At 36.6% G+C, this 72089-nt stretch overlaps 5 protein-coding genes and 2 pseudogenes across 7 annotated transcripts in view; 6 read left to right on the top strand and 1 right to left on the bottom strand.

Moving 5' to 3' along the window:
* The window catches only part of LOC142847198 (olfactory receptor 8B8-like), a 3787-nt gene extending 1307 nt beyond the window's left edge, over positions 1 to 2480 (top strand). The window contains exon 2 of the mRNA XM_075967924.1: positions 1545 to 2480. Coding sequence (XP_075824039.1) covers positions 1545 to 2480 — 936 coding nt within the window. The remainder of the gene's footprint in view (positions 1 to 1544) is intronic.
* A 7192-nt stretch (positions 2481 to 9672) lies between these two features.
* LOC142846803 (olfactory receptor 8B8-like) lies at positions 9673 to 10608 on the top strand. Its single transcript, XM_075967605.1, has one exon. The coding sequence runs from the start codon at positions 9679 to 9681 to the stop codon at positions 10606 to 10608; it is 930 nt and encodes a 309-aa protein (XP_075823720.1). The 5' UTR covers positions 9673 to 9678.
* A 6897-nt stretch (positions 10609 to 17505) lies between these two features.
* On the top strand, positions 17506 to 20917 carry LOC142847197 (olfactory receptor 8B8-like). 2 transcript variants are annotated; one of them, XM_075967921.1, is made up of 2 exons: positions 17506 to 17518; positions 19989 to 20917. In XM_075967921.1, the coding sequence occupies exons 1-2, from the start codon at positions 17506 to 17508 to the stop codon at positions 20915 to 20917; spliced, it is 942 nt and encodes a 313-aa protein (XP_075824036.1). The 2 variants fall into 2 exon arrangements, with proteins under 2 accessions (XP_075824036.1, XP_075824037.1); XM_075967922.1 differs by lacking the exon at positions 17506 to 17518 and having other exon boundaries at positions 19979 to 20917.
* Positions 20918 to 28482: 7565 nt separating this feature from the next.
* Positions 28483 to 29424, top strand: LOC142847196 (olfactory receptor 8B3-like). Its single transcript, XM_075967920.1, has one exon. It carries the CDS (start codon positions 28483 to 28485, stop codon positions 29422 to 29424), a length of 942 nt encoding a protein of 313 aa, XP_075824035.1.
* A 15358-nt stretch (positions 29425 to 44782) lies between these two features.
* LOC142846802 (olfactory receptor 8C8-like) lies at positions 44783 to 45745 on the top strand (annotated as a pseudogene).
* A 7355-nt stretch (positions 45746 to 53100) lies between these two features.
* Positions 53101 to 54042, top strand: LOC142847195 (olfactory receptor 8C8-like; annotated as a pseudogene).
* A 4497-nt stretch (positions 54043 to 58539) lies between these two features.
* LOC142847193 (large ribosomal subunit protein eL13-like) lies at positions 58540 to 59118 on the bottom strand. 2 transcript variants are annotated; one of them, XM_075967919.1, is made up of 2 exons: positions 58858 to 59118; positions 58540 to 58716 (listed from the first exon to the last, which is right to left on the bottom strand). In XM_075967919.1, exons 1-2 carry the CDS (start codon positions 59116 to 59118, stop codon positions 58540 to 58542), a joined length of 438 nt encoding a protein of 145 aa, XP_075824034.1. The 2 variants fall into 2 exon arrangements, with proteins under 2 accessions (XP_075824034.1, XP_075824033.1); XM_075967918.1 differs by having other exon boundaries at positions 58540 to 59118.
* Between the last annotated feature and the right edge of the window lie 12971 nt (positions 59119 to 72089).

Genomic DNA, 72089 nt, shown 5'->3' with positions numbered 1-72089 from the left:
CAGAGATGTGGGTTTTTTGGCATAAATGGTGATTAACACAGACATTCATAACCGGGAAATGGGCAGAGAACAAGAGTTTGGGAGTCCTCAGTCTTAGATGGGACCTGTACATCATAGACCTTCTCCCAAGACAAAGGGATCATAGGTAAATTAGGTTGGGAAGATTGAAAAAGCCAGAGGTGATAGATAACTACACTGAAACCATGTTTTGAGGCCTCAACATGTTCACTTTTCAAATAAACTCACGTTGGTATCAACAGTATGCATAAGACCTGTGTAAAATTAAACATTACAAAATACAGGCCTTGAGGAAAGATACAGTTATGAATTTCTACTTCAAGGAGAAGAACTACTGTTAGTTGGTAGCTACTGGGAGAAACATAGTCAATTTCAAGTTTGGGGCCCTGGAGAGAATGCTTATAGTCACATAGATATCCCTACATTCATATATGTATTGACAATACTGATTGAACACAGTAGGTTAAACAGGTAAGAACAAAAAGGGTGAAATTTTGAGAGTATAGTGATAGGAGGTTGGAGGGAGGAACTACAGAGAAAGGATTCAGGGTGACTTTGGTGAAAACACATTGTATAGATGTATAAAATTTTTAAACAATAAATATAAAACAAAATTGCATACCTCTAGTAAGCCAATATCACTACTGTTGAATTAGTCCCTAAGTACCATAGCAATAAAGCCTGATCTCTTGGGGAAAATACCTGGGAAAGAAAAACTTTTCAATATTTAATGAGGTCCTGAGATTAGAGTCTCATAAAACTCTCTTGAGTCATAATCATTTGACTCTTTAATACACCAGTAGATGCTATTTAACAACCTCTGGGCTAGAGAAGACAACCTTGGAAAAGTCACAACTGGAAATAATGATCTACTATCATGACTTCATATAATCTCTAGAAATGGTGGCTCTGATTTTGCCAGTCCAAAACTAATTTCCCTCATCATCAGAAAGGCAAATGTAGTAACAACAGAAAAGTGTTACACACACACACACACACACACACACACACACACACACACACCACACATTATCGGGGCTATGCACCTATATAGCTCTTAATGCATTAAGTACTTGCCCATCTGTGAGAAAAAAGGAAGACTCAGTGAGGTCACTGATGAGTTTTCCTTGCATAGGGGTAAGTATTGAATTGGAGACATTCTTGTTTTTCTTTCTCCAGAACACCTTGAATCTATGATGTGCCTTGTGTCTTCTTTTCTGAGATAATCGCTGAACCTTAAAGAAGAGGTAGATTTTGAGGGTAGAAGCAGAACAGAGATGCAGTAGAACCAAATACAATAACTGATTCCCTGAATATTATTTTTAGAGAAATGACCTTTCGCACTCTTATGCTTATTTCTGCACAAAAATATCCATGATATGTAGAAAGAAAAAGCACAGAGAAGTGTGAGCTTGAATTGAACATTCAATTCTGGTTCTTAATCTTATTTTACTGGGGTAGGTTACAGAGGATTGGGATTTTATTTTAACGTTATGATTTTTTTTGTTCTCACAGATAAGACTCAGAGAAGAATGGCCTTAGTTAATGACTCTTCGGTGAAGGAGTTCATCCTGCTGGGTTTGACACAGCAGCCAGAGCTCCAGCTGCCTCTCTTCTTCCTCTTCTTGGCAATCTATGTGATCTCCATGGTGGGGAACCTGGGCTTGATTGTTCTGATTGTTTTGAACCCTCACCTGCACACCCCCATGTACTACTTTCTCTTCAACCTTTCCTTCACAGATCTATGCTACTCCTCTGTCATCACACCCAAAATGCTGGTGAGTTTTGTGAAGCAGAACACCATCTCCCATGCAGAGTGCATGACTCAGCTCTTTTTCTTCTGCTTCTTTGTTATTGATGAATGTTACATTTTGACAGCTATGGCCTATGACAGATATGCTGCCATCTGTAAGCCTTTGCTTTACCAGGTCACCATGTCTCATCAGGTCTGCCACTTGATGACAGTGGGTGTGTATGTGATGGGGTTTGTGGGAGCCTTGGCCCATACTTGTAGCATGCTAAGTCTGACCTTCTGTGATGGCACTATCATCAATCACTATATGTGTGATATTCCTCCTCTCAGGAAACTCTCCTGTACAGATACTGCCATTAATGAACTGGTGGTTTTCATTGTTGTGGGTGTCAATGTAACAGTGCCCAGCCTGACTATCTTTATTTCTTACACCTTGATCCTTTCCAACATTCTTGGCATCCATTCGGCAGGGGGTAGGTCAAAAGCCTTCAGCACCTGTGGCTCCCATGTTGTAGCTGTTTCTCTTTTCTTTGGAGCCTCAGCATTCATGTATCTTAAGCCTTCTCGTACATCTGGGGATGAAGATAAAGTATCTACCATTTTTTATACCATTGTGGGCCCAATGCTGAATCCTTTCATCTACAGTTTACGGAATAAGGATGTCCACATTGCACTGAGAAAAACTTTGAACAAAAGCATGCTAACCTAAGTAAGAATCTGTATTTGTTATAGAAGTAACTCTTAGCACATTTGAAGCATAGGACTGGAGGAGTCACTTATTTGCAAGGACATAAAATGCTTTTTTAAAAATACAGGATGTGCCGTATTGAATTTATTTTTATAATACCTTGGTACTAAACCAAAATTGAAATGTGAGCCTCTGACATGTGTGAAACCTATATGTTCTAAGACTCATGTGCTGGCTGCACAGACTGATAAAGAATAATCAATTCACAAGCTGGCCAAGTTCTGAAAATACAATTGGTCCTGGTCCTGCTTCCAGTGTTGACAAGTCAGTTGACTGAAGTTTAACATTTAGAAGGTGTGGATGTATTGAGAAGAGAACCAGGGGATTAAGCTGTTCAAGGTTTCAGGTACAAGGAACCTGTTTTAAGGAAAGTCAACAACTTGTAGCTCAAAACTGTTAAAAGAATAGACTTGAGATGTCTTAGTGAGGAAATAGAGTGTGGGATGACAGACTTGTGAAATGGACCAATTCAATCACTGCCAAATGTCTCCCTCTGTGATACCATTCCATTGTACCTCATACATGTACACAATTATTTTTGTCAGTAAAAAATAAAAAGTGCAAAGCTATCACATTTGCATGTATATTTTATTTCTCATTGGGTGTTTAAAGGAAATTAAAGTTTGAAAAATTAACAGATAAAAATTTTCAAATAGCTGTTTAACCTGTACACCTGATAGAATATATTATGACTAGACATGTGTATATCAAAAATAAGAAATTATGAGTGTATTTTATTTGAGAATATTGTCTAGTAAGTATGAATAAAATTTCGAACACTCTGGAAAGGATATTTCTGAATTTTAATAATTCACGTTTGTGTAATACACAATGAACATGACAATATTTTGATTTTACTACTGAATATAAAGCAGTTCCTTTTAGTTAGATGAATAATTGTAAGTATATGTGTCGAGCAAACCAGGTCACAAAATAAATCACTGCAAGATATTTGTTCATTTTAACTCTTTTGTGGAAAGTTATGAATCACGTAGATCCAAATACTTGCTACAAAAATTTTTATGTATCTTAGACAATACATTTGTTAATAAATGCTGTGAGGCTTCACTGTGTGGGACTTGTCTCTTACATAGATGGTCTTAGCTGTATGTCTTCATTTTTTTTTCTAATTGTGCTTGCTCCTATCTATTCAGAATTTGGCTGAGGTATCTCTGAAGCTTTTTTCAGTTATTTTTTCATAGGTTTCTCTATGTTTCATTGGACAGCTACTTTTTTTGTTCTTATTCCTTAAGTTTATTCAAAGTTTGTACATTGTCTCATCTATTGTTCATCCAATTTAGTGCTTTAAAACTAAGACATGAATTTATTTTACATTTATACTCAAGCATTTAAAGAGCATCCAGAGATATATAGTTTAGTTAATATATTTTATAGTCATTCAAATATAGTGCAATATGAATCTTTCTGTGTTAAATCAGCCTTGACTGATAAAGATGAAAGTTTCAGGCTTGTAAGGCATCATAGCAAAAGAAATGTGAAATTCTCTATGCCTTAGTTAGAGGTTACCACTTGATATAGTTTTCTGTTATTGAATTACAGTGATGTGAGCTAATGCAAATGGAAAAAAGGAAGAGATGAGACAGCGTCATTGTAAAATGGACTCTTGGAAACACTCCATGTTTATCAACATATACATTGGAGGCATAAAATTGAAAGAATTTAATCCTTAAATCCAGGTTATGGTTTGATTGAAAATTTTTCTTGCAAGATATTTCATACACTGTATTATAGTTCTATTTTAATATAATATTTTAATTCATTTTTGAGAATATCAGACAATGTACTTTCATCATATTCAGCTGAATCCTCCCTTATCCAGATCCGTTCCTTATCTTCCTATCCTCTCCCAATTTCATTTCCTATTTTTGTTTTGTTTTTAAACAATCCACCTTGTCTTATATGTGCTGGACATATACTCACGGGTGTGGGGTTGACTCTTGAGCATGATTAACCTGACAGGGGTTATATCCTCAAAGAAAACTAATTCTTTTTTCACTAGGAGCTATCACCTAACAATAGACTCTTGGTTAGTGGTATGGGTTCATGAGTCCCTCTTATTCCATGTTACTATATCACCCAATGGGTGATATAGAGTCGGTAGAGTCAGCATTGCTAAGGAAGTGGCTTTGCTAGGATGCCTATGTATCAGGCAGTGGTTTTGCACCCATATTGACACAACAGCACTGATTTGAGTCAGTATATTATTAGAAGGTGACATGAAATTGAGAGGAGGATGAGTTACATGAGCTGATAAAAGATCCAAAGAAGGAATGAAGAAATGGGAGTTGATTTCATCAAATCAATATATGTAGGTTTATATGTATATATACATACATATATATTTGTATGATACTCTCAGAGAATATGGGACAACTGACACTAAAGATTTGCAAGATCCCGAGGTTATGGTAAACAACTTTAAGCAAAGAGGCAACTAACACTGAAGGTTTTTTGAAAAATTTTGTGAAACGCTTCTATTGTAGAAGTTTCCTAATTAAAAGAAGTTACCATTTAGGCGGAGACAAAACCCAACAAGACATTTTATGGCACTAACTAAAACCTCCAATGCCCTGAATTGGTTATATCATGTTAACATGTTGGCCGAAAGGGTCCCACAGACTGTCCATCTAAAAGTCACAGGCCTTTGCCAAAGTTGTTCTTACTGCTGTCCCTCAACCACCTGACAGTAAGGTCTTATTGCTGATACCACTTATGACATTGAACATGGAGAGTACTTTGCAAGGACTGAAGGAAAGAAATGAATAACAAAGAAAATCAAAACAGAAACAAACCAAAGAAAAAACACCTAACATTTAATATGAAACATATTTTAATGAATCACCAAGTCCTTATCACCATGGGACACCAAGGAAAGTCTGTCCTGCAAAGAACATTTCAAATTTGCCCTGAGGAATTTTTGGTCCCTTAATAGTTTTGTAGTATCAGGAATAATTCAGATTCATTTGAGAAGTTGCTGGATTTATTTTTGTCTTAAATAGAAAAATCTGCAGTGAGAGATTTCTTTTTTCTTCTTTCTGTTGTTTTATTCAATTTTTCCCAAGATTTCACCAATCCTGTGTTTTGTTATCTTGAAAAATGACCTGTATATTTCTCATGTTCTGACAGTTCTTTCTGAATTTATTTAGTGTTGTTGGTAAATTCCCCTTTCACACTTTTAATTTCAAGTGCAGCAGCTCATAATTAAATATAAAAATTTAACCAAAATTTTACTCCTAACTTCTGCTTGTGGCAATTCCACAATTTAATCAGCACTAAGGCTAGTGTCATTAAGGTTTGTGTTGCTTTTGCTTCTATCTTTTTATGAGAAGTCTGTCTGAGTCCTCCCTTGCAATGTTTTTCCTTCCTTCCTTCCTTCCTTCCTTCCTTCCTTCCTTCCTTCCTTCCTTCCTTCCTTCCTTCCCTTCCTTCTTTTGTTTCTTTCTTCCTTCTCTCCTTCCTTCTTTTGTTTCTTTCTTCCTTCTCTCCTTCCTTCTTTCTTACCTTCCTTTTGGGTTTATCAAACCATCTTTCAGCAGTACTCTTAATTCACACACCTTTTATTTCTATTTTCTTCCCCTTCATTAATGATTTGCTCCCTTCCCTTTCTCACCTTTCTTTTGTTCCCACTGCTGTAATTGCCTCTACAACTAAGGCTGTGTCCTTCTCCCTCGTGCTAGTCATCTGTCCTAGTGTTCTTTGGCCATATTAATCTTCTAAATCTTGTAGATGTTTCAATTTTAAGCCACAAAAGTATAAAACCTTTGAAATACACCCAATGTCATTTCGAAATTAAGATAACTTTATTTTAGCATGTCAGATCTTACAATCCACTGTTACAATTATTCTCTGATTTGATTATATGCTACAATTATGTGGAAAAACAAATTGGGTATTCTCTATATTTTCAGAAAATCAGAGGGACATTCATGGATGGAAGATGTAAGATTTTTTTTTCTTTCTGAGCTTAGTAACTGCAATCTGGAATTTACTCTGATAGTCTTTTGGAGTTACCTGTGATTCCACATGCCTTATGGATGTTGCCCTGTCCACATTCTTGTCTATAAGAACAAAACATTGGCACTATATAAGTTTTTTTTTCCTGTGAGACAAATAGAATGGGTAGTATTAAGTATGTATTCTTAGAGAACTATGGAAGGATACTAATTTATTCATTCTCCTATATATATTTATAAAGCACCCATTACACATGTCAAGTTTAATTGTTTCAAAAGTAGCTCTGTAGAAAGCAGCCATATCATTTCAATGTTATGGACTTAGATTAAGAAACATGTGTTATATGAATGAAGATAGACAGTTATAAACAAGAACAAAAGATCTCATCTATTGAAGGAAAGTACAGAGAATCCATAGTATATAGGTCAGGTTGTCATGCTTTTCTAATGGAGAGCTCCCAAACTGATAGGAATAAAATGCAGGTAATACTAGAGCACAGATGATGTGAAGGCAGAATGGGGACTAATAGTGCTGAAAGGGTTGGTTCGGGCAGGAGATGTGAGGGCAGAGTAGAGGAGGGAGTTTGAGGAGAAACAGCTAACACTAAAGAGTTTTGAGAAACAATGTGTAAACGACTACAGTATAAACGTTCTAACATATTTTCATGTCTAAAATGAGTTTAAGTTGAAAACCTTGTCAGTTGGAGAAAGTGTTTCTACTAGATACTACAGGCTGGCAAATAAAACCTAGAACCAGGAATGAGCTACCTTTTTTGGAGTTGTTAGTTGATTGCATCCCCACAGATCCCCTAATATTACAGGTATATACAGTGCTCTTAATTTTCCCTAAATTTGATGATTCGACCCTATTTCAGAAGACTCGATTATTCAAGTCGCAACAAGGGGAAATGGAGCTTGTGTCTATCTAAAACTAGCTTTTGTATTGTCCCACTCTAAAAATATTATATGTTAACATGTGTACTTTTTGAACCTTTTTTATTTTTTGGTGATTTAAAACAAAAATAATTGACTTAGATCATACACACCTACATAAAATGTCAAACTTCGATCCACTTCTCAAACACACAGACCTGAAAAGAAGGTGTGATAATTTTGCTTGTATTATATGAAGTCATCACAAATATTAATGTCTGTCACCATGATTCAAAGGCTTGTGAGAACTGAGCCTTTCCTGATAGCTGCCTTTCAACTGTTCTGTGCAGTTAAAGAGATAGCAGGATATATCATTACTGGAAAGTTGGCCATGTCTTGTGAATCTGGTATTGTCCAGCTTTTAAAGTATTCTGCATGCTATTAAAGGAGAACTATAATAATCAATAATCAGGCGTGAATACTAAGAGCTACAGTAAAGGCTGGTCTGGCAGGCCATCCCCACTAGTGTACTATATCCATCAGTGTTGTGGGAGTAACCAATCACTTTTGGATTGGATATCTGGCTTACTCCACAACCAGTACTCATTCTTAGCATGGTTCTTGGGGCATGAGAATAGATAGGTCATAGGTCCTAGAGAAGTACCTATGATTATTTCTCTGCTGGGGATATAGTATGAAACTGAAAAGTAATAGAATGCCATTATATGTTATACCCATAGACTAATGTATCTCTCAACCTTCATTAGAGGTGCTTCCTTTGGCAGTAGATGATAGTTAACAAAGACATCCAAAACTGGTCATCAGGTAGACAATAAGGGACTGTGAGTGCTTACTCCTACATGGGACTTCCACATTTCTCTCAAAACTCACAGATTATAATGGAAGTAGGAATTAAAAAATTGAAAAAGCCAGTATAATTAAAAAATTATACTGAAATTACGTTTTCAGAATTCAGAATGTTCACTGCTCAAATACATTCAAAGTGGTTGCAACAGTGAGAAAATACGCTAAGATCAAGCCCACCAAAATCCAAGCATGGAGGGAGGATATGGTCACAACGTTCTACCTATAACTGAGGAACTGTTGGTAGATGGTTACTCGTATAAACCTAGTAATTTTTCTTCAAAGATGTGACACCTGAGAGGCCACCTAAACTCACTTAGACATCCTTACACTCATATACAAACTGGCAGTGCTGAGTGGACTCAGTGGTTTAAAAAAAATGTAAGAGAAAAGAAAAGGTGAAGTTGAGAGGGAAGAGTGTCAGTATAATGGATGCGAATCATAGGAAATGAATTAGGATAAATTTGATCAAAACACATTGTGTTTGTATATAAAAGTTTTAAACAATTACATTGAATATGCCAATATGTCAATGTCATTATTGTTGAACTAGTTTGTAAGCACCGGAGTGGCACAGCCGGATCTCTGGGGACAATAACTGGCAATCACAAGCCTTTCAACTTTTATTCAGGTCTCTAAGTCTGAAAACTCAAAGAAACCTCTTGGGTCATTACCAAGTGGCCCTTGTGACATCAGTAGATGCTATTTTCCAACCTCTGAGTGAGAGAGGACATCTGGGGAAAGCCCAAGCCAGAAATCATGGCTTCTTAGAATCTAGAGGAAGGAGATCCCTGGCTTATCCAGTCCAGAATTAATTCCACTTATCACCAAACAGCCCACATTCTGAGAACAGAAAACAGCATATTTCTCTCATTATATGCCTGACAATCCATCAGTGTTACCTGTTCTTGCCCCTTTGTGGGAGTAGACAAGAAGAGATAGCAAGGTTAATTGTAAGTTCTGCAAGGAGAGAGGTAAGTTCTAAATTGGGTCTTTCTTTCTTTCTTTCTTTCTTTCTTTCTTTCTTTCTTTCTTTCTTTCTTCTTTCTTTGGTTTGGCTTTTGTTGTTTTTTTTTTTTATCAAAACACATCTGAGCAATCCAGTGGGTCTTTGATGTGCCTTGTGTCTTCTCTTTTCTCGAGATGATCATTGAGCCTGAATTGGGATATGGATTGTCAAGCTAGAAGCAGGACAGAAATGGTTCAGAACCAAAAATGGTCACTGGTGCCTGACTATTATTCCCAAGGAAATGGCCTTTACATATTTATTTTTACTTCTGTGCATGAGGTCTTATAAAATGTATAAAACAAATTCACAGTGAAGTGTGAGATTCAATTTATTCTTACATTCTGGTACTTAGTCTCATTTTAATTGAGTAGTTTGGAGAGTGCTGTGAATTCATGCTAATGTTAATACTTTTACTGTTCTCACAGCTATAAACCAAGGAATGGCATCAGAGAATGTCTCTTCTGTGAAGGAGTTTATCCTGCTGGGCTTGACACAGAAGCCGGAGCTCCAGATACCTCTCTTCTTCCTCTTCTTGGGAATCTATGTGGTCTCCATGGTGGGAAACCTTGGCATGATTGTTCTGATTGTTTTGAACCCTCACCTGCACACCCCCATGTACTACTTTCTCTTCAACCTTTCCTTCACAGATCTCTGCTACTCATCTGTCATAACACCCAAAATGCTGGTGAGTTTTGTGAAGCAGAACACCATCTCCCATGCAGAGTGCATGACTCAGCTCTTTTTCTTTGCTTTTTTTGTTATAGATGAATGTTACATTTTGACAGCCATGGCCTATGACAGATATGCTGCCATCTGTAAGCCCTTGCTCTATCAGGTCACCATGTCCTATCAAGTCTGCCACTTAATGACGATTGGTGTGTATGTGATGGGGTTTGTGGGTGCAATGGCCCACATAGTTTGCATGCTAAATTTGACCTTCTGTGATGGCAACATCATCAATCACTACATGTGTGATATTCCTCCTCTCCTGAAGCTCTCCTGCACAAGTACCTACATCAATGAGCTGGCGGTTTACATCGTTGTGGGTGTCAATGTAACAGTGCCCAGCCTGACTATCTTTATTTCTTACACCTTGATTCTTTCCAACATCCTTGGCATTCGTTCTGCTGAGGGTAGGTCAAAAGCTTTTAGCACCTGTGGCTCCCATGTAATAGCAGTTTCCTTTTTCTTTGGTGCTATAATCTTCATGTATCTTAAGCCTTCTAGCGTGTCTGGGGATGAAGATAAAGTATCTACCATATTTTATACCATTGTGGGTCCAATGCTGAATCCTTTTATCTATAGTATAAGAAATAAGGATGTCCACATTGCACTGAGGAAAACTTTAAAGAAAAGTATATTTGACTAAGAAGAATCTGTTTTGCAATGGATGTAAATCTTAAGACACATGAAGTTTACAATTAGAGAGAGAAGTGCCTAGAATCCTCTCATGGGCAGGATATTTGTTGTCGTTCAAAAGGCTTTGGATTTGACCCACAGTGTTGGAAAACAACCATGAAACCAACTAAAATAACACAAATATCTAACTAAAATCTATGGTGAGAAAATTGTATAAAAACGTTATTTAATATAATGCAAAATTAAGTTAATTATCAAGAATTTCCTGAAGGAAAGACACTGAAGCATGATTAAGCCATCCATTTTTTTAGGGTACAAATAACATTTTTTTCTGTAATTTCTCAACATTCTGTGTTCCTATTGTCTGTTTTGAAAATGATCAGATACATTTGTTCTGCCTTCTACGAGTATGATATGCTCCAGGATTTAAGGACAAAACCTTAAGTGATATTATATTCACAAATGGAAAAGTCAAGAGATTTTTTTTAAATGTATATTTTAATGTTTTTACTTTGTAGTGAGTGTTTGGTGGAACATATCAAGGTCATCTTTAGTTCTAGGCAACTGCTCTTCAACTGAATTACATCTTCAGCACTACCGTGGCTAGGGTTCATAGAAGTTTCACGTGGCTGTGCTTCTGAAATATTTATTTCAGTAGATTATAGACAGTGACTCACTATTTCACTTAGTAATCTGGTGTACGAGGTTCTTCTTTCTATATGTTGCTTGTATTGGTTAATGAATAAAGATACTGCCTTAGCCTGATAGGGGCAGAACTTGATAGGCAGAGAAGACAGATCTGAATTCTGGGATGAAGAAAGCAGAGTGGAGAGAGCCACCATGGAGCCGCCAGAGTCAGACATGCTGAATCTTTGCCAGTAAGCCACTGCCACATCGCGATACACAAATTAATAGAAATGGGTTAAATCAAGATGTGAGAGTTAGCCAATAAGGGGTTAGAGCTAATAGGCCAACCAGTAATTTAATTAATAGAGTTTCTGTGTGGTTATTTTGGGGCTAAGCTAGCCTGGCAGCCGGGACGTACAAGTGGGTCCTCTTCCTGTAACAGTAATCTTTGGGGAAGATTAGCAGGTTTCATTGGAAACGTTCCATTGTTTTTCCAAAGGATCAGGTATGGAGGGGAATTGCACTTTTTACTTTGTTCTTCTCTCTACAATCCTAAATAAGTCAAGTAAAGCAGAGGTGATGAACCCATTATGATTCCAGTGGTCACAGTCAGAAAATGAAATAGTGATTTTGGTCATTCAACATAGAGGGAACCTATGTTAGGTTTTCCATTCATGGACTTGAGAGCAGGCAGGTGAATATAAGAACATGCTCTGCTTTTACGGGGAAGAATTAGACTAAACAAGTTTTCTGTGTGATGATTATCCTTATGTTTTAATTTTAAGTTAATGTACTTAAGAAATCTATGAAATAAATTTGCTTCTCACTTGTAATTTCCACTGGCCCAAGGAAGGTTTAGGGCCAGTTTTACAATGTAAACGAATCTGTTGTTTATCATAATGGCCCCAATGTTAACTGCTGCTTCTGCTTCTGTAAACCAAGCTGCTTGTACAAGAGGAAAAGGATACCTGCTAAAAGCTTGTGTTTGCACTTAGGCAAAGATGTGTGTGTGTGTGTGTGTGTGTGTGCATAACTAGAATGCAACCTTCTGATTGGAGGACGCATGTCTATAAATAAATGAAGTGTAATCTTATGCTTTTTTTGCCTTTATTGTACTATTTTGTGGGAATCCTGAGTCCCAGGTAGAAGTCTGGCCAACTGCTGTCGTGATAAAAGCCTCTTCTTTGCTAGAAGTTAATTTATATTTGGTCATACCTGTAAATCTCTGAGTGACTCCAGACCCATAAAAACTAATCCTGGAGAGTAATTCTGTCTTTTCTTCACATAAATGATGCAATCTTAATTTACTAGCAGTCTTTTTTTTCTCTTTCATAATTTTACTCTTATACAGTAATGGAGGTTACTGCAGCAGCAAAAAGAGACTGAGCACGTTTTCTATTTTAGACACCAGAATATCTAGACTTTGGTAAATATTAAGAATACAGCTATGAAGAAAGATAAAAATACTTGAGATCTCAGAAGCCTGTAGATTATTCAGGTGATTAAATAAATCATATCTGTGCCTGTAAGTTTATATCAGACACATGATACAATATGTCTTGAACAAATGGAATTGTACTCTTATTAGCTGTTTTATCTTAGTTTGGCTGGTAGGAAGGGATCTTCCTGAGGAGGCTGTTGGTGACCTGACTGATTGTCTGGCTGTCCACAGAACATCTAAGCAGAAGGAAATACTGAACAGAGTATTAGAGGCAGAAACAATCATGATGAGGAAAAATTGTTATGGGAAATGGGTGAATGCTATGGAAGAGGTTAGGCAAAACAACATGCATGTATATGTATTTAAACTGATAAATAATAATAGCACATATTTAAAGGGCAATGTCTTAAAAAGTGATATATATTATTCATATGTAAGACAAGTTGAAGGGCTGTGACTGTGAGAACAGGAATAAAGACATTTGGGGAGAGAGCACAAATTCTAGGCTCCCAGAGAAAAAAAAAAGATTGTTTTCAAAATGAGCTGATGTCTATATTCTTTTAGATTAAAGTACAAGAGGAAGGAAGAAAAAGCTGCTCATAGCACACTGCTCATTATTATCACACTGGTCAGCTAGACACACTGTAGGGTGATGATCTATTATGCATTATTTGTGTCTACTCCAGGCAAGTATTGTGATGAGCAATAGAGAAGGTCAGAATGACTTTGTTGACTGAAATATCATGCCTATACGTATTTGTTACTTTATTTTTGTGCAATTCTATGTTTTCATTCTAAAATTTTAAACCTACTGATAAAACTCAGTATTTTCATATCATTGCTAATTAATTATTTCTTTGGATATATAAAGTTTGATAGATAACTTATCTTCTAATAAGATAGAGTTTAGTGCCCATGCTGAGTACTTCTTTATACCCTCAGGAATAAGGACTGAATCTTGTTGCAAAGAGAGCCATGCAGAATTTCACCAACAAGCAAAATACAGATGTGTTTCTCTTAGATATGTTTCTACTTCTCTGCTGTTCCCCTTTAATTTTTTATTTGTTGTTTTGATTACCTATCTTTTATTTTTTCCTTCTTTTTATATTTCTACAGTGCCTGAAATTTTTTACAGTATCTTTTTTTCTTCTACTATGTAATGTCTCTTGTATGTAATTGTTCATAGTCTGGAGGTATTTACAGAGTCATTGTATTCAACACGGTGTCCATTGCCTATATCAGTGTAAGACTACTCTGTCTACTTATTTTACTTAAGAACAAGGCTACCTTCTTCTTTCTCTTGGATATCTTTTCTTTCCAAGACAACCCATGAGCTTTCATTCTTTATCTCAAATTGGTTTATTTCCTGATCTTTTGTAATAATTTTGTATATGCATTTTTTATTTGATGAGTTTATTTTATACATAGAGATTAACATAGACAAGAGGTGACATAATTTTCAAAATTTCAATAATTTTACAGGTTACTTTTCTAGCTGTTTCTATTAAAATATTTATGTCACCCTTATATATTTTTCATCTACATTATTGGCATATATCAAAAATCATATAGGAAATATTACATGCATGAAAATATTGGAACATATTGAATGAATAAAATTCATTTATATTTACCACTGTTATGCCAAAAGTAATGCAATTTACTACCTATTGAGTTATTGTATGCTAAACACTGTTTTAAGGACTTAGAAAAAAACCTCTTAAGTCCATGATGCTGCTGTTATTGCTTCTATTTTACAAGGAACAAACTGAGACACAAAGTGACAGATCTGAGATTTGATCAAAGATAAAAAGAAAACATTATGTTACAGATCCCACTCACCTAACTACCACAAATATTTAAATGAGGTGAAATTTACATTAGGAGATCATTAAGAAGTTGTTAGCATTTTGTGCTCAATGACTTTAGCTCCAATTTTTAATGGAGTTGTTTGATGTATTTAAATGAGCATTTTTTTAAAAATGGTTATTTGTGGATTGTTTTGGATTTGCTTCTTGCCTAAGTCTCTCAGACTTGACAATTATGACAACAGGTTCTTTTCTAATATAATATTATTAGTTTTTGCGATTATTATGCACTGTACTTTGATCATAATCACCTGACTCTCTATCCAAATTCAGTCCTTATTTTCCTGTCCTCCCCCAATTTCATGGCCTATTTTTTATATGTTTATAAACAATTGACCTAGTCATAGATATGTGCTAGATACTCATGGATGTGGGGTGAACCACTTGAATATGACTAACTTGACAGGAGTTACACCATCAAAACAAACTAACTCTCTTAATACTAGGAGCTCCTCAATACTCTCAATAGCTCATCAGTTAGTGTTATGGGTTCATGAGCCTTCTCTCTCTATTTCTTAAATCACCTAATAAGTTTTCTAGTCTAGGGAAAGTCAGTATTTTTAAGGAAGTGGCCTTGTTAGAATGCCCATACTCCAACAGATGCTTCTACACCCATGATAACACAAATGGCACTAACTACCTCAGTAAATGATAAAAAGAGGACATACATTTAAGAGCAAGATGAGGTAGAATGGCAATAAGAGGAGCTAAAGAAGGAATGGGAGTTGATATCATCAATGCACTTCACACACACACACACACACATTATACTTTCTCATAGAATATGGGAAAACTAACAAAAAATTGTAAATCTCGAGGGAATGGTATATAACTTCAAGTAAAGAAGCAACTAATGCTAAAGGCTTTTTGAAAAGTTGTTTGGAACACTTCTACTATAGAAGCTTCCTAATTGAAAGTTATTATATGGATGTCACCATATAATGGGGGCGACAACACCTCAATCAGAGAGTTTTTTTTCCACCAACTAAAATCTCCAGTACCATGAGTGAGTTATATCATGCTAACTTGCTGGCCAAAAGGGCTCCACAGACTGTCGGCCAGATCACAGGATATTAATAAGGTTATTATTATTGCTTTCCCTAAAAAACCTGAAAAAAGGTCTCATTGCTGATGCCACTTATGAAATTGAACTTGGAGCTAAACAGATGGTTCCTGGCTAGAAGCTTCACTCTACTGCCTAGCATTCTCAGTGCTGGAACATAATGAGCATGGACTGTAGGAGAAAAATGAATAACAAAGAAAACCAAAACAAAAACTAACCAAAGAAAAGATTCTTAACATTTTTCATGGAACGTATTTTAATGAATCACCAAGTCCTAATCCCCATGGGACCCCAATGGAAAGTCTGTCCTGTAGAGAACATTTCAAGTTTGCCCTAAGGAATTTTTGGGTCCCTTAGTAATTTTGGAGATTCAGGAATATTTCAGATTCATTTGAGTAGCTGGCTTTTTATTTTCTTAACTTACATAGAAAAATCTGCAGTTGGATATTTTTTTTTGCTATTTTATTTAATTTTTCCCATACATTTCACCAGTCCTGTGCTTTGTTATCTAGAGAAATGACCTGTATCCTTCACACTTTCCGACGTTTCTTTCTGAATTTATTTACACTCGTCAGCAAATTTCTCTGCTTCAAACTTGTACTTTCATGTCCAGTTTAATATTAAATTAAAATGTTAACCAAAATTTCACTCTTAACTTCTGCTTTCAACTCCACAATTTAATTAATACTTAGGCTACTGTCATTAAGGTTTTTGTTACTTTTGTTTTCTTCTCTCTCTCTGTTATGGACTTGTTTAGACCTTCTTTGCAAAGTCTTCCTTTCTTCCTTTGTTTTTCCGTTCCTTTGTTCCTCTCTCTCTCCTCTCTCTCTTTCTCATTCTCTCTCTCCTTCTTTCATTTGTGTTTCTCAAATCTTCTCTGAACATTACTCTATTAAGATGCCTCCCCCACTCTCTGTCTCTTACTTTTCTTCTACTTTCTCCCACTGCTCTAATTGCCTCTGTACCTAAGACTACTGCCGTCTCTCTAGTGCTAGTCATCTTCTGGCCATATTAACTTTATGAGTCCTGTAGATCTTTCAATTTTTTGCCACAAAAGAATAAAACACTTTAATGTATCCCAATGATATCCCAAAAGGAAGAGAATCTGGATTTTAACATTTTAAACCCTATAATGCCTTGTTACATTTGATTTGATTTGCCTTTGATTTGAGTCTGTGCTCTAGGTGTGTGACAAAATAAACTGTCTATTCTCTGTATTTTCAGAAAACCAGGATGACATTCTGGAATGGAAGATATATGTTTTTTCTTTCTTTCTGAATTTAGTAACTGTAGTCTGGAGTTTACTGTGATGCTCCCTAGGAGTTTTCCATGGCTCTACATGCCTTAGGAATGTCACCTTGTCCTCATTCTTGTCTATAAGGATAACCATTGGCACTATATAAACTTTTTGTCTGTGGGACAAATACTCTGTCTAGTAATCAGTATGTATTCTTAGAGAACATGGGAGGGATACTAATTTTTTCATTCTTCTACATATATTTATAAATTTCCCCATGCACATGTCAGGTTTAATTGCTTCACTATTAGCCCTAAGAAAGCATCCATATATCTTTGATATTATGGACAAAGATAAAGAAACATGTGTGATATGTATGAAGGCAGACATTATAAACAAGAAGATAAGATTTCATCTGGTGAAGGAAAGTATGGAGAATCCATAGTACATGGGACAGGTTTTCCTGCTTTTCTAATGGAGAGTTTCCAGACTGGCAGGAAAAGAATGCATGTAACAACGGAGCATAGATGCATGCTGTAATGAAAGAATGGTTTAGGCAGGAGATCGGAGGGCAGACAGAGGACTGAGTTTTAGGAGGGGTAACAAACACTAAAGACTTTTGAGAAAGTCATGTGTAAACTATTATTGCACAAGATTCCTAAAATATTTTCATGTCTAGAAAGAGTTTAAATTGATGTACCTTTTCATGCAGAGACACTGTTTCTCATAGACACCACAGGGTATCAAATAAAAGCCTAGAACCAAGAATAAGCTATCTTTTTTTGGAGTTCCTAGCCAACTGTGTCTCCATAGATCTTCTAATATTATGGGGTATTGACACTGCTCTTGAGTATTCCCACACTTGATGATTAGACCCTAGTTCAGAAGACACTATATAGTCCAATCACAACATGGAGAAATAAAGGTTGTGTCAAACTAAAACTGGCTCTTGTGCTTTCTAGCTTTAAAAAAATTCATATTGACTTATGAACTGTTTTGTACTCTCTTTTTTATTCTTTTTTTATTCTTTGGTATTTTCAAAAAGGAAAGCAATGGACTTGATCATACAACACAATACACAATGTCAAACTCTGATCCACTAATTCAAACACACAGACCTGAATAGAAGGCGTGATAATTTAACTTGCATTATATGAAGTCATCACAGGCAAATATTTTCCCTCAATATGATTCAAAGTCTGCTGAGAAACTAATCATTTTCCCATAGCTGTCTCTCAACTGTTCTTTGTCACTAAAGAGAAAGAAGAATGCATCATTATTTGAAAGTGGGTCATGTTTTGTGTAAGAAGTTGGGAGGTGAACCTGATATTGTCCGGCTTTTACAGTCTACACATGCTATCAAAGGAGAGATGTAATAATCATTTTACCCAGGTGTGAATCCTAAGACCTACAGTAAAGGCTGACCTGGCAGGACATACACACTAGTGTAATATTTCCATAAGTTTTGTTGGAGTAAACAAACATTTTGGGATTGGATTTCAGCTTGCTCCACAACCAGTATTCATTCTTAGCATGGTTCTTGGGGCCCAAGAATAGATCAATCATAGGTCCTAGAGAAGTACCTGTGACTACTAATAAATTTCCATTTTACGTTATACCCATTGATTAAAGCATCTGTCAACCTTCATTAGAGGTGCTTCTTTTGACAGTAGATGGTAGCTAACACAGACATCCAAAACTAGTTATCAGGTAGACAATAAGGGACTGTGAATGCTTAATCCTATATAGAACCTCCATATTCTCTCAAGACTCATGGGTCATTATGGAAGTGGGAAAGAAAGACTGAAAGAGCCAGAGAAGATGTTTTCAGTATTCAATATGTTCACTGCTCAAATGCTTTCTCTGTGGTAGGAACAATATGCAAATATGCTAAGATCAAGCCCACTGAAATCCAAAAATCGAAAGAGGATATGGTTATGAAGTTCCACCTAGAACTGGGGAACTGTTGGTAGATGGTTACTATTATAAACCTAGTAATTTTTCTTCAAGGATCTGCTATTTGAGAGTTCACTTAAACTCACATAGACATCCTTATATACATATACATACTGGTAGTGTTGAGGGGACACAGTGGGTTAAAAAAAACTATAAGAGAAAAAATAGGTCAAGTTGAGAAGGAAGAGTGTTGGGATATTGAGGGAAGAATTGTAGCAAAAGGATTAGGATTAATGTGATCAAGACACATTATGTATGTGTATAAAATTTTCAAATAAAACATCAAAAAAAACCAATAATGTATACCTCCTATAAACTAATGTCATTGCTGTTGGACTAGTCTGTAAGCACCATAGTGGCAAAGGCTGATCTCTGAGGAAAATAGCTGGCAATCATAAGCCTTCCAATTTTACTCAGGTCCCTAAGACTGAAAACTCACAGAAACCTCTTGGGTCATTATCTTGTGGCCCTTGTGACATCACATCAGTAGATGCTACTTGCAACCTCTGCCTGAGAGAGGACATCTGGGCAAAGCCAAGCAAGAAATCATAATCCATGACTCATGGCTTCTTAGAATCCAGATGAATGAGGTCTCTGGCTTCTCCAGTTCAAAATTAATATCTTTATCATCAAACAGCCAAACCTAGTGATAAGAGAAAAGAACTTTTTTTTTCCCCTCTGGGTTATACCCCTTACAGTCTGTCAGTGCTCCTTATATTTGCCCCTCTGTGAGAGGAGTGAAAAGATAGCAAGGTGACTTGTGAGTTCTTCAAGGACAGAGGTAAGAGTCAAATTAAATGCTTCTTTTGGATTTTGTTATTCTTATGTTTTCCTCAAATCATCTCAGAGCAATCCAGTTGGTCTTTGATGTGCCTTGTATCTTCTCTTTTGAGATGACCACTGAGCCTGAATGGGGAGGTAGATGATCAAAGGTAGAAGCAGAACATAGATGATGTAAAACCAAAAATAGTCATTAGTGCCCTGAAAATTATCCTCAGAGTTATGGTATTTCATACATTTAAGTTTATTTCTGTATATGAGCTCCCATAAAATGTAGAAATCAAAATCAAAGAGAAGTGTGAACTTGAATTTATTATTTCATTTTTCTTCTAAGTCTCATTTTAATGGGGTAGTTTGGAGAGGCTGGGATTTCATTCTAATATTACTCTTTTTACTCTTCTCCTAGTTATGACTCCAGGAATGGCCTCAGGAAATGACTCTTCCGTGAAGGAGTTTATCCTGCTGGGCTTGACACAGCAGCCAGAGCTCCAGCTGCCTCTCTTCTTCCTTTTCTTGGGAATCTATGTGGTCTCCATTGTGGGGAACCTGGGTTTGATTGTTTTGTATCTTTTGAACCCTCACCTGCACACCCCCATGTACTATTTTCTCTTCAACCTATCTTTCACAGATCTCTGCTACTCCTCTGTCATAGTCCCCAAAATGCTGGTGAGTTTTGTAAAGCAGAACATCATCTCCCATGCAGAGTGCATGACTCAGCTCTTTTTCTTTGCTTTCTTTGTTATAGATGAATGTTATATTTTGACAGCCATGGCCTATGACAGATATGCTGCCATCTGTAAGCCCTTGCTCTATCAGGTCACCATGTCCAATCAGATCTGTTACTTAATGATGGTGGGTGTGAATGTGATGGGGTTTGTGGGTGCAATGGCCCACATAGTTTGCATGCTCAATCTGACTTTTTGTGATGACATCATCAATCACTACATGTGTGACTTACCTCCTCTCCTGAAGCTCTCCTGCACAAGTACCTACATCAATGAGCTGGTGATTTACATTGTTGTGGGTGTCAATGTAACAGTGCCCAGCCTGACCATCTTTATTTCTTACACCTTGATTCTTTCCAACATCCTTGGCATCCGTTCTGCAGAGGGTAGGTCAAAAGCCTTCAGTACCTGTGGCTCCCATGTAATAGCTGTTTCTTTTTTCTTTGGAGCTCTAGCTTTCATGTATCTTAAGCCTTCTAGTGTGTCTGGGGATGAAGATAAAGTATCTACCATTTTTTATACCATTGTGGGCCCAATGCTGAATCCTTTTATCTATAGTATAAGAAATAAAGATGTCCACATTGCACTGAAAAAAACTTTAAAGAAAAGTATTTTTGCCTAAGTAGTATCTGTATTGTTATGGAGGTAAATCTTCAGACACATGAGGTTCACAACCAGGGAGATGACTGCCTAGGGTCATCTAATTGATAGAACATTTGTTTACATGTGTGTGGCCATGCATTTGACCCTCAGTGTTGTAAAAACTGTGACAACAACTAAAATAACATACATATCCCAAAAGGTATGATGGGAAATTTGTAAATTCAAAATGATTTAACTTTATGCAAGATTAAGTTAGTTATTGAGGAAATTTCAGAAGAAAAGTCAGTGATGGATGATTAATCCACCATCATTTAGGGGAGAGAGAACACTTTATTCTGTAAGTCCCCAAATCTTATGTATCTATTTTCAGTATTGAGACTGCACAAAACATGTGTTCTGCCATCTGCTAACATGATATACTATAACCCTAGAAATCACAAGGATTTAAGGACAAAACAATGAATGATATTATACTCAAAAATTGAAAGGTCAAGAAATTTTTTTAAAGTACATATTTATTTTTTTAATTTGCAGTGTGTGTTTGGGGGATTGTATCAATATCATCTTTAGTGCTAGGCAACTGTTCTTCTATTGTATTTACATCCTAAGCACTACTGTGGCTAGGGTTCATCTAGAAGTTGCATTATGTGGTTGTGCCTCCAAAGTACTGGTATCAGTAGTCTTAGCAACAGTGACTCACTGATTCAGTTAGTAATCTTTGGGGAAGATTATAGGAGATTTCACTGGAAAGGTTCCTTTGATTTTCGTAGGATCAGGTGTGGGGGGAAATGCACTTTTCACTCTGTTCTCTCTACAATCTTAAATCAGTCTATAAAACAGAGGCAGTGAGCCTATGGTGATTCCAGTGGTCACAGACTGAAAATGAAATAGTGATTTTGGTCATTCAATGTAAATGGAACCTATATTAGGTTTTCCATTCATGGACTTGAGGTGAGTATAAAGACATGCTCTGTTTCCAATGGGAAGAATTTGACTAAACAAGTTACTGTGTGATGACTATCCTTATATTTTAATTTTAAGTTAATGTACTTAAGAGATCTCTGGAATGAATTTGCCTCTTACCTGAAATTTCCACTGGCCCAAAAACAGATGGAATGTTAAGGGCCAGTTTTACAATGTAAATGAATCTGTTGTTTATCATAATGGCCCCAATGTTAACTGCTGCTTCTGCTTCTGTAAACCAAGCTGCTTGTACAAGAGGAAAAGGATACCTGTAAGACATTTGTTTGCTAAAAGCTTGTGATTACACTTAGGCGAAGATATGTGTGTATACATAAATAGAATGCTACCTTCTGATTGGAGGATGCATGTTTACAAATAAATGGAGAGAAACCTTATGCTTTTTTTTTTTTGCCTTTATTGTACTATTTTGTGGGAATCCTGAGTCCCATGTATAGGTCTGGCCAACCAGTGTCATAATAAAAGCCTCTTCGTTGTTAGAAATAAATTTGTATTTGGTAATAACGGTAAATCGCTGAGTGACTCCAGACCCATTAAAAACTAATGCTGGATAGAGGAAGTCTGGCTATTCTTCAAATAATGATATAATCTTAATTTATTAGCAGTGATTTCATTTTGTTTAATAACCTTAGTCTTATACAGTAATAGAGGTTATTGCAGCAGCCAAAGCAACCTGAGCATGTTTTCTATTTTAGATGCCAGCGTATCTAGACTTTGGTCAAATATTAAGAATACAGCTATGTAGAAAGTTAAAGGTGCTTGTGATCTCAAAAGCCTGTAGATTATTCAGGTGATTAAATAAATCATTTCTGTGCCTGTAAGTTTATATCAGACAAATGTTACATGTCTTGAACAAATGTAATTGTGCTCATAGTAGCTTTTTTTAAATCTTGGTTTGGCTGGCAGGAAGGGATCTTTCAGAGGAGGCTGCTGTTGGTGACCTAACTGATTGTGGAGTTGTCTTCAGAACATCTAAGCAAAGAGAAATGCTGAACAGACTGTTAGAGGCAGGAACGATCTTGATGAGGAGGAAAAATTGTTCTGGGAAATGGGTGATTGCTATGGAAGAGGCTAAGCAAAAGAACTTACATGTATATGTATTTAAACTAATAAAAATACTTGTACATATTTAAAGGGCATCACCATATAGAATGACATATATTGTTCACCTGTAAAACAAGTTGAGGGGCTATGACTATGAGAAAAAAATGTAAAGACTGTTAGGGAGAGAGAACAAATTCTAGACTCCCTGAGAAGTTTTTATTCAAGATGCCATTTGAGGACTGTGTTCTGAAAGATTAAAGTAAAAGAAAAAGAAAGACTGAAAGAATCAGAGGTGATATTATTTTTTCAGGATTCAACATGTTCACTGCTCAAATGCATTTTCTGTGGTTGGAACAATATGCAAATATGCTAAGATCAAGCCCACCAAAATCCAATCCTGGAGGGAGGATATGGTCATGAAGTTTCACCTATAACTGAGGAACTGTTGGTAGATGGTTACTGGTATAAACCTAGTAATTTTTCTTCAAGGATATGTCACCTAGGGGCCACCTAAACTCGCATAGACATCCCTACACGCATAGATACTGGTAATGTTGAGTGGACTTGGTAGGTTCAAAAAGCAGTATGAGAAAAGAACAGATGAAATTGAGAGGGAAGAGTGTCAGGATTATGAGGGAAAAATTATAGGGAAATGAACCAGAATGAATTTGATAAATACACATTATGTATGTGTATAAACTTTTCAAATAATAACATAAAAGAGAACAATAATGTATACCTGCAATAAGCCTACATCATCACTGTTGAACTAATTTGTAAGCACCGTAGTGTCAAAGCTTGATCTCTGAGGAAAATGGCTGGGAACCACAAGCCGTCCAATTTTCACTCAGGTCTCCAAGATTGAAAATTCATAGAAACCTCTTGGGTCATTACTAGGTGGTTCTTGTGATATCAGTAGATGCTATTTTCCAAACTCCGAGTGAGAGAGGACATCTGGGAAAAGACACAACCAGAAATTATGATCCATAACTCATGGCTTATCACATTCCAGAAGAATGAGAGACCTGGCTTCTAGATTCCACAATTAATTCCCCTTATCAAACAGCTAAGCATAGTGACAACAGAAAAGAACATTTTTTTTTCCCCTCTGGGCTGGGTTATATACATTAAAGTCCATCAGAACTACTTGTTCTTGCCCCTCTGTAAGAGTAGAGAAGAAGAGACAGGATGGTGACTTGTGAGTTCCCCAAGGAAAGAGGTGTGCTTCTTATGTTTTCTTGGTTTGTACTTATTGTTGTTTTTTCCCTCACAACACCTCTGAGCTACCTAGTCGGTCTTTGATGTACCTGTGCTTCTCTTTTGAGATAAACACTGAGCATTGTTTGGAAGGTGGATTGTGAAAGTAGAAGCAAAACAGAGATGATGCAGAACCAAATACGAATCATTAGTTTCCAGAAAATTATTTTTGAAAATGGCATTTCACACATTTAAGTTTATATTAATAATTTAATTCCCATAAAATAAAGAAAGCAAAATCAAAGAGAAATGCAAACTTGAATTTATCATTTGATTCTGGTTCATGATCTTGTTTCAATGGGGTATGCTTTGATTTGAGAGGCTGGGATTTCAGACTAATGTTAATATTTTTACTGTTCTCACAGCTATGACCCAAGGAACAGCCTCAGAAAATGACATTACTTCAAATCAGCCCATAGCAATCAAGTTGGTCTTTGATTTGCCTTGTATCTTCTCTTTTGAGATGACCACCATCTTTTAGGAGAGAGTGAACAGTTTATTTTCTAATTTCCCAAAATCTATTTTGTATCATTCTCAGTATTGAAAACTGAACAAAACATAGGTTCTGCTATCTATAAGTACAATACACTGTAGTCTTAGAAATCACAATTATTTAAGGACAAAACAATGAATGATATTATACTCAGAAATGGAAGGGTCAAGGGACTTTTACATATATATATATATATATATATATATATATATATATATATATATATATATATATATATATACACACTCTGTGTATGTGTTTGGTAGATCATATCCAGGCCCTTCTGAGAGCTAAGCAAGTGTTATTCCACTGAATTATATCTTAAGCACGACTGTGACTAGTGTACATCTAGAAACTGTATATGATTGTGTCCCTGAGATACTGATTTCAGTAGTCTTATAGACAATGACTGTTAGTTAGGAGTCCTCTAGAAAGATTTGTAGGAGGTTTCATGGAAAATATTCCTTAGTTTTTCCAAAGGTTCAGGTATGGAGGGGAAACATCATTTTTACTCTGTTCTTCTCTTTACAATCTTAAATCAGTCTAGTAAAGCAGAGGCGATGGACCTATTGTGATTACAGTGGTTGCAATCTGAAAATGAAATAGTGATTTTGGTCATTCAGTATAAAGGGAACCTGTTAAGTTTTGAGCATAACCCCAAGCCCCTCGCATCCATCCCAGCCTCCCTGACCTGGGAGTTGCTTTGGTCTGGACTCCAAATCTCAGCATGCCAAGTTCTGACCCCTTCCTGGAGGAGGGTCACGACCACTCCCACAGGGTATTTAAGTGGGCTCGCAGAGGAGAAACTCTTGGGTTTACTTGAGTTCCCTGCTGTCCTGTCTTCCTGCCATGTGCTCTGCCAACTGAGAGCGCCATGCTTAATAAAAAGATGGACATTTTGATTTGACCTAATTGGATTTCTTGAGCCAGAGGATCTGCCCCTCTTTATTATTATTATTATTTTTAACAGAACCTATATTAGGTTTTCCATTCATGGACTTGAGAGCAGGCAGGTGAATATAAGGACATGTTCTGTTTTCAATGGGAAGAATTTGACTAAAGAAGTTTACTGTGTGATGATTATCCTTATATTAATTTTAAGTTAATGTACTTAAGAGATCTATGAAATAAATTTGCCTCTCACCTGTAATTTCCACTGGCTCAAGGACAGATGGAATGTTTAGGGCCAGTTTTACAATCTTAATGAATCTGTTGTTTATCATAATGGCCCCAATGTTAACTGCTGCTTCTGTAAACCAAGCTGCTTGTACAAAAGGAAAAAGATACCTGCAAGACATTTGTTTGCTAAAAGCTTGTAATTGCATTTAGGCAAAGATACGTGTGTGTGCATAAATAAAATGTAACCTTGTGATTGAAGGATGCATGTCTACAAATAAATGAAGTGTAACCTTATACCTTTTTGCCATTATTTCACTACCTCATTGGAATCCTGAGTACCAGGTATAGGCTCGGCCAACCATTGTCTGAATAAAATACTTTTCTTTGTTAGAAATAAATTTATATTTGGTATATTTGGTCATACTGGTGAATCTCTGAGTGACCCAGACCCATAAAAACTAATCTTGGATAGAATAATTCTGTCTTTTTTTCAGATAAATGATATAATCTTAATTTACTAGCAGTTGGTTCTTTCTTTTTATAATTTTACTTTCATAATGTCCTAAAGTTTTATATACAATTATGGAGTTCATTGAAGCAGCAAAAATAGACTGATCCTTTTTTCTTTTTTAGAAACCAAGGTATCTAGGCTTTAGTCAAATATTTAAAGTACAGCTGTGGAGAAATGACCAAATTCCAAACCGTTAACTCAAACACACAGAACTGAAAAGAAGGTGTGATAATTTAACTTGCATTATATGAAGTTATCACAAGCATTGCTTTCCCTCAGGATGATTCAAAGACTTCCCTGAGAGCAGTGTCTCAACTGTTCTCTGTAGTTAAAGAGATAGCAAGATATATTATTATTTGAAAGTGGGTCATGTCTTCTGTAAGAAGTTGGGAGATGAATCTGGCATTGTTCAGCTATTGAAGTGCTGAAAGTCTATACATGCTGTTAAAGAAGAAATGCAATAACCAATTTCACTGAGGTTTGAATCATGAGAGCTACAGTCATAGCTAACCTAGCAGACATAAAACTCGTGCAATATTGTTATAAGTGTTGTAGGAGTAATCAATCACAAACCATTTTTTTTTGGAATGGATTTCAGGCTTGCTCCACAGACAAAATTCTTTCCTAGCATGTTTTTTGCAGTCAACTACTGAGGCTACATAGGTCATAGGCCTGAGGGAAGTACTTATGACTGTTTATTTGCTTTGGATATGATAGTAAATAGCCTCCTAATGACTTTCCATTATACCTATAATTTAGTGCATCACTCAACCTTCATCAGAGATTTTATTTTTTTGGCGGTAGATGGTGATTAACACAGGTGTCTTCAGTGAATGATCAATCCTAAATGTACCTCCACATCATGTTCCTTTTCCCAAATCTCATAGATTTTAAGGGAATTAGGGGTAGAAAGATTGTAAGAGCCAGAAGAGATCGATGATTGCATTAAAACAATGTTTTCACTATGTGTTTAAGGACTTCAGAGTGGTTACAACTGTATGCGTAAGATCACTAGAAAATTAAGTTTGATAAAAATAAAATTTGAGGGGGAATGTGGTAGTGAATCCTACTTCTAGCAGAAGAACTATTGGCAGTCGATGGCTGCTGTGAGAAACGTGGTCATTTTCAAGGATGCAGCACCCAAGAGGTTACACATTCTGAAGCAGATGGGCTCTATACTCATATAATACAGGTAATGAGGATTTAAGTTGGTGGGTTAAAGAAATTGAAAAGTAGAGAGGAAGTTAGAAGGGAATATGGTAGGAAGATAGAGAAAAATTGGAAGGCAGGAAATCAGGGGTGAACTTCATCAAAACATACTTTATATGTGTATAAAACTTTTAATCACTAACAACAAAACAAAATAACAGTGTATACCTGCAATAAGCCAATGCCATTACTATTGTGCTAGTTTGTAATCACCCAGCCTGACCTCTTGGGGAAAATACCTGGTAATCACAAGCCTTTCAATTTTTACTCAGGTCCCTAAGATTACAAAATCCTTGAACCCTCTTGGGTCATTATCTGGTGACTCTTGTGACATCAGTAGATTTTTTTTTTTTTGCCAACCTTTGGGAAATGTCACTACTGGAAATCATGAAATACAACTCATGGTTTTCAGAATCTGGAGAATGAGGGCTCTGGATTACCGTTCCAAAATGAGTTTCCCTCATGACCATCCAAAACTAGTAATAACAGAAAAGACCATTGCTTCTCTAGTCTATTCACCTTATAGCTCATCGGTGGCATGTGTACTTGACCCTCTGTGAGAACAGAAGTGTTACTAAGGTCACTTGTGAGTTCTTCAGGAAAAAAGGTAAGCAAAGAATTGGATGCATTGTTTTTCCTCCCAAACTACCTCTGAACAATTCAGTGTACCTTGTCTCTTCTATGATGACCTCTGAGCCTGAATTGGGTGGTGGATTGTCAGGGTAGAAGAACAGAGATGCTTCAGACCCAGGAATGGTCATTGGTGCCATGAATATTACACTCAAAGAAATGACCTTCCATTTATTAATTCTTATTTCTATACATAAACTCAAAAAAAAACACATAGAAAACAGAGGAACAGAGAAGTGTAAGCTTGGCATTATCATTTGATTCTGGTTCTTATTCTCATTTCAGAGAAGGCTGCAATTTTATTTTAATGTAACCATTTATTGCTACTGTTCTCACAGATATGACCCGAGGAATGGCCTCAATTTATAACTCTTCTGTGAAGGAGTTTATCCTGCTGGGTTTGACACAGCAGCCAGAGCTCCAGCTGCCTCTCTTCTTCCTCTTCTTGGCAATCTATGTCATCTCCATGGTGGGGAACCTGGGCTTGATTGTTCTGATTATTTTGAATCCTCACCTGCACACCCCCATGTACTACTTTCTCTTCAACCTTTCCTTCACAGATCTCTGCTATTCCTCTGTCATCACACCCAAAATGCTGGTGAGTTTTGTGAAGCAGAACACCATCTCCCATGCAGAGTGCATGACTCAGCTCTTTTTCTTTGCCTTCTTTGTTATAGATGAATGTTATATTTTGACAGCCATGGCCTATGACAGATATGCTGCCATCTGTAAGCCCTTGCTCTATCAGGTCACCATGTCTTATCAGGTCTGCCACATGATGACGGTATGTGTGAATGTGATGGGGTTTGTGGGTGCAATGGCCCACATAGTTTGTATGCTAAGACTGACCTTCTGTGATGGCAACATCATCAATCACTACATGTGTGATATTCCTCCTCTCCTGAAGCTCTCTTGCACAAGTACCTACATCAATGAGCTGGTGGTTTACATCGTTGTGGGTGTCAATGTAACAGTGCCCAGCCTGACTATCTTTATTTCTTACACCTTGATTCTTTCCAACATCCTTGGCATTCGTTCTGCTGAGGGTAGGGCAAAAGCCTTCAGCACCTGTGGCTCCCATGTTGTAGCTGTTTCTCTTTTCTTTGGCGCTGCAGCATTCATGTATCTTAAACCTTCAAGTGAATCTGTGGAAAATGATAAAATATCTACCATATTTTATACAGTTGTGGGCCCAATGTTGAATCCTTTCATCTATAGTATAAGAAATAAGGATGTTCACATTGCACTTAGAAAAACTTTGAAGAAAAGTGCATTTACCTAAGCAGAATCTGTATTGATTTTGGTAGTAAATCTTGGTACACATGCAGTTTACAACTAGAGAGAGTAGCAGAGGAACTGCTCATTGGTAGAGCATTTGCTTACAAGCATGGAGCCCTGGAATTTGACCCACTATATAGAAGAACTTCAATGGGTACAATAATTAAAATAACATAAAACTTAACAATGATGAGAATAGTATAGAATTTAAATTATTTAACATTATTCAGAATTGTTAATTATCAAAGATAAACTGAAGTAAAAAGAGTAAAGGATGATTAATTCATCACCTTTTAGGGCAGAGTATACAGTTTATTTTATATTTTTCCAAAATCAAATATATCTTATGTCAATATTGAAACTGAACAAACCCAGTTGTGTAGCCATCTACCAGTACAGTACACTCTAGGCTCAGAAATCACAAGGAGATAAGTAGAAAGCACCATATGATACTATACTCAGAATCAATAAGGTCAATTGTGTATTTTTTAATATCTTTGCAGTTTGTGTACTTGGGTAATAATGTCCAGGCCTTCTTTCCTGTTGGGCAAGTGCTCATCCATTGATCAGTATCTTAAAAACAACTGTGATATCTTTGTCTGGGGTCCATCTAGAAGTCTTATGTTGCTGTACCACCAAGAAAAAAATTCAGTAGTCTTAGAGACAGTGTCTCATTTAATCAGTTAGTAACTCCCTGGGAATATTTGTGGGAAAGTTCATGTTAAGAGGTCTTATTTTTTTTCTCAGAGGGTTAAGATAAGAAGTAGAAATGTCTTTTTTACTCTGGTTATTTCTCTTTAGTTTTAAATCAGTTTGTGAAAGAGCAGTGATAATTCTGTTAAAATTTGTGTGCTTGAAGGCTGAAAATGAAACTCTTTAGATCATTCATGATAAAGGGAACCAATATTAGGTTTTTATATCATGGACTTGAGGGCAGGTATGTGAATATATGGATCTTCATTGGGAAGAATCTTACTAAGCAAATTTACTAGCTATTGGTAGAGGGATTTTTCTTTTACCCAAATAAATCATATAATCTGAATTTATTAGCAGTTGGTTCTTTTCGTTTAATAATTTCCACTGTCATTCTGTCTCAGAATGCTATGTACAATGATCCTTTTTGTTGAAGTAACAAATATAAACTGAACATGTATTCTATTCTACACATCAAAATATGTAGCCCTTGTCAAACATTAAAAACACAGCCAGACATGATGCAGAGTAAGGGTCTAAATGGGACACTTCATCCAGTCTCTCTCCTAATAGTTCAGGGAATCCCAAGGAAGACGGAAGGGGTCGATGGACTAGAGGAACAAGAAATAATAGAGGACCCCCCAGAAAACACAGGGCACCGAATCAACTAAGCAAAGCACATATGGGCTCACAGATGCTGAAGGGGGGAAGCATGTCTCTTGCAGGGATCTGCACCAGGTCCTCAGTGTGTGTGTGTTATAGCTGTTAGCTTGGTGTTTTTGTGGGCCTCCTAATTGTGGGAACAGGTATGTCTTTGACTCTTTTTGTTTACTCTTGGGACTCCTTTCCTTCTATTGGTTTACATTGTCCAGCTTTGTTGGGAGGGATAACAAATTAAAATATGTATATATGTATATCTGTATAGAAATATGAAGATACTTGTGAACTCAGAACTCTACAGATTAGAAGGATAATAAAAATAATATTGTTTCTGTAAGTTTGTGTCAGAAAAAATGATACACAATGACTTGAACAAATGTTCTTGTACTGATAACAGCTGCCTTATTATTTTGGGTTGGCTGGTAGGAAGGACTCCTTCAGAGGAGGCAGGTGGCCTTTCTGAAGGCAAGGTTGCCTGCTGAACACCTAAACATAAGGATGGGATGAGCAGCATTTCAGATACGGGGACATTATCATGAAGATTGATCTGGAAACATATGGATGCTATGGAAGAAGCAGAAAAGCATGTATACAAGTGTGAAAAATGATTAGTAAATGAGGTTGAATTGGGACTTTGTAAGAGAAAAGAATGAATGTCAAGAAGCACAATAAAATTCTAGGTAATATCAAACATACATTGGACTTTATTTTCTTCCTTCCTCCATATTCTGAAGCTCAGCCAATTCACTTACAAACAATATGTAGTAAAATTCATGAAACAACAAATTTTAATAACAAAATTTTCATGTCTTGTTGGAGGGATGCCATTTTTTTTTTGCTAATCATACACACTTGAAGAACTTGTCAGCAAGTGCTAGATGCCAACTGAGGCAGCAGCAGGAGTTAGCTAGATGTCTCTTGATCCTGTCTTAGCCCTTTCCCCTCAGTAACCTGTGTCAAATGGAAAGATTAGTACAACTGGTCAGTTTTTGACTATGGATTCTGTTAGCTTTGCTTCTTTGTCTTTTCAGTCCTAGATTCTGCACAACAAATATTAAAATTGCTATGGTATACATTAAATAAATGACATATATTTTAAAAGTACTATATGCTTCATTTAAATATCATATTCAATAAATATAAACATTCATTTTTTTTCACTTAACTTCCTTGAAGTCAGCCTCCCACTGTTTACCTTGGTTTTATTTTACATTGATAAAGGATTGTATTTTGTACCACAGGGTGTCCATGAAACTAGTCCTTTGAGTACTGAGATTGTAAGTGTTTTCTACTACCCCTGGCTTAACAACTTCTCAGTGTTGACAGTATCCTGCGGGTGGTTCCAACAAGGCTGTCATTGCTTATATATGCAAGTAACTGAACATATTTATTGATTTTTCTGTTATTACAATTAATTTGGGAGAATTAGTCCATGTTAATTTTCCCAAGCTAACACACACACAGAGTTCTTTCTGGACTATTTAAGAGTCATATATATCTATGAAAAAGTATATTCAATTTTAAAATTATGAGATCAGTTCAAACTATAATATAAAATGAAGCTATATGCCTGACACACACACATTATATATATTTACACATATAAGAATATTAGCAAATTAAAAGTAATTAAGGATATATATATCACAATTTTACTACTTTGAATAGATTGAGTACCTTCCCATGTCAGAAAAGCACTAAATACTCATGGCTATACCTTCAATATTAAAGGATTTTATTGGTGAAATTGTACCATTCTTGTACACTAATTTACTTATTCATTCATTGCAAAGCAATCATGCCCCAGGCTTCAAAATAGCCGAAAGTCATAGGAACTAGGTCATTATATCTGAAGCTCATGCAAAAAATAACATATATATCAAAATCCTTATTTCTGAAGACAGGATAAATTGTCAAGTCATCTTGAAATAGGAGAGTATACATACACATAGTACACATCAAGTCTTACTAGTCTCGATATTGCTGCCTTAGTGTAGTTCCAGTCTTTTTCTTTGTAGAATAGTGGTTCTTATACAGGTGTGTTTCTGTAGGAGCTTTTGTTGATGTCCCATTTCCAAAGAAATTAGACTATAACAGTGCTAGGTTCTTAATGATGTGAGCAGTTTAAAACTCATTCAAGTTAATTTGCAATGTTAAGGTTGGCCATAAACAAATCTGACTAGTGTCTTTAAGAAAAAAGAAATGGGACCCATAAACATTAAGAATGGACACACTCACAGGAAGTGCCTGGTGATACAGCAAAAGCATCTGTAAACCAAAAAGAGAAGCCTCAGAAAACACAATGACCCACACTTGATGAATGACTTTTATCTCCCAGAGCGACAAGAATCTCCTCTTAATCTTAAACAAGATCTCCTCTTGTTTAAGTCATTTTGTCTACTACACTGTTAAAAATATCTTATGGTAGACCTAAGCAATTGACACAGTGGAAAATACAATTTTAAATCTTTGTGTGATGGGCACTAAACATAGGACTAAGAAGTACTTTATCACAGTTCTATATATAGACATTCCTCTTTTCAATTTTGCATTTGAAACCAGATCTCCCTGAGTTACTTATGATGACCCTGAGCTCTACCCAGAGTCCAGGTAGGTCTTGACTTCAGCATCCAGAGTTGTAAGAATTATAGTCATGTATCACCAGGCCCAGTTACTCAGATTCTTAAAAGCCTATAGTGAGAAAAACAAAACAATAGAACAACTCAAATGAACTTGCCAGCAAGGGTGTCCATACTGTATCACATACTGTTATTCCACACATGGGAGTCTGAGACAGAAAGCTGAACATACACAAGCCAGCATGTGTTATACAATGAGACTTTGTGTTTCAATACCAACTAACCAACCAACCAAATAAGCAAACTGAAATGGAAAACAAACCAAAACAAAAAGGCAACCTACCCTGAAAACCAAAACTCGAAAAAATAAATCAAAACAACTAAAAATGAAACAAAATCTCTCAAGTTTTTAAAATATTTAAAAAATTCATTTTATGTAAAGAAATATAGTTTTAGTAGATGAATTCTAGACTGCCAGAGGAAAAAACTATTTTGAAAAGATTGAGTTTTTTAAAAAGAAGAATGAGAAAAAAAGAAGGAAAGGGAGAAGAATGAGGAAGAAAAAGAGGAAGAGGAATCAGCAGCAGCAGCAGCAGCAGCAAACTTATAGCAAACATAGTGTTCATTACAATTTCACTGCTCAGCTAGGATCACTGAAGGGTGCTGTTCTATTATTGGTGCTTTCTGTCTGTGCCAGGTGAGAACTGTGATGAGCAACAGAAGGACAGAATGACTTTGGTGACTGACATGCCATGCCTCTTGTTTCTTAAGTAAAGAATTTTGTGATCCTATTCTTGTGACATTCTAATGGTTTTTTCAATTATTAACTGTATTCAGTCTACTGATCATATCTGAGTTCTTAGTATTTTCTTATCCTTCCTCATCTAGCATTTCATTGGATAGAGAACACCTGAACACATCTCTCCTAATATAGATTTCAGTGAGTAAAGTCATTCCACCTTGGAGGGCAAGGCCTAGGAGGATCATTGCAAACCCTTGAACATAAAACAAAGCCTCTGTGGGTTCACCCATCTTAACAGCTCTGCCTTGTACAATCCTTCCTCCCTTTCTTCCACAAAACTCTCAGAGCTCAGTGCAGTACTTGTCTGTGGATCTCTGCCTCTGCTTCTGTCAGTTCCTGGATAGAGTGTCTTTGATGGCAATTAGGGAAGTCACCTATCTGCTTCCAGTAGATGGCCAAGTTCAGGCACCCTCTCTATATTGCTAGGATTCTCAGTTGTGGTCATCCTTGTGGGTATTTAAGGATTTCCCTGGAGACAGGTTTTTCCCTAACCTCAAAATGCACACCCCCCCCCCCAAATCAAGACGTTTCTTTTGTTACTCTTCCCCTCCATCCTGCCTCCAACCCACCCCCACCCAGCCTATCCAACCTGTTCTCTCTAGTTTCATCTCGCCTTTCTCCCTCCCCCCACCTTAGTTTTCCCAGGAGATTTCTTCTATTTCCCCTTCCTAGGGAAATCCATGCAACCCTCTCTGGACCCTTCCCGTTATCCAGATTCTCTAGTGCAGTGAACTGCAGGTTGATTAGCCTACACTTTAGTTCTGATAACTACCTATGAGTGAGTACATATCTTGTTTGTCTTTCTGAGTCTGGGTTTCTTCATGCAGAATGATTTTTTTTCTCGAATTCTATCCATTTGCCTGCAAATTTCATGATAACATTGTATTTTTCCAGTTGATTTGTACTGCATTGTGTAAATGTACCACATTTTCCAAACCCACAGAAATAGTGGACCTGAGTTTGCAAAGCTCATGGATGCTGGACCGACAGTTTAGGGGGCCATCATGCCAACCTAAGCCCTCTGCAAGTATGAGACACTTGTGTAGCTTGGTCTTTTAGTAAGCTTCTAACAGTGGGACAACGTCCTATTCCTGACTCATAGTTGGCTTTCGGGAACCTGTTCCCCATCCTGGATTACCTTGCCCCACCTTGACACAAGGGGAGGAACTAGGTCCTGCCTCAACTTGATGTATCATGTTTTATGCAAGTTATTGGGATAACTTCCCCTTTCTGAATGGAAACGGAGAAAGAACAGATGGGGAGGGTAGCAGGTCAGAAATAAGAGGGCAAGGGAGGAGAGGAGGAAGGGGAACTGGGTTGGTATGCAAAATACATTTTAAAAATGTTATTTAATTACAAAATAAAACAAAAGCCTAAAAGGTTTACTCAGTTTTTAAATTTCAAACATATTTTTTGAGATGTGAAGTACAAATGAATTATTTTTACAGATTTTGAAAAGAAATGTTGAAAGCATTAATGAAATGGATCCATACTCTTGGTTAATTTTGGGGAAAAATCTATCTTTTTAAGTAAATAGGCATAAAATTTAGAATTTAAAAAATGAAATTACATCAGTGATAGAAACATCAGATATGCTCTGTATGATATATGCTCTGTATGACATATGATCTGTATGACATATGATCTGTATGACTAATGATCAAATGGCACACATATCAAATTTACTTTTATTGATGGTTAATCTTTTTTTGACAAATAGTCATTATGCATTGGGTCAAAGTTTATATACATAGAAGGATAATGGAGTCTAGTGAACTAAGGGTGAGTTATTGAAATTAAAAAAGAAAAAACTTCATTCATAGAATCTGCAAGGCAAGATGGTGGCTAGTATCCAAAAGTGACTGTCTTAACGCAGCACTAATTTAAGTTCCTTTTCACTTTGGCAAGAGTTACACACACAGGTTTATATTAGGAAAGTGCTGGTGCCTTGTAGACAGTGCTCTGAAGCTGCAAAAACTGATAGTTGTCAATCTAGGGTCCTAATGCCTCTCTAAACCATGGAGCTGTGTTAGTCACACAATGTATATATAGCTCTGAGGGGGACTATAAAGCTGAGGAAATTTTGGCATATATAAATATCCTACTGTCTTTCTCTGAATGTCTAGCGTGTATGTGTGCAAAGTTTAACAGGAGCAATCTGACCCAAAGGTAAGAGAACAGAGGACACAGAGTGCAAAGGCCAAGATGTCAAGCTTATGCCCTGTGTCACCCTAGACCAATCTGCAGGAGGAATTGCTTTTGACATAAGTCTATGAAAAGTTCCTTAGGCAACCACCATCATCATAACCCAGAAATTAGCATGATATATACAGCAAAGCAAAGTGAGTGAATACATCTCATTTTGCTCACCTGCACGCTAAGAGTAGTGATTTTTCAAGTTAACTGAAATGAAAAGAAGCTAAGGGTTTACTTAGATTTCAATAGCATGTAAAGTTTAGATTCATTAGAGCATCAGGAAGTCCTGAAAATGTTCACATCTGTCCACTCAAGGGACATTTTGAGCTACTTTTTAATATTTATAAACAATCTAAGTTATAGGAGAAATCTTTGAATTAAATGATAACTGGTCTCATTTAACATGCCACTTCAAAGAGATCATTTACTCAAAGATATGGATTTAGGTTGCTCCAAATACCATGATGCAATGCTACAGTTTTATGGAGGCTTTTATAATAACAAAAAAAGAAGGTCATAAATCAATGTACCTTTAAAATATTAGCAGGGTCATCACACAGGAGGTTAGAGTAAAGTAGAAACGTCTTTGTTATTGCACACAGATGCTGTCTGTTGATTTTTTTTTTTGCCTTTGAGTTGGTGGAAACAAGTGGTTAGTTAATATATTCCAAAAGTGTTTTGCCTGATGATTACAAGTAGGGGAGGGAAGGATGAAGAAGGAGTGGATGAGGGGTAAGAAGTATCACTAACCTGTGAAAGGAACATCTAAATCACACTCCCTCACCCCAAGATGCAGGCATCTTCAAAGATAGAAAAGAAGAATTTTAAGAGTCTTAGGGCGTGGACATTACCAGGTAAATAGCATCCTTTGACTACGACAATGAAATAGAGCTTGGGCTCTACAAATGGCATTTATCCCAGTGCACAGCTTTGATTCTAATCTGTTAAATGCAAGGAATTTTTTATTTGTCAGAATAATATAATCAAAATATGTTTTAATGAAATAGCCATTTTATTATATAGTACTTTTCTTTAAAAAATAGCATACAACTTTTCTTCATATCTTAAATATTTGCCCTTGTTTATTTAAATAGAGAACCATATTATGTGTCAGCATAATAAATAATATATAGCACATATATTTTAAGAAAAATAAAACAATATCTAGAATTCTAAGTGTGCAACATTAATGATATTAATTTTGTTTGTTTCACTATGAATGACTTCAGAGTCCTAGCATCTAAATTCAAGGGATTGCAAAATTCCAGGTAGGAAGATTATCTCCACTACCATAAATTAGAATGTAAACATAGGTACTTCTATGTCTTCCCTTCCAATTTGATCACCACAGGGAAATTCTGAAATTCTAAGGGAGTTCTGCTCTGGAAGTGTAAGGAAGTCTAGATGAGCCTTATGAGTCTCATGAAAATGGCACATGCTTTTAAGGCATGGTGGCTCTGCTACCAGCTCCTTACCTTTCTCCCTTGGTAAATGATTAACTTGTATAATCTCTACTGCTTAGTGATTCCTTGAACACTCAGAAAAAAAAGCACACACAGTTTTTTTTGTGCTATCTTGCCATTTTTGTGATAAAGGAGAAAGATTCTGTTTTTGCCACTGAATCCTTCCATTTGTCTGGTTTTTTTCCTTTTTTAAAAATTTATTTATTTATTTATTTATTTATTTATTTATTTATTTATTTATTAAAGATTTCTGCCTCCTCCCCGCCACCGCCTCCCATTTCCCTTCCCTTCCCCTGATTAAGTCCCCCTCCCTCATCTGCTGGAAGAGCAATCAGGGTTCCCTGACCTGTGGGAAGTCTAAGGACCACCCACCTCCAACCAGGTCTAGTAAGGTGAGCATCCAAACTGCCTAGGCTCCCCCAAAGCCAGTACGTGCAGTAGGATTAAAAACCCATTGCCATTGTTCTTGAGTTCTCAGTAGACCTCATTGTCCACTATGTTCAGCAAGTCCGGTTTTATTCCATGCTTTTTCAGACCCAGGTCAGCTGGCCTTGGTGGGTTCCTGATAGAACATCCCCATTGTCTCAGTGTGTGGGTGCACCCCTCACGGTCCTGAGTTCCTGGCTCGTGCTCTCTCTCCTTCTGCTCCTGATTTGGACCTTGAGATTTCTGTCCGGTGCTCCAATGTGGGTCTCTGTCTCTGTCTTCTTTCATTGCCTGATGAAGGTTAATATTCAGGTAGATGCCTATATGTTTTTCTTTGGGTTCACCTTCTTATTTTGCTTCTCTAGGATCGCGAATTATATACTCAATGTCCTTTATTTTTGGCTAGAAACCAAGTATGAGTGAGTACATCCCATGTTCTTCTTTTTGGGTCTGGCTTATCTCACTCTTGTTTCTTAGCTGTCATTATGCTGTTATTGTTATCATTAGCTTAGATAGTAATTCATTGATGGGCATTTAAACTAAGAACATGTCTTGGATGGATGTCAAAATAATCCTTAATGAATTCCTGCTGTTTATAGAAGCACAGACGTATCAATTATCTGAATGACTTAGATCTAGGGAAAGGGCAAAGCCTTCCCTGGGTCAAGCTCATAGAAAAGGCAAAGACTTGCCCTGTTCCTCTATGGAAACCTGCTACTGATAGACTAGCTAAACCTGTTTCTTTGTTCAAATGTTGATGTGAATAAGAATTGCCCTCATAGACTTGTGTGCATATATTTGAGTGCATGGTCCTCAATTGGGTGACACTATTTGTGAAGGATTAGGAGGTATGGCTGTGCTGGAATAGGTATGTCACTAAAGTGTTCAGAAGCCCATTCCATACCCAGTTTCTTTCTGCCTTCTACCTGAGGAAAAAAGTATTAGCTCTTAGCTACTGTTCCAGAACCATGCCTGCCCAGCCTCAACCATGTTGCCCACCATAATAATAATGGACTCCAACCCTCTGGAGCCATAAGTCCAGTTTAACTTTTCCCTAAGTTACCTTTGTAGTGGTGTGTCTTTACAGCAATATGGTATAAATAAGACTGCTACCTCCTTGAAAATAGATAAAAGGAGTTGAGTTTCTAAGTTATTTCTGGTACATGCCCATCAGAGTCCCAGGGTCCATCCAATATCAGCTTCTCTGTATGTGTGTCTGTGTGTCTTTTCTGTCTTTAGTATCTAACCACCCCAGCCATGTTCCAGAACAGAGCAACGAGGGCTGTTGCAATAAAGTAAGACCAGTGACTCACTTGGACAATTTTACCATGGTAAAGATGAGCAGAGGTGCCACTGCCATTATGAAGATAAAGAACCATTCTTTCCATTCATTCCATTTCTTTCTCTATTGTTTTTCTAAATTTAATCCATTGATTTTCTTTTTTAATAACAAAACAAACAAACAAAAAAAGAAGTATTGTTTTTTATAGCCTTGGATTTGAATCTTTTAGCTCAGTTTCTCACATGCTAAGATGTACATATTATACATGTGGACCAAGTCCAAAATTCTTAATACAAAAGACATATTAAGAAAAGATAAATATAATAGATTAACTTGTCCACTGTTTTGCATGAAATAGAAGCTATTGGGAACAAAAACTTAGAGATCAGGGAAAACAGTCCAATGTTATTGATAAGACAGAGAGAGACTGAAAAGTTATTCATAAATGTGATTGGAACAAAAAGGTAGGATATAATTACCAACTTGGAATATAAAACACAGCTAGCTTGTCTATTCTGATTATTCTTGGCTCTTTTTTTTAATCATACTCATTCTTTCTGAGGCCAGACCCCTTCTGGAATGGAGGTCTATTGATTTACCATAAGATAGAGAAGGTAAGACAATTTCTTCATGGTCAGCTGACTCACACATACAGGCTTAAAGTTGGGAAGAATGGTATTTCTATTTTATGATTGATTTTGTGGGCAGTGATTCTATGTTCTACAGTTTTTCTTAAGAAGGTTCTTTCTTTTAATGATCTAGCTTAGTAGAGGGAGGGCTCAAGTGAGCCCATAGACAGCTGCATTACAGAAAGGTCAAGTTACCTACATGGTCTGTTCTATTAGAATAACACCAAGTTACTTTGCAGAAAAATTCAAAGCCAGGAGGACTTCTTGTTTCCACCACATCATTTTCTAAGACTTAATAGTGTCCACCAAATATATTACAATGTCTAGAGACATTTCATTGGTATTGACAGGTACATAGGTGGTGATGATAAGGATTATTACCAGCAAGTAATAATGAGCAGGGCCAAAGGTGATGTTCAACTGTGTTACACAGGAGAACAGCACAGCATACATTTATTTCCTCTGAATATCCACTGTGATGAGGATGAGAAATCCTTGTTGATATATATATATATATATATATATATATATATATATATATATATATATATATATATATATATATATATATATATAAAGATATGGAACAGAAAGGAGAATTGCACCCTTTTATAAGTCCTGGATAATCATGTGCTATAATATGTAGATCATTTAATTTGATTAAAACAACAAAATGGTAACTGTAGGTCTTCTGTTTTGTTTCATATTACTATTATCATTATTACAGTGGTGATATTAGACCTAGAGACTTATGTAGTCAGGGTTTCTGTCCTGCCTGGTTCCCACAATTGTTAAGTACCAAAGCAATCACACAGAGGTCTGCATTACTTATAAACTGATTGGCACATTAGCTCAGGCTTCTTATTAACATTTATAACTTATATTAGCCCATTATTCTTGTCTATGCTAGCCTTGTAACTTGGTACCTTATTCAGTGTGACAGCAACATCTTACTTCTTCTGTTCCTGGGTCATGACTGAAGAATCTGCTTCCTTCTTCCCAGAATTCTCCTGTTCTCATTGACCCGACTCTACTTCCTGTCTGGTTGTTCCCACCTATACTTCTGCCTGGCTATTGGCCAATCAGCATTTTATTAACATACAATTGACAGGGTAGAAACTATTGTCCCACAGCAGTTCTCCCTCCTCCCTTTTTTAAGGAACAAGAACTCTGAATCTAATATCCTTTATTAGTTTTTCTCCTAACCATTAGCCATAACAACTTGCAACCAAATTCTAAACAAAGGAAAATATCAATAGTCCATTTTTTTGGGAATGTGGGCATAGTTTTCCAGGCTACTTCCTGCTGGTTGTGATGCTGATAATCTCATGGGGACCAAAAGAAAATTTAGAATTATCATCAAGTCATGACTGGAGTATTCAGTGACGCTTGATCATCTCAGGCAGTAGTCTTTAATCTGTTCTGGATGTAGAACTCAGACTTCTGGGTCATCTGTTCATACTGGAGATTTCTCAGCAGGTCTTTCTTGGTCAAATCTGATTTTTCTTAATTCATAATGAATCCACAGCCTCTCGTTTCTTTTGGGACCAAAAGCAAATATTCTTCTTCAAAGTAACATATATTTTGACTTCAATTTTTAAGTCAAGGTATTTTCAAAATACCTATGTTGGATTAATTCAGCAGCATCTATAAACAAATATCTTTTAGCAGCTGTGGCTCCTTCCTCAGCATTCAATCAATTCAAAGAGAACATAACAACATAAAGTATCCAGACTCTCTGTGTTTTCTTCATCTTTTTGTGGCTTTATTTTAGCTTCTATTTCTTTTATTTTTAATTTTTTGCTTTTTGAGACAGGGTTTCTCTGCATATGTTTGGCTATCCTGGAATTCACCCTGTAGACCAGGTTGTCCTTGAACACACAGAGATATGCCTGCCTCTGCCTTCCGGGTGTTGGGATTACAGGTGTGTTCCACCACACCCTACTATTCTCTTTTTTATTTTATGACTTTAACCTTTAGCCTGCATATATTTTTAACACTCTTTAAAGAGCTTTTCTTTACCTTTGACTCTCTATTTACTGTATATTTCTCTTTTTCTGACCACATGAGTCTTTAAATGCTAAGTGATATGGCTAAGGTGAAAACCATGGCTTTAGCACCTGAATCCAGCCCATCTTTTAGCTTTCTGAAATTCCACCCTCATGGAGGAGGTAATGGCTGTAGCCATGTTTATTGCCACAACTCTATGGCATTTCAAGGTCCTTGCCAGCAAGCAAGCTGCAGCAGTCTCCTCATAAACAACATTCAAATGCTCTGTAGCTGGACCTCCTGCCTGAAAGAGACAGAGTTTGTGCTGGCAGGACAGCCCAGAAAGCTAGCATTTTAAAATGGCCCAGGCTTTTTATTGCAATGGCTGAAAATCAAAAAGCATGAGGCCAGCTTTTCATCAACAACATTTAAGTGTTTTGTGGCAGGGCCTCTAAAAAGAGCTGTAAGGTTTTACAGCTAAAGGTGAGTCAGGAAGCCTCTCTTTAATGAGGCACATTTGCCTCTAGCAAACAGAGCCCACCTGGGAAAATGTTGCTATCAATAAGCTGTGCTTAATTCTATTCTTTTTGCCTAGAATTACTTCCCAAACACTCTCAGGCTTTATGTGAATGCAGTTGTCCTCATGGGTACCATTTATTGTCTGGGTTTCTGTTTTGCCCAGTTCCTGAAATCATTAAGTAACAAAGAAATTACACAGAGGTCTATATTAGTTATAAACTGATTGTCCCATTAGCTCAGGCTTCTTACTAACTCTTATAACTCATAGTAGCCCATTATTCTTTTCTATGTTATGCAACATGGCTTGGTACCTTATTCAGCGAGGCAGCCACATCTTACTTCTTCTGTTCCTGGGTCATGACTGCAGAATCTGCTTCCTTCTTCCCAGAATTCTTCTGTTCTTATAGACTCAACTCTACTTCCTGTCTGGTTTTTCCCACTTATACTTCCTGCCTGGCTACTGGTCAATCATCATTTTATTAACATATAATTGACAGGGTACAAATAATGGTCCCACAGCAGACTTGTGTATGCAAAGTAATGTTTCTACTACTGAGCCATATCTTAAACCTTCTCTTATGAGCAATATTATATAGACATATACACAAATATGGATATGTTAATAAAATTAGAACTTTGGTATATACTTTCATTATTAAGAAACAAAATCCAAATTTAAACTCACATATTCTTGAGAGCCCATTCCTCATCCCTCAACCTTCTTTTGTAGTTTTCATCTATGAACTATGTAGTTACTGATGCAAATGCTAGGATTTGTAGAAAATTACAAAAAATGACAAGTTTCTATGTCTCTGGGGTTTACTCTTGCTGAGTTATGCAGGTATTAATGAGTAGAATTCTGAAGGGAACAGCCCTACACTGCTCAGGGAACTAGGTATTCCTTGTGGAAAATTGTGCAATAAACAGGACTTTGAGTCTCAAAAGAGAGAGTGTTTATATCCATACTATATGATGTAAACACCAGTTCTGTTATTTTTTTTTTCATTAAGCAACTCACTCAGCCTCAGAGATGTCATCAAGGACAGAATAATTTTCTATGCTTCTCTGATGGCTGTTCTTGGTTTTCAGCGTGATTATAACTAGAGCGAACTATAATCCAGAAATGGAGAGCACACTTGTGTTACAGATCTTGAGGCAGGAAGCTATGTGCCTTTAATCTAGATATTGAGGCTGGAAGGCACGCCTTTAATCTGGGCCTGTAGAAGGACAATGAAATAAAGAAGGGCTTGATTTTCACATTTTTGTCTTAACCTCAACAGTTCATCAATTCCTTCTTTGGGATCACAGCAGACTAGTTGAGATACCCAGCCTTGTCTGCCTTAGCAGGTACTAGATTCTTATACTTTCCATTTATAACTAGCCATTGTTGGACTGCAGCCTGTAAGTCATTCCAATAATTTTTTGCTATATGAGTACTGTGAGTCTAGAGAATCCTAATGAATACAATGTCTACTATATTTTCCTAGAATATATGCATGAGTCTCACTTGAAAGAAATGATGCATTGGATGAATATATGAGATTGTTATTTTCTTCTGTGTAAATAAAAAGTATTTTAAAGAGAAATTCTTAAATTGAAATCATGTCATATCCTTGTCATAAATATTTTAGGAGGTCAGAGCTAATTTTGTATTGATAGCTAGCATATCTCTTCATTGTCAGAAAGTTAAATACCTTAGGATATTGGAGTGGGGCCAGGGTGGTTCAAGAGCAGTGATGTATTCAGGTAAACACGAGCTAGCATTTCATCAATCATCTTTATCTTAATAACACCCCTAAAATCTCTAAGCACTATAAATCATGGGTTCAGAAGACAGTGATGGTTTGTATTCCTTCCATTCCTAATCTTTGATGAAAACTAGAGAGATAGGAGAAAATGGTAATTTAGAGACTTTAGGAGTTGTGTCAGTGTTTAATCAGAATAGATTTTCTTCATGACCAGAAAAAGAATAAATAGGGATTTCTCAAGAATGGGAAGTAATGCTTTGTTCAGTGGCTTTAAATAACCATGAACTTGTAATAACTAACTCTAGTTGTCTTTTTGGACTCTAAAAACAGTTCCTTGACAATGTGAAGATTTACTTCTGTTTTCATAGATCTGCTGATGACATAAATGGCTATGGAGAATGACTCTACAGTGACTGAATTCATTCTCACAGGACTGACAGACCAACCTGAGCTCTACCTACCTCTCTTCATCCTGTTTTTGGTGAACTATGTCATCACAATTTTGGGAAACTTGAGTTTAATGAGTCTCATTTTCCTGAATTCAAACCTGCAGACTCCCATGTACTTTTTTCTCTTTAATTTGTCCTTTATTGACTTATGTTACTCCTTTGTCTTTACTCCCAAAACACTAATGAGTTTTGTTTCAGAGAAGAACATCATCTCCTTTAAAGGATGCATGACTCAGCTATTTTTCATTTGCCTTTTTGCCAACTCTGAGTGCTATGTGCTGACAGCCATGGCTTATGATCGCGATGTTGCCATCTGTCAACCCCTGTTGTACATGATCATCATGTCTCCTAGCACATGCTCCCTGATGATGCTTGGTTCATACTTGATGGGGTTTGCTGGTGCCATTGTCCACACAGGATTTATGATCAGGCTACACTTTTGTAATTCTAACATCATCAACCACTACCTGTGTGATATCTTCCCCCTTCTGCAACTCTCCTGCAGCAGCACCTATGCCAATGAGCTTGTGAGTTCTGTTGTTGTCAGCACAGTGGTCATTGCATCTAGTGTTATCATTTTAATGTCCTATGCTTTGATTCTTTTTAATGTCACTCAGTTGTCATCAGGTAAGGGTTTGTACAAAGCCATGAGCACCTGTAGTTCTCACATAATCACTGTGGCCTTATTCTATGGATTTGGTATGCTTACACATATCAAAACATCATCTGATAAGTCTGAAGATCAGGGGAAAATTCTCAGTGTATTTTGTACATTTTTGCTGCCATTATTGAACCCATTTATATACAGTCTCAGGAATAAGGATGTGAAGCTTGCTCTAAAGAGAACTCTGAGGAGATTCACAGTGAGTCAAGCACCTGAGCTGTCATAGTCCCTGTCTCCAATTTGGGTCTTTGTCTCCAGTTTATTTTCTTATCACCTTCTTTTCAATATTCTCTTTCCTTCTCTTCATCTTTCTTTCTATATTCTCCTAAGTCTTTCTCTTCCTTTTCCTCTATAAAAATTATTGATATTCTTATCTGACAATAAGAAAATATTTTTGATCTAGGGCCTTGTCCTGAAATGTGGAACCAACAACATCTTTGTACAAGGTAGAGGCACAAGATGACATATTTTGAATCTTGAGACAAATCTACCAACTATTTATCTATATACTTCTACAACCAAGGAAAGCCAGGGAGTTGAATGTTAATAAGTTTACTTTTGTTATTCTTTTCAAAGAGAAATTTGTAGAGTTCTTTCTATTTCAGGTCTTTAAAAACACTTGTGAATTGCACATAATTTCAGAATGGATGACAAAAGCTGTGGCCATGGTAAAATTGTCAAAGGTTTTAGCATTAGTTATTGCCTCTCAATATTTTCCTTATTTTGAATTTTGTACCTCATCATTACAAAATGACATTATGTGTTTTCTTGGAGAAATGGTTAACCATCTTTATAACCATTGAAGCTTAATTTATGCTAATTTTGTATTCATACTTCTTAAATATCACTAGCAATGATTGATTTTTTTGTAAAAGGATGTTTTGTCATAAATACAATGGAATTTGTCCTTTTTTCCTATCTATTGATATTCATTACTTTTAGTAACCACACAATAACAATACATAGTGTCTAAAGTCATTATTCTCTTTGTTATATAGCAAGGATGATGCTTCCAAAGAAATGTCTATTTACTTCTTTAAAAGAAACCTTAGGTGAAATTATAGCCTAATGATAGAGTGCTAGTATATGCTCGTGTTTGATTCTTAACACACATGTACATACATATAATTACATTTAAGGTATATATCACGAACATATGTTCATATACTTGTGTTTATGGCACCAATACCGAACAACTGTAATTTTTATTTAAATGTGTTAATCTAGTTTGTCTTTTGCTTATTTTTAGGAATGCCTCCCCACAACTAATGACAAACCAAACAAATAACTAATCTTCCTGAATGTCTATGTAATGTGTAACATTCTTAAATATAGTGTTACTATAATTCTTTTCTGTTCTATGGATTTGACTTGTTTTAGGTTATATAGTTAGTAACACAGATCCTAGATTTTAACTCACCACGCATCAAATGAACAAACAGAAAGAAGGAAAGAAAGAGAATTGTTAAATGACAGAGCGAGCTAGAGAGTCATTCAGGATGAGTCTGAAAGAGGGAGCATACCTGGTGACCACATGGACAGCCTGCTACCTCTGCCTTGGCAGAGATTGAGTGTGTTATCACGACCCAACAGTGTCCAGTTTCATGACAAGGAATTGTTTGGGATCTGAAAGCTGACACTGGTTAAAAATCACATCATAAGAACAGTGGATTGGAAGACATGAAGCTGTGAGCAGAAATAGCAGAGTCCTGGGCTCAGTGGCAAGCAAGATTGACTCTTTACAGATTTTGTGATTCTGTGTTGGAGTGGATCATTCCCTCAGATAACACAACTTTAGCAATTGTCAATCCCATCCAGTTGATGAATTGCTTATATCATTGTTTCCCCACATGATGCTTAGAGAGACTCTTCTTAAGACTTTTGCATGGCTTTGACTTTGGGTTGGAGTTCAACTGTATCGATTTATTAAGACATGTAAGCGGCTACCAACAGTTGCTTAAAGTAGATTGCTAAAAAGCAGGAGTGAGGACAAATACTCCAAAGAGATAATTAAGCCTCAAGCTGATCTATAAACAACAACAAGAGCAGCCATAATCTTTTTAATAGTCCTTATAGTAGATCATGGATACCAGAGAAGTTCAAAGCCAGACAACAGATTGAAAGTTGGAACAATGTCTTCTTATTGGTTTGTGTTTTTGAGGATTATCTTTAGAAATGATGGATATTTATCAGAATAAATGACAGGATGCTTAACCATGAAATCAAAAAAGCTTATGCATCATAAGAATACATTTTTCACTAGAGAGGAAATTTTACAATTTAGTGCATGTGTCACTTCATCTCTTCATAGAACTAAATGGAACACCACAATTTTCAAATAAAAGAAACAGTATGTGAGAAGTGAATATTTCCAGAAAGAATTAGCTAAGAACAATTCTGCTGATTCACACAAAGCATAACTGAATAATAAAATGTGATATGACATATACCTATTAGATAATATTAGTAGACATCTGAGTTATATATTAGTGGTATTTTTGTTATGAAATAAATTCTGCTTTGTTTTGTAAATTTTCTGTAGACTCAATTGAGAAACAATAAAAAACTGCTGCAGTCTGATTCTTAATAACTGGTATTTGTACTGTCTAACTTCAATTCATTTTGGAGAATTATGCCACCGACCACCCCAGCCAGGTATGGGGTCTTGTGGGACATGGTTTCTTGAAGACTAGATGATTGAGGATTCGGTGGTGACAAACAGAAACAAACACAGAGGCAGTTTGAATCTGAATGTATTTTGCAGCTCTCAAACAAGGGTTTTTATACAAGAAGAACAGGTATTGCAATCTTAAAAGACGTGCTCAGTGAAGCAGTTATAAAGAACAATTATCATAATCATTTGGCACAGGAAAGCATAAAATCAATCAGGTTTTACATTTCCTAAACAGTTTGTTCAAAGAATCAATTATTAAGAAAACAGATAACATCTTAGTTACTAAACAGTGGGTTCAAAGAATTAATTATGACGCTAAACAAGTACAAAAAAAATCACTTATAGTTAATGAATCACTTTTAGGTCCTGATCAAGTTCATAAATTTTCATGTGTAATCCTTAACTATCATCTAGCTTTTGTGTTATTAAAAATCCTCGAAGTTCAGTTTAAAACTACTTAAGCAATGCTTTCTATACCTCAGTGTCAAAGCCAACCTCACCTACTCATGCACAGCCAAACAAATTCATATATTTTTGAATATATTTTTGTAATTATGTAAATGATTATGAAGCAAAGCATTGGATCTCATAGAAAAGAGGTCATGGCCAGTAATCCCAATTCAAGGGGGTGGCTTATTCTCCGCCAAGGCTATCAGGAACATCTTGTAAATATTAAAAGGAAGTAGAAGCAGACAAACTGCCATGAAAAGTACAGCTCAATAATTTCTCTCTGGCTAGAGTTCCACAACCAGTTCCAGGAGACCTCCTCCTTTTGGAGTCTAAAGCCTTAGTCTGTGGAACTTGTCACACAGAATCTACTGTGGTTGGTGTAGCAGAACTACATGCTTTGTTGCTAAATTTGGATTTCTAAATAATTATCACACAGTGCGTCCTCAGTAGTGGTGGTGTGTGTATGTCTCATGAATGGTTAACATAATTGGTATTTACTGTGAAACTGTGTTCTACTGTGAGGAGGTTAGTGGAAATCACTGAATCCCAATGACCGTGGCTTTTTAAAGAATACTTGGAGTCTATTGCATGTACTGGCTTTTGGAGGATCCTATTTCCTTTGGATGTATACCTTGCTCAACCTGGATGTAGTGGGGAGGGCCATGGACTTTCCACAGGGCAGGGTGCCTTGCCCTCTCTTAAGATTGGAGGTGGGAGAAGTGAGGGTGTGTGGAGAGAGTGGAGGGGAGTAAGAAGAGGGAACGATGTGGGATTTGGATTGGTACTTTTTTAATAATAATAATAATAATAATAATAATAATAATAATAATAAATACTTGGAATTAGCCGGTTGATGGTGGCACACACCTTTAATCCCAACACTTGGGAGGCAGAGACAGGTGGATCTCTGTGAGTTCAATTTCAGCCTTGTCTACAAAAGCTAGTTCCAGCACAGGCTACAGAGAAACCCTGTCTTGGAAAAAAATAAGACAAACAAAGAAACAAAGAATACTTGAAATTAGATATATTTATGCACTAGCTCTTAACATTTTACCTTCTGATATTGATTTGGAGAGTTGTGACCTATGATCTTGGAAATTAATTCCATATTGTAATGATATTCCTGCACATTACTCATTTGAAAGTGGTTTTATTTCCTAATTTAAATTATATTTAAATTTCATGAAAAAATTATGTAAATAAACAAACAAAAATTCCAATGTTAGTTTACTTAAACCATCATGGCCATTGCAATCTAAAAATGGTCTACTTTGCCTATCAGAGCTATCTTTCCTCCATCTTTAGGTACTGTGCAACTTCAAAGTGAGTAGCACAGAAAGTCTACAAAAGTAAACCTCAAGCATATTTTCTTATTTAAATAATGTTTAAATTATTTTAGCAGTCTTTTTCTGTCTTTCTAAATGGTCTTTATAAAATGGTTGACAATAACATCAAGTAAAGAAAAGGGTAAATTTAAATTTTTCATATAAAAATTTAAAATAAGAGAGAAATAATGCCACTTTTGTTGTTCCATGAAATTATTGTTGTACATATTTCATTTGGCTTGACAAGCCATTAAATAAGAATACTAAAAAGAATTAGAAAAGTTGTTCTATTATTGACTTGAAAATAAACTTTAGTGTACCGTAGTTGAACCGTAGTGTACCGTACTCTTCATTATGCCAACTTTGTTATATTATTGTCACACAAACAAATGGGATATTTTATTAGTGATATTTTCAATGTTTGTCTGATTTTCATACTACAATTTATGATATTGCAATGAATATTTGTTTACAAGATTCTGTTAAGGACTTAGTGATTTCTTTGAGCATGCAGTATATATGTTTATTTTTTTTAAATTTTTTTTATTAATTTATTTATTTATTAAAGATTTCTGTCTCTTCCCCGCCACCGCCTCCCATTTCCCTCCCCCTCCCCCAATTAAGTCAGGGTTCCCTGTCCTGTGGGAAATCCAAGGAACCCCCACCTCCATGGGATGTACTCACTCATATTTGGTTTCTAGCCATAAACCAAGGACATTGAGCTTATAATTAGTGATCCTAGAGAAGCTAAATAAGGAGAACCCAAAGAAAAACATATAGGCATCCTCCTGAATATTAACCTTCAGCAAGCGATGAAAGGAGACAGAGACAGAGACCCAAATTGGAGCACAGGACTGAAATCTCAAGGTCCAAATCAGGAGCAGAAGGAGAGAGAGCACGAGCATGGAACTCAGGACCGCGAGGGGTGCACCCACACACAGTATATATGTTTATAAGCTACTTACATATGCATTTAAAATGTTTCCTAAGATGCTACAGGATTTGGTTAAAAATTTCAAAATAATATTAGAAGAGTATGTGTAACTTTACTTTCATAATAGTTTATGGATATTCCACTTATTTCACATCTGCATATGTAATCAATTTTTGCCAGCTTTGTTACCGAGCTGACTGTTTCAAATCAATATTAGTAGCCATGCTGCTTTGTGGAAAGATGACTTCATACATTTACCACATGGTTAGTTTAGAAAGAATGTTACAAAGTTTCCTTTGTTTCCTGATAAAATATCCTATCAGAAATCTGAATAAGTGAATGAAAAGTATCAAAAACTACCCCTGCTCTGTATTCAGATGACTAAAAACACAAAATAGTAATAGGACACAAAATTAATATGTGAAATCTATTCTTTGATTTGATGAGAGCAACAAATATTGGAAATTAAAATACAATATCGTTGATGTTAGTGTGAAAGAGTAGAGAGTCGCATATACACCGACCAAGCAGTTGTGGGTAGATATCTACCAAAGCAAGGATAGAACACATTATCATGTGAATATAAAATGACCTCTAAAGTCTCATGTGCTTGACCACCTGGCCCTAAGCTGATTGTGCTATTTTCTTTGGCTGTGTCCTTGTTAGAAAAAGTGGATTACGATAGGAAGGTCTTGAAGGCTATATTGACTTGAGGTTCTGGCCCAAGCTTTCTATATTCTGGTCAACTCTATGTAGAATGTGTTTTCTGCATGTTCCTGCTGCTGTTCTCAAATGGAGCTTCTTCCACTGCTGTGCTTTCCCTGAAAAGATGGAGCACAATCCCATGAAATTCTGAGACTAAATAAAGCTTTCTGCCCTTAATCTGTCTGTGTTATATGTTGTGCCACAATACATATGATGAGAAAGGTGATCTACAGGATCTTTATGCATAAAATGTATGAACTGATCTCACAGTCTTTTGTACTCTAAAAATTCTACCACCATTCCAAAACTCATACCCTTGTTTCAAAGTACTTTAGTCTGTTTATTTCTTAAGCATATATAAGATACATTTCTAAGTATATACAGATATAGTTCTATGTAAATAAGGGTGATTGCTGTCTACCTCTACACTAATAGAAATGTAAAAGCCTATGTGTAAACTTATATTACTCTCCTCTCTTAATTTATCTATAGAGTTTAATCTATCTGTCTGTCTGTCTGTCTGTCTATATACCTATCTAGAATTTTAAAATTGTGGTCTACTATTTATTACTCCAATCAAAGATGTTCATAGGATAGTTGCAAATGGCAAGTGAGCAGTTCTCTTAATGTTCTGTTGTAGAGCTATGCAGAGCTTGAGAATGGCAAAGGGGACCAATCACAACTCTGCCCTGAAAACTAGATGTTCCCTGGTGAGAAATTATAAACAGAATAAGACTGTAAATCTCAAAAGATTTACCTTAGTTTTACAGCAGTTGATGTAAATATAAATTCAGTAATTTTTACCCTCAAGGGGTGTAACCCATAGAGAGGATATCATAAAGAAGAGAATACTTTTCTGTACTTATAAGATTTTTTTCTCACAAACCTTGATCTTCATATTCTCTTGAGTAAGGTAATGCTTTAGAGACTCATGTAAGATGTTTTATTTTTGAGTGTGTGGAGAGACCTTTCTATGTCATTTCACATAATAAACTTCTTCTACCAAGTCATATATAATCTACACTTGTGCAACTACCCACTTCATCATCAGTAACTTTGGCTCTTCTAGACTGTGTGGAGGGAGGTACCAAGAGATCTGAAAGTAAGACAGGTTCTACATGACCAATGGTGAGCATTGGATTTTTGTATTGACAATTTCCCTTAGAATTTCAAGTTTCATAAATCTTGGGTTCTGAAAGAAACTTCTTCTTATTATTTTTTAACTTCAATATTTAGTAAAGAACAGGGAAAGGGAAGAAATGATATTCTGAGCCACTGGCTATCAATTGACAACATTTCTGTGGATACATATTACTGGTAGAGGAAGCAGAAATAGGGATGACTTAGGAATCATTATGTAGGTTTTGCTCTTTGGGGGGCCACCTATGTGTTCCCTCATGCTGGGAAATCACTAAATCAAGCTTTCCACTTGGAGAGAAAAATGCGCTATTGATTAAAGTTCATTTCTATATTTGTTCTTTCAGGTGCCACACATGTAGCAAATGATTATGGAAAATGACTCTTCAGTGTCAGAGTTCATTCTTATGGGCCTGACAGAACAACCTGAGCTCCAGCTGCCCTTATTTGTTTTGTTCTTGGTGAACTACACAGCCACTGGGATGGGAAACTTGAGCTTAATGAGTCTCATTTTCTTGAATTCAAACCTCCACACCCCCATGTACTTTTTTATCTTCAATCTATCCTTTATTGATTTCTGTTATTCATTTGTCTTTACCCCCAAAATGCTAATGAGCTTTGTTTTAAAGAAGAACACTATTTCCTTCAGAGGATGCATAACTCAGCTGTTTTTCTTCTGCTTTTTTGTGAGCTCAGAGTGTTATGTGTTGACAGTCATGGCCTATGATCGCTATGTAGCCATTTGTCAGCCACTACTGTACAAGGTTATTATGTCACCTGAGATATGTTTTACACTGATGTTTGGTTCTTACTTAACGGGGTTGGCTGGGGCCATGGCTCACACAGGGTGTATGCTCATGCTCAGGTTTTGTGATTCTAACATCATCAACCACTACATGTGTGACATCTTCCCTCTCCTCCAGCTCTCCTGCAGTAGCACCTATGTCAATGAACTTCTGAGCTTTGTTGTGGTAGGTACAGTTATCTCTTTCTCTAGCCTCATTATCTTGGTTTCATATGCTAGGATCCTTTCTAGTGTTGTTCAAATGTCATCAGGTAAGGGTTGGTCCAAAGCCATGGGAACCTGTGGATCTCACATCATAACTGTCAGTCTCTTCTATGGATCTGGGCTACTTGCTTATGTGAAGCCATCATCTGCTGAAACCGTGGGCCAGGGGAAAATTTTCTCAGTCTTTTATACATTTTTGGTGCCCATGCTGAACCCTCTTATTTATAGCCTCAGAAACAAGGATGTCAAGCTTGCTGTGAAGAGAACCATGAAGAGAATAACAAACTGATATATCTATAGGGGTTTCTCTTAGATCTGTTTCTACCTATCTGCTGTTTTCTTCTCATTTATTGTCTTTTTGATTACGTATCATTAATTGATTAATCAATTTCACTTTCTCTCTTATTTCTACAGTATCACCAAGTTTTATACAGTATCATTGGTCCTTCCACTGTGCAATGTCACTTTTGTTAGGTTTATTTTCTTTATATTCATAAACATAGATAAGAGGTTACATAATTGTTAGAATTTTTATAATTTTCAGGTTACTTTCTTAGTGATTCCTATTAAAATATTTGTATCACTGTAATTTTTCACCTTATATCTTTGCATTTATTCAAATTCATATAGGAAAAAATTATACACAGAAAAATGGAGCCTAACTGAATAAATAAAATACATTTTAATATAACACTGTTATGACCAACAGTATTGACAGTTTGTCCCTATTGTTAGTATATGTTAAACATTTCCTAAGGATTTTTTCATAACTCCCTTAAATACATGACACTACTGTCATTTTTATATTGAAGTAAGAAAACTGAGATACAGAAAAGTTTATAAATTATTAAGCTTCTTAGTGGAGATATGAGATTTGGTTTTGAATTTAATGAAAGTTTTTTTTTTTTTTTTTCTTTGGAAAGCTCACCCACCTAACGGCCATATTACTTGGAGGTGTGATATATATATATATATATATATATATATATATATATGTATATATATATATATATATATATATTTATGTATGTATGTATAAAGTTGCCACCATCTTACATCAAGCCTATTAATTTCAAGTTTGTAATGAAATTGTGTGATTTATTTAAATGAGGTTTTGTTTTTATGGTTACTGGAGCATTTATGTGATTTACATCTCTGTCTCAATTTCTCAGCCCCCACAATTTTGGTAGGAGATCAGCAAACATATTCTCACATTTCTTAAAAGTAGAAGTTCAATCGTTAATGTTTCTTCTTAATTTATGGATTATATCTGTGAATTTTTTATTATCACATTCACTTTTGTTTGGAGAAATCCGTTCTAAAAATGTCCAGTACATTTTCCTTGTCACATGGATATTCTTAATATACAAAATGATGTTTACTTCTGATCCATCAAGCAACAGCTTGTCTTGAGGTTTAGTAACACAGTACATACATGCTTTTGTTTATGAGTTTGATTTACAAGATCAGAAATAATCTCTCTCTCTTATTTCATCCCTTCCATCCTTTGTATATATTGCTATCTCTTTCTGTATCTCATTTCATCATACTGAGCAAAATAGTTATGTATTTCTAAAATTTAAAAATTTCATTATTAAAAATCTATGATCTATGTGGGCTTTAAAGGCCACACAAATAATAATGCAGAAGTTAATTTTATACTCATTATATATCTGATGAAGAAATGAAGGACAAAAAAATGAATTTCAATGTAACAGTGAGAATTTCTGGAGAATTATTTCACAATGATTCCAAAACAAATGAGTCTATGAAAATATGAACCCAGCCAGATGTTATTCCAGAGAAGAGAACTTCATCTACAAGGCTCTGATGCAGAATAAAAATAGAGATATCCTTACAGAAGTCTCATATTAAAGGACACAGATGGTGAGCTACAGGATGACACTATTATTCATTGTAATTAGTGATTATTTTTGGGCATCATAGATATATAGGTATTTGACTATGATTTTGTGGTGAGTACCACCACTATTACCACAGTGAAACATGAATTTTAAAAGGCCTTTTAGATGGTATGCCTTTTTTTAAAAAATCTTACGAGACAGGCTTCTCTGTTTAACAGCCCTAACTGTCCTTCAACTAACTCTCCTTGACCAGGCTTACTTAAACGCACAGAAACCTACCTGCCTCTGCCACCCAAGGGCTGGGATTAAAGGTGTGCACTTTCACTGCCCAGCTGATGCTATGTCTTTATTCGGAAAGAAAAATGATTTGTTTACAATATAAACAAATAACAATTTGCATTATACAACACTGTCATTGGCAAATGCACAATTTTATTTGCCAATAAAATCTAGTAGCCACAAAGAATAGAAAAATGAAACATTTGTTTTACTTAAACTTACTTAATTTACATAGTAAAATTACGATGAGATATATTCAGTTTCCTATAACTGACATAATTTCAGTCTTCATAATGGTTGAAAAAATTTATTGTATGTATAAACTTTATCTTTACCCATTCTTTGGTTATTGGACTGCTAGGTTGATTTCATTATTTAACTTTTTAAAATAGCATCTCTGTAATACAATAACTTGGAGATTGGAATGAATAACAAAATGTGTTAGAGCTGTGTCATTGCTAGATCTATTTCTAGTACCTTGAAAAACTCTATATTTGTTTTTATGTTAGTTGGATGAGTTTACTTTTCCACTAACAGTATTTTAATATTCATTTCAATCCACATCATTTCAATCCTCCTCAGCATTGCTGATATCTGTCTTCTTGGTGGTTGCCATTTTGAATGGAGTGAGATGGAAGCTCACTGTTTTTGTGTTCTATTGATGGTTAGTGATTTTTAACATTTTCAAGTTTTTATTGGCTATTTATTTTTTGTTAATTGACAACTGGGTGTACATTTTATTGGCCTTTAAAGTGACTGTTTTGTTTGGTTTCAGATGCTCATTTTTTTACAATTTCTAATTATTTTGTGTATCGGAAATATTGATACTAATATATAGATACTAAGTATTTTTTTCTATTCTTTTGGCTGTCTTTTTACTCTAATAATAACTTCTTTTATATGCAGAAATAGTCTGTGTTAAACTTTGATAAATTTAATGTTTTCTTTGACTTATGAGGCTATTTTCTCCATTATATCTTTAGCCCTTTAGATTATATCTTCCATCTCTTGTATTCTGTTGTTTATGCTTGCATTTCTGGTTCCTGATAGCTTCCCCATATTTTCCATTTCCATAATTCCATTGGTTTGTGTTTTCTTTATTGTCTCAATTTCAGTTTTCAAGCTTAGAATTGCTTCTTTCACCTGTTTGATTGCTTTTTCTTTGTTTTCTTTAAGGGATTCGTTTATTTCTTTCAATTTTTTTTTGTCTTTTCCTCCACGTCTTTGAAAGAAATTTTCATTTCTCTTTTGGGGGCCTCAAACAATCTCCTAAAGTTATTTTTTTAGGACATTCGATAGGTCATTTTTGTTCTACTTCTTCTGTAGTGTGGTGTTGATGTCTTGCTGTTGTAGACTCACTAGTTTTTATTACTGCTGTGTGGCTCTTTGTGCTGTTGAGTATGTTCTTAACTTGTCAACTTACTTTTTCCTCTGATTAGTGTAGTTGGGGCCATGTCTCTAGTGAATACTCATCCAAGTGCAAGTGGATCCCAAGACTTAAATGGCTGTTTATTATGGGGGAGTCAGAACAATAGTTCCAGTCACCCTAGAGGTCACATGGTATTCAGAGTGGTTGCTCATCGATCTAGGAAACCACTCTGCAATCTGGTGGTTGGGGCTGTTCCCACTGAGGTTGAGTTCACTGGCATGGGCCTCCTTCCATGGAAGTTACTGGCTTCAGCCTGCTCTTCAGGAGGTTGCTTGTTAGGGCGTGCTCTGGTGGAGGTTACTAAATATAAGTTCTTAAAATCATTTTATTTGCCATATTCCACAGGTCTTTGAAGTGTTCAAGATTGTATATCTAACTGAAATATATCTCTCTATATATAGAAGGCCTACATAACTAAAAGTTTATTATTATAGATGACTACCTATTGACCTGTATTTCTTAATTATGCATTACATTTTTAAAAGAGCTGTATAAATATAATACCTTAAGCAAGTGTAGAAATATAATTAACAAAATTGGTATCTAATTTGTATCAATAAATCAAAGTACATACCAATGTAGAGTATTTATTTTTATATGATATCCCCCTTTAAATGAAAACAAACATTTATAAACAAACTTTTGTTAATTTAGGCATAGTTGTCTTCAAACTTCTCCCTCCTGTTTGTTGGGTAAACTATGTCTAGGGTTCATGAAGACCTTTCAGGGTGTCTTATTCCATCAAATCTCATTAGTCTGAAAGAAATCCACAGGTTCCTATCATCTGTGAAAAGAAAAACAGAACTTCTATTCCAAAGAGTAGATTCAAATTTTGAAGTCAAGATAATTTTAAAATATATATGGTGGTTTATCTTAGTAGCCCCCAGAATTAATTTTTTTCAGCAGTTAATTCATTAACAGTCCAACATCCAAAGAAAACACAATAATACACAAAATCCAGACTCTTTATGCATATTTCATCTTTATATGGCTTTTTTCACTCCATTACATCTTAATATTTATTTTAATATCTTTACACTTTTAATATATAACTGTCTGTACTCTTTTTATTACTTTGACTATCTCTTTAAAGACTGATTTATTTTTTTTGTTTTTATTTTTTTGCTTTATGGAAAATTTATTGCACTATTCCAAAAGCACATCACTTTTTCTTTTCAACATCCTGCTCTGCAGCTTCCTTTGCCCTCTTTGCTCAGACACCAAAGAGGCGGCCATTGGCCCAGGCCCTGAGAAGACTTGCAAAAGCCTTGAAGTTCTTCTCTTCTTCTGTGATGACTCTGGCTTTCTCCTTTTTATAAACATTCCGGATGGGCATCACAGGTCCTGTTAGCTGAGTGGCCAATTTAAGTTCTTCAGCCGAACTATCTCCCTTCTTTGGAGCGGAAGGCTTCCTGGGGAAAAGGATCAGCTTGGAGCGGAACTCCTTCAGGCGCTGCATGTTGGCCTGCAGGGACTTGGTGGACGTGTTTCGCCTCCTTGGGTCCACGGAGATGCCAATGGTGCGAGCCACCTTCTTATGGATACCAGCCACCCTGAGTTCCTCCAGGCTGAAGCCCTGGCCAGCTCGGACCTTGTTGTGGTAGCGCACTCTGGGGCACCTCACGATGGGCCTGATGGGTCCGCACGCAGGGGCAATGAGGCGTGCTTTCATCTGCCAGGCCTTGCGTCTGCGGATCTTGTGTGCCGGCTGGTTGAACCAAGTGTCCACTCGCTGCTGCCAGTCCTTGTGGAAGTGGGGCTTCAAGATCATGCCATTCCTGCTGGGCGCCATGGCTGCCTCCCATGCAGTGGCAAGACTGATTTATTTTTAAAAGCTATTTCTTCCTATAACTCCCTATACCTATTTTCTTTTATTCCTAAACCTACATACATTTTAAAACACATTTTAGCACACATTTTAGCTCATCTAGAGGTTTATTTTTATCTGAATCTATCTTTTTTGCATATCTGTAATTGAGTTTTGATTACTTCTTTAAACTGTTAAGCAGGCATGGCTAGGACCAGAACAGCCAAATTGGCTGTTGGCTCCACACTGCTTGGCTTTCCAACATGACAGAGGTTCTTTTACTGCCAGCTCTGGGAGCCATGTTTACTACCCCAATTCAGGGAAGCAGTTGGTCCACACTGTCACTAAGTAACTTGCATCACACTGCCCATAGAGCCCATTCAAGTGCTCAGTAGCAGAATCTCTCAGAAGAGCTCTCTATGCTGAGAGTATAAATCAGGACGTCATGATGTGGGAGTGTCATATATCAATCTGTTGATTTCATTGGTTAAGTAATAAACAAACTGCTTGGGCTCATAGCTTAGAACATAGGTGGGTGGAGTAAACAGAACAGAATGCTGGGAGGAAGAGGAAGTGAGGTAAGATGCCTCAGACAGAGACATCATGCTCCCCTCTCCTGGATAGACACGATAGCTCTGCTCTCTGAAGCACATGCAATGAAGCTCCGACCAAGGATGGACATAGGCTAGAATCTTCCTGGTAAGCACACCTCATGGTGCTACATAGATTATAAGAAATGGGTTAAGAGGTTGAAACTAATGAGCAAGCAGTGTTTAAATGAATACAGTTTGTGTGTTGTTATTTCGGGCATAAGCCAGCCAGGCAGCTGGGGTGCTGGGGACGCAGCCCCGCAGCTCTTATCACTACAAAGTCAGAGGCAACAAATTACGTCAGAGGCAACAAATCCCACAGCTACCTTGTCCAAAGTGGGCCTGTGGAAGAAAGCACCATGGGAGCAGGAGCCTGGAGACAATCCTGTCCTGGGACACTGCTGGCACAGGAATGAGCCAGCAATCTGGTCCAGAGTAGACAGGAGACAGTGAACTCCACCATAACAAGTAGAGGAGCATGTGAGCCAGATCCAGAGACCGTTGAAAGTCCAGATGTGATTCTGGGACATTCAAGGGAGAAGACCTATGCCAAGACCTCTGTGGTTCTTGGCATGAGTCTAGGACCTCCGAGGGAGTATGCAGGAACCATAGATCTCTGCAAGTCCAGATGTAAGTCTGGAACCTCACAGGGAGTAGGCCTGAGCAATGAGCTCTGAGGGCCAGGCGTTGGACTAGGACATCAATGGAAATAGGCAGGAGCTTGGAACCTCTGTGGGTCTGAGTATGAGCCAGGGACCTCTGAGGGAGTAAGCCTGAGCCAGGTCCCCTGCTGTTTTGGGCACATCTGAGCCTGGGAACTCTGAGGCAGTAGACCAGAGCCAGAGACCTTTGCAGGACCAACTCCAAGGCAGGGACCTCTGCAGGAGGGGATCCAGACCAGGATTTACAGAAACAGGTCAAAGCCAGTAACCTAGGCCAAAGTAGGTCTGAAATAGAAAACTTCAAGGGACCTGAGCAAAGCCCAGGAGTGCTGAGTTATCTTCAGGAACATGGAGTAAACAACAAGGGTAACTATTATTGTGGCACTGACTGTACAACAAGGAACAACAATCTGAGCTTTGGATTCAGTGGCACCTAGAAGATTAATCAACAGAATCTCAGACAGCCCCAACAACACCTATGAGAGAAAAAGATGAATAGAAAAGGTAAGAACACGTGCAAAGAGTAACACAACATCAGTAAATCCTAAAGACCCCACAACAGCAATACCACAACAACCAAATATGGATGAAGCAGAATATATTGACCTAAAAAAATAACTTCAGGAGAATGTTTGAAACTCTTAAAGAGGAAATGAGAAACAAAAAATTGGATGACATCAGCAATTCACTTAAAGAAAACCAAGAAAAAAACAATCAAACATATGAAAGAAAGTTTTCAAGACTTGAAAACTGAAATAGAGACAACAAAGGAAACACAAGCTGAGGTAATAATAGAAACAGAAATCAGGAACTGCAAATACAAGCATAAAAAACAGAATAAAAGAGGTGGAAAAGAGAATCTGAAGTGCTGAAGATACAATAGAGGCAATAGACTCATCAGTTAAAGAAAATATTAAATATAAAATATAACAAAAGCTCAGCCCAAAATATCCAGGAAATATGGGACATCATGAAAAGGCCAAATCTTAGAATAATAGGTATAGAAGATAAAGAAGGAGTTCAACTCAAAAGCACAGAAAATGTATTTAACAAAAATCATAAAAGAAAACTTTCCCAACCTAAAGAATGATATGCCTATGAAGATACAAGAAACTTACAGAACACCAAATAGACTGGATCCAAAAAACGTCCTCTTGCCACATAATAATCCAAACACTAAACATACAAAGTACAAAAAGAATATTAAGAGCTGCAAAGGAAAATGGCAAAGTAACCTATAAAGGTAGACCTATTAGAATTACACCTGACTTCTCATTGGAGACAATGAAAGCCAGAAAGTTGTGGTCTAGCAGTATACAGACATTAAGAGACCACAGATTGTTACGGGAGGTCCTCCCACTCCTCCAGCCTATCGCCGCTGAGATACCAGCCCCTTGGGGTGTGGTCTCTCTCCCTTTAAAAAAGCGGCCACTTCCCTCTCCTCGCTCTCTTCACTTCCTGCTCCGCCGGTGACTTGACTTCCTTCCTGGTTACGCAGAGGGCTGACAGTGATCTGTAAGTTTTTTCCCCTTTAAATAAATATCACCCTATTAATCATAATCCCAAATTGGTGTGGCATTGTTTGTGACTTACGCCTTCATTTGGCGCCCAACGTTTGGTTTTAGAACCTCTCCCGGCTCGCAGCCGCGAGTTCGGCTTGGCGGCTGGAAGTTCGGCTTGGCGGCCGCAAGTTCGGCTTGGCGGGCGCTTGTTCGGCTTGGCGGGAGCCCTTGCTTCCTCAGCCGCTGCCTGTGGATTTAAACTCCACAGGCCCGCGTAGTCTCTGCCCGCGTGATTTGCTCTTTTCTGAGTCGTTTTCAAATCTCCCTTGCAAGCACAGCTCTTAAGTGGCGCGAACCAGAGCACGCGGTTGCTGAAAGCTGCAACCCCTCAGGGTGACTCTGTCACGTGGAGGCATAAGTAGCTTCCAGATTGCTCTTCTCTACCCCTGGATTCTAGGTTTCTGGTTCCATCTCTGGAATTGATTTAATTACATTTACTTTGTTGAGCAACTTACATTTTCCAGTTTTTAACAAATACTAGGCGGACTCTGAAACAGGACCGTGTTTTCGTCGAGACTTGGCAACAGCGCCACCTGCTGGATAATAGGTAATATGGCAGTTCTCGTTTCCAACGCGAATTTTACTGTTCTGGTTACCAATACAATGGGTTATATCATGCAAGGTTTATATGACTATGGGGATAACTTAATTTACTGGTTATTAGGTTTCAGTATTCTTTTGCATATTCTATCATTTAGGAAGATCATGGCACTCCTAAGAACCATTCAATCTTTACTAGAAACTCATGCAGGTCAGGAGATTAAGGATTCAAAAGAGACAATAATAAAAAGACTTGAAATGATTGAAGAAATGATTGGAGCTGGTGAACAGAGTAATAAGGCACAAGGACAGGATACAATGCCAACACCAGCTATTAGAACTGGCTTACCAAAGGTTTTAGCAGCATACCCTATACTTAATTCTGACAAAGCATCAACTTCTAAAGGCTCAAAGGGAGTCAGAGAAGCTAGATGGACGCCAATAGCAATGAATGATCTAAAAGAAATTAAGCAAGCTATTGTTAATTTTGGCTTGCACCCTGCATACGTAAAGGAAATGATAAGGACTTGGGCTTCTAATGCTAGAGCTACCCCCCATGATTTCCATCAGTTAGTGTCTGCAGTTTTAGATAATGGACCTTCCTTGATGTTTGGAATTTATTTCAGAGAAGAATCCAAACATATGGAACAGCAAGGAAGAGCAAAAGGTATTGAGGTTTCCCAAGATCAAATTCTTGGTGCAGGAGAATATGCTGATCCACAGGTCCAAGCTCTTTATGATGATGAAGTACTGTGTCTATGTCACCAAGCAGCTTTAAATGCTTGGAATAGGATACAAGATCCAGCAAAAAGGGGTGAATCATATACCAGAATTAGGCAGGGACAGAGAGAACCCTTTATTGACTTTTTGCAAAGATTAATTAAGGCTCTGGACATAGGGGTAACAGACCCAGAAGCTAGACGAATACTTCTTGAATCCCTAGCTTTTGAGAATGCAAATATAGAATGCAAAAAGATAATTGGGCCTTTAAAGTCTAGATCAGCACCTATGGATGAATGGATTCAGCATACGATGAATGTTGAGACGTTTAGCTATAACGATGAATCTTGGGTAGGAGAAGCGATTTCCACAGCAATGAGGAGACATCAAACTGCCAGGTGTTTTAATTGTGGTAAATTAGGACATCTGAAAAGGGATTGCAGGCACAGAATTTCTAGGAATATTATCTCCTCTGGGAATGACAAAGATAGGAGACCTAGGCCTTCAGGTATATGTAGGAGATGCGGTAAAGGCCGACATTGGTCCAATGAATGCAGGTCAACAACAGACAAAGAAGGCAACCCGATACCGTCGGGAAACTCCTTGAGGGGCCTCTCGCAGGCCCCCAAGCCAACAGTGGCCCAGTCATTCCCAGTCACAGTGGAGAACGTGCCTCACCAAGAAAATTAAAAGCTCCAATTTCTGCTGTAAAAAGTAATACTGGTCTAAATGATGAAATCCATGTGGAGGATGAGTCAAAAAACCCAGTTGGACAGAGTAAACGTATATTTTGGCAGACTTCTATTAATGATCAAAGACCAAAGCTAAGAGTCTGTATAAATGGCACTTTAATTAAAGGCTTATTAGACACAGGTGCGGATGTAAGTATCATTACCCCAGAATCTTGGCATCCGAATTGGCCTCTTCAAGAGGTAGATGTTCAGTTCCTGGGAATTGGAACCCTATCTCGTGTAAAACAAAGCACAAGATGGGTTGAATGCATAGGGCCCGAAGGGCAAATAGGAAGACTAAGGCCATATATAGCCAATATTGCCATAAATTTATGGGGCTGTGACCTGCTACAGCAATGGAATACCCAGATTAACATTCCTGTAGTTCCAGGAACTCATAATTCTGGGAAGTATATGATGAGGTATTATGGAAAAAGGTCACTAGCCATTCAGGCTGTACAAGAACATACAGCAAATACCAAACCTTTAGAGGTACCAACAGCCCTACCTTTAAAATGGCTAACTGAGAAGCCAATATGGATCAAACAGTGGCCTCTAGCTGAAGATAAACTACAGGCATTGGAACAGCTGGTGCAGGAGCAACTAGATGCTCACCACATTGAAGAATCAACCAGCCCTTGGAATTCTCCTGTGTTTGTTGTAAAAAAGAAATCTGGTAAATGGAGAATGGTGACAGATCTAAGAGCTGTCAACAAAGTAATTCAACCTATGGGCTCACTACAATCTGGAATTCCTTTGCCTTCTCTGTTACCAAAAGGATGGCCTCTTATAGTTATTGATTTCAAAGATTGTTTTTTCACTATGCCATTACAAGAAAAGGATAGAGAAAAATTTGCCTTCACAGTGCCTACTTATAATAATTCTCAGCCCAATAGGAGATATCAATGGACTGTCCTCCCACAGGGTATGCTCAATAGTCCTACACTGTGCCAATATTTTGTAAGTAAGCCATTGGAAATAATTCGTAAACAATTCCCCAAGTCCATTATTTATCATTACATGGATGATATCTTGTTATCTGATTCAAATAAAGATACTTTAGAAAGGATGTTTGAAGAAGTAAAGAAAGTCTTGCCTAGGTGGGGATTACAAATTGCCCCTGAAAAGATTCAAAGAGGAAATTCTATTAATTACCTAGGTTACAGAATAGGGTTAGAGAAAATTAAAACGCAAAAGGCACAAATTAGGAGAGACCAGTTAAAGACTCTTAATGACTTCCAAAGATTGTTAGGAGACATTTCCAGTCTACGACCAGCTGTTGGGATAACACCTGATCTAATAGTTCATTTAAACAAAACCTTAGATGGTGATAAAGATTTGAATAGTCCAAGAAAACTGACAGCTGAAGCAGAAAAGGAACTGACAATGATTGAGGAAAAATTACAGGAGGCACATGTGGATAGGGTGAACCCAAATCTTAGCTGCATCCTAGTCATATTGCCTTCCAGAATTTCTCCTACAGGGATTCTAATGCAGAGGGAAGATATTATTTTAGAGTGGATATTTATACCTAATAAACCAAGTAAAAAATTAAAAACTTATGTGGAAAAAGTCTCTGAATTAATTATAAAAGGTAAGCTGAGACTTCGTCAACTAGCAGGTATAGACCCAGCAGAAATTATAGTGCCTTTTACTACTGAAGAAATAAAAAAGTTATGGGAAGACAATGAACCGTGGCAAAGAGCTTGTGCTAATTTTTTGGGAGAAATTAATAGCAACTATCCCAAAAGTGGTAGACTTAACCTCATAAAAAGAACTTCTTGGATTCTTCCTAGAATTGTACGTGATGCTCCAATAACTGGAGCCCGTACGTTCTATACTGATGCAAATAAATCAGGGAAAGCAGGTTACAAGTCAGATGAATTGAGTAAGGTGGAACAAAGCCCTTATAATCCTGTCCAGAAGGCAGAATTATATGCCATTCTTATGGTGCTAAGGGATTTTAAAGAACCTCTTAATATAGTTACAGATTCACAATATGCAGAAAGAGTTATCTTGCATATTGAAACCGCTGAATTTATACCAGATGACACAGAGTTGACTTCATTGTTTATCCAGGTACAAGACATAATCAGGAACAGGCTTTGTCCGATGTACATAACACACATCCGGTCCCATACAGGTCTGCCTGGTCCTCTAGCCCAAGGCAACGCTGAGATTGGTCAATTATTGATTGGAAGTGTGTTGCAGGCCTCAGAATTTCATAAGAAGCATCATGTCAATAGTAAAGGCCTAAAGAAAGAATTTTCCATTACTTGGCAACAAGCTAAGGACATTATAAAGAGATGTCCTACTTGTTCTTTCTATAATCAAACACCGTTGCCTGCAGGGAGTAACCCAAAGGGCACTAAGAGAAATGAAATCTGGCAGATGGATGTGTTCCACTTTATAGAATTTGGTAAATTAAAATATGTACACCACACCATAGACACGTATTCAGGTTTTCAATGGGCTACTGCCCTGAGCTCAGAAAAGGCTGATTCAGTAATCACACATTTATTGGAAATTATGGCCATCATGGGTATACCTGTGCAAATAAAGACAGATAATGGTCCAGCATATGTATCTAAGAAAATGAAACGCTTTTTTGATTATTATAATATAAAACACATTACAGGTATACCAAATAATCCTACAGGTCAGGCAGTTATAGAAAGATCAAATCGTACTATAAAGGATATGCTGAACAAACAGAAAGGGACCGAAAATACCCCAGAAATAGATTACATAATGCTTTATTAACCTTGAATTTTCTTAACGCTAATGAGAAAAGAACGACAGCAGCAGAGAGACATTGGATAATGGAAAAGTCTTCTGAACTAAATCAACCGATTTATTTCAAAGATGTGCTGACCTCTCAGTGGAAGCCAGGAGATGTGCTACGTTGGGGAAGGGGTTTTGCTCTTGTTTCCACAGGAGAAGAAAAATTGTGGATACCATCAAAATTAATAAAGTTTCGATTTGAAGAAGAGAAACCTCTTGGAAAGGAGAAATGACAACTCATCCACAATGATGATATTCATACAGGTGGTAAGAAAAACATATAGAATGGGGGCAGGGTTCTGTTCTTATCTCTACAGGAAAACACTCATCTTTGAGAAATTCAAGGGACCCTGGATGTTTGGATACTGACAGATGGAAAAATACCTGCCCGATAGGAAATATCAAGAAAACTGAATGGGTTGTGTAAGTAATATTAAACCATATTTCTAAATTTATAAAGCTGGTTTTGAAGTTGGACTCTGGCTCAGTCCCTCTCCAATTCCAAGCCTGTTAGTAAAAGAAAAACCCAGAGTTTCTGGAGTTTCCGTCTCATGTCAAGAGCCATGATGTGGGACAGACAGAAATATGAGTTTAGAAAACATCTTTGCTTTTCTTCATATCTATCATACTTTTCATTGAATATATCTATCATGTCTTTCATTGAATATATATATGTCTATATGATTAATGCTTAAGTTTCTCATAATGAACAATGAGTTTTTCCTGAAGTGACATTTGAAGTTTCCAGGAAGAAGATGGGGCCCCATAACAACAACTCCACCTGGTTGATATGACATCATGATACTGATAGCGCTACAACAAGACCTGCTTTGGGTACCAGCTGCACAAGACAGTTCCAACTTGGTTAGCTGAAATGGTGCACATCTTATACAACATTTTGGCCAGACCTGCACAAAATACTCAGAGACTATTGGCAATTTTAAAAGACATTGATCTGGAAATTTAACCATCATTTTACTTTCACAGGATCCCCCAGAAAGAACGTCGCCCCCATGACAGCTGGAAGTAATTCTAGAGGACGACGTCCCCTCTCCCAGTAAAGTTTGCCCTTGGGTTTAGGGACATCATTTAGAGGTTGAATATAATTAGTATACGATTGAGGGTTGGGGGAGGAATTTTATAAGCTCAGGGATCATTTTGAAAAAAAAAAGAGGGATGATGGGATAATAGATTTGTAATTGTGAGTTACTGTTTTTAGACAAATTATTGGTATAGATTCTTGTATATTGATACAAAGTTAAATTATATTGACTATTGGATGCATGCATGTTTCTACCTTGTTTAAAACATTTTTATGTATTGACATATATTGTATTGTATATATTTACCATATTGCTGTGTACATTTCTACCTCTGATTAAGATACTTATATAATGTTTGTGTATTGATATATATTTACCTACTGCAATGTATATTTGTACATTGTTTATATTTGGAGGTCATTGTCCTCATTTGTTTCACAGTTGTTTATTGTCTTAATCTTTAAGTTAGATAGATATTGAGAATTATATAGACTAATAGTCATCTAAGTTTGTCATTTATAATTAGATTAATCAGGTTCTTTAGATATATAGAGATTATACTCAGTATAGATAGATAGTCTTCAACTTCTTCAAAGAGCTGTAGAAAATGGCCTTTAATCTAACTCAGAGTTTTGTGGTAGTGAGACACAATTGCTCCTGGCAATACCACTCTATTCCCGAGAGAATGTTGAGCACCAAAGACACTCCACCTGGAGCCTTTCCTTTTGGCAGAACTGGCCTTGGGGCAAAGAAATGCCCATACCTCAACCACTGACAAAGATACAGAGCGTGCATCAATGGATAAAACAGGGCTGTCTTATCCTGCCAAGACAGGGTAAGATAGTTTTGAAAAGTTGCTTGCCTTTGAAAATGGTGTGTCAGTTATGTTAGGCCTTAGCCAAAGTTGGTTGCTTCAACGCTGCTAATGTGACTTTGGGTGATTGCCTAGGTAGCTATTTGTCACTGTGATTTGTTGCATGTTTTGGAAGTTGTTTTACTGAACTTCCTAATTAACCAGGTAACATTATTTCCCTTCTCAGATCTTCGATGGGGTTGAAGACTATATAGATGTAGTTACTTTTCTCTCATGACTTGGCCAAGTTATTTATTATACAAGACCTAAGCTAGTTAGAATAGGATATTTGTACTTATTGTATATAATTTCATAGTAGGTTTAGAACTCTCTTATTTAAACAAAAGGGGGAGGTGTTACGGGAGGTCCTCCCACTCCTCCAGCCTATCGCCGCTGAGATACCAGCCCCTTGGGGTGTGGTCTCTCTCCCTTTAAAAAAGCGGCCACTTCCCTCTCCTCGCTCTCTTCACTTCCTGCTCCGCCGGTGACTTGACTTCCTTCCTGGTTACGCAGAGGGCTGACAGTGATCTGTAAGTTTTTTCCCCTTTAAATAAATATCACCCTATTAATCATAATCCCAAATTGGTGTGGCATTGTTTGTGACTTACGCCTTCAACAGATCCCAGCCCAGAATACTATACCCACCAAAACTTTCAATCACCATAGAAGGACAAAACAAGATCTTCCATGACAAAACTAGATTTAACCAATACCTAGCCACAAACTCAGTCCTACACAAAATACAAATGGAAAACTCCAACCCAAGAAAGTTGGCTACATCAACAAAAACATAGACAATTGGTGGTCTAATATCAGCAAATCCTAAAGAAGGGAAAAACACACAAATTAACATCACCAACAATAACAACTAAATTAACAGGAGATAGCAATCACTGGTCATTAATATCCCTTAATATAAACAGACTCAACTCACCTATAAAAAGGCACAGGCTAACAGATTGGATACAAAATCAGAATCCATACATCTTCTGCATTCAAGAAACAAATCTCAACCTCAAAGATAGACATCATCTCAGAGCAAAGGGTTGGGAAAAAAACATTCCAATCAAATGGACCTAAGAAACAAGCAGGTGTAGCTATCCTAACATCTAACAAATTAGAATTCAAGCTAAAATTAATCAACAGAGACAAAGAAGGTCATTTCATATTAGTCACAGAAAAATCCATCAAGAGGAAATCTCAATATTGAACATCTATGCTCCAAATACAAGAGCACCCTCATATGTCACAGAAACACTTCCAAAGCTTAATTCATACATTAAACTCCACACACTAATAGTAGGAGACTTCAACATTCCCCTCTTACTACTGGTCAGATCAGTCAGAGAAATAAGGGAACTAACAGATATTATGACTATAATGGAATTAACAGAAATCAATAGAATAATCCATCCAAACAGAAAAAAATATACCTTTTATTCAGCACTCCATGGAACCTTCTCAAAAATTGACCACATGCTCAGTTATGAAACAAATCTCAAAAAATACAAAGAATAGTAATAATCCAATTTACCTTATCAGAACATCATGATTTAAAACTAGAATTCAACAGCAATACTGATTTTAAAAAATACACAGACACATAGGAATTAAACAATGCTCACCTGAATCATCAATGAGTCAAGAAAGAAATAAAGGGAGAAATTAAAGACTTCCTAAATTCAAAGAAAATGACCACACAACAGACCCAAATTTATGGGACACAATGAAAAAAGTATTAAGAGAAAAGTTCATAGCACTAATGTTTACATAAAGAAGTGGGAAAAGTCCTACACTAGTGAATTAACAGAACATTTAAAAAGTTTGGAACAAAAAGAAATAAAGTCAGCTAAGAGAACTAGATGGCAGAAAATAATCAAATTGAGAGCTGAAATTAACAAAATAGAAACAAAGAAAACAATGCAAAGAATCAATGAGATAAAAAGTTGGTTCTTCAAGAAAAATCAACAAAATAGACAAACCTTTATCTAAACTAACCAAAGGCAGAGAGAGAATATTCAAATTAACAAAATCAGATATGAAAAGAGGGTCATAACAACAGACAGAGAGGAAATACAGAGATTCATCAGGTCATGTTTGAAAACCTGTACTCCACAAAATAGAAAACTTAAAGGAAATGGACTACTTTCTGGATAAATATCACTTACCAATATTAAATCAAGACCAGAAAAGCAAATTAAACAGACCTATAACTACTGAAGAAATAGAAACAGTCATTAAAAGTCTCCCAAACAAAAAAAGCCCAGTACTAGATGTTTTAGTTCAGAATTCTACAAGACTTTCACAAACTAATACCAATACTCCTCAAATTATTCCACACAATTGAAAGAGAAAGAGCATTGTCAAACTCTTTTTATGAGGCTACAATTACCCTGATACATAAATCACAGAAAGACATTATTGAGAAAGAGAATTACAGACCAATCTCACTTATAAACATTGATGCAAAAATACTAAATAAAATACTGGTAAATTGAATCTAAGAACACATCAGAAAATCATCCACCATGACCAAGTTGGCTTCATCCCAGAGATGCAGGGCTAGTTCAACATACAAAAATCTGTCAATGTAATTCACCATATAAACAAACTGAAAAATAAAAACCATATGATCATCTCATTAGATGCAGAAAAAGCTTTTGATAAAATACAACATCACTTCATCATAAAGGTCTTGGAGAGAGCATAAATACAAGGAACATACCTAAACATAATCAAGGCAATATACAGCAAGCCAACAGCCAACAACAAACTAAATAGAGAGAAATTCCCAGTGATTCCACTAAAATCAGGAACAAAACAAGGTTGTCCACTCTTTGCATATATATTCAATATAGTTCTTGAGGTCCTAGCTAGAACAAAAAGACACAAAAAGGAGATCAAGGGGATAAAAATCAGAAAAGAAGAAGTCAAACTCTCACTGTTTACTGATGATATGATACTTTACATAAGCAATCACAAAAATTCTACCAAGGAACTTTTACAACTCATAAACACTTTCTGTAATGCAGCAGGATACAAAATTAACTTTAAAAAAAATCAGTAGTCTTCCTGTACACAGCAGATAAAAGGTCTTGGAAAGAAATGAGGGAAATAACACCCTTCACAATAGCCATAATAGCATAAAATATTTCAGAGTAACTCTAACCAAACAAGTGGAAGACTTTAAATCTTTGAAGAAAGAAATTGAAGAAGACACCAGAAAGTGCAAAGATCTCCCATATTCTTGGGTAGGCAAAATTAACATAGTAAAAACGGCAATCTTACCAAAAGCAATCTATAGAGTCAATTCAATGCCCATCAAAATACCAGCAAAATTCTTCAAAGACCTCAAAAGAATGGCATTCAACTTGTTATGGAAAAGCAAAAAACCCAGTATAGCCAAAACAATCGTGTACATTATAAGAACTTCTGGAGGCATTACAATCCCTGACTTTATACTCTATTACA

Source organism: Microtus pennsylvanicus, chromosome 3, assembly GCF_037038515.1.
Source record: "Microtus pennsylvanicus isolate mMicPen1 chromosome 3, mMicPen1.hap1, whole genome shotgun sequence".
Taxonomy (NCBI): domain Eukaryota; kingdom Metazoa; phylum Chordata; class Mammalia; order Rodentia; family Cricetidae; genus Microtus; species Microtus pennsylvanicus.
The sequence above is the reverse complement of the archived record's forward strand: the minus strand, read 5'-3'. Positions and strand labels throughout refer to the sequence as shown.

What these genes read in the sequence shown, in the direction of transcription:
- LOC142846803 (XM_075967605.1), top strand. Translation starts at nt 9,679, where the DNA reads ATGGCATCAGAGAATGTCTCTTCTGTGAAGGAGTTTATCCTGCTGGGC.
- LOC142847196 (XM_075967920.1), top strand. Translation starts at nt 28,483, where the DNA reads ATGACCCGAGGAATGGCCTCAATTTATAACTCTTCTGTGAAGGAGTTT.
- LOC142847193 (XM_075967918.1), bottom strand. Translation starts at nt 59,118, where the DNA reads ATGGCGCCCAGCAGGAATGGCATGATCTTGAAGCCCCACTTCCACAAG.